The sequence below is a fragment of the Lolium perenne genome, chromosome 2 (assembly GCF_019359855.2).
Source record: "Lolium perenne isolate Kyuss_39 chromosome 2, Kyuss_2.0, whole genome shotgun sequence".
Lineage (NCBI taxonomy): Eukaryota > Viridiplantae > Streptophyta > Magnoliopsida > Poales > Poaceae > Lolium > Lolium perenne.
In genome coordinates this window covers 322,596,588-322,668,676 of record NC_067245.2, presented here as the reverse complement: position 1 = coordinate 322,668,676, position 72,089 = coordinate 322,596,588, and the positions used below count along the sequence as shown (strand labels likewise).

General features: G+C 45.1%; 2 protein-coding genes and 2 pseudogenes across 3 annotated transcripts in view; all 4 read left to right on the top strand.

The window, feature by feature from the left end:
• The first annotated feature begins 24,795 nt into the window (after positions 1 to 24,795).
• On the top strand, positions 24,796 to 34,103 carry LOC127329688 (uncharacterized; annotated as a pseudogene).
• Positions 34,104 to 34,223: 120 nt separating this feature from the next.
• On the top strand, positions 34,224 to 40,398 carry LOC127337104 (MLO-like protein 14). Of its 2 annotated transcripts, XM_051363980.2 has the most exons (17): positions 35,250 to 35,412; positions 35,517 to 35,833; positions 35,962 to 36,302; positions 36,738 to 36,795; positions 36,898 to 37,145; positions 37,239 to 37,355; positions 37,496 to 37,556; positions 37,960 to 38,057; positions 38,190 to 38,264; positions 38,483 to 38,568; positions 38,664 to 38,713; positions 38,801 to 38,841; positions 38,933 to 39,097; positions 39,190 to 39,225; positions 39,335 to 39,402; positions 39,497 to 39,557; positions 39,727 to 40,398. In XM_051363980.2, the coding sequence occupies exons 3-17, from the start codon at positions 36,156 to 36,158 to the stop codon at positions 40,237 to 40,239; spliced, it is 1,824 nt and encodes a 607-aa protein (XP_051219940.1). In that variant the 5' UTR covers positions 35,250 to 35,412; positions 35,517 to 35,833; positions 35,962 to 36,155; the 3' UTR covers positions 40,240 to 40,398. The 2 variants fall into 2 exon arrangements, with proteins under 2 accessions (XP_051219939.1, XP_051219940.1); XM_051363979.1 differs by lacking the exons at positions 35,250 to 35,412; positions 35,517 to 35,833; positions 35,962 to 36,302 and adding an exon at positions 34,224 to 34,523.
• A 10,615-nt stretch (positions 40,399 to 51,013) lies between these two features.
• LOC127337101 (thioredoxin reductase NTRA-like) lies at positions 51,014 to 52,232 on the top strand (annotated as a pseudogene).
• Positions 52,233 to 71,566: 19,334 nt separating this feature from the next.
• LOC127329686 (GDSL esterase/lipase At5g03600-like) overlaps positions 71,567 to 72,089 on the top strand; it is a 1,433-nt gene continuing 910 nt past the window's right edge. The window contains exons 1-2 of the mRNA XM_051356158.1: positions 71,567 to 71,609; positions 71,695 to 71,937. Coding sequence (XP_051212118.1) covers positions 71,567 to 71,609; positions 71,695 to 71,937 — 286 coding nt within the window. The remainder of the gene's footprint in view (positions 71,610 to 71,694; positions 71,938 to 72,089) is intronic.

The following is a 72,089-nucleotide window of genomic DNA, read 5'->3' as shown; positions in this document are numbered from 1 at the left end:
CCAAATCTTGTCTCGCTCCCTCCCCTTCCTGAAGGTGGAGAAGTCGAAGAAAGGGCCATTGTCACCGACGACAATCAAGATGCTCCCTCTTTTGTGAATGAACCCGTGGATTCTCTAAAATCTGCGGGATCTTCTGAAAAGGAAGCTGCCTCCAAAGGCACTGCATCGGCACAATCTCCTCCTCCTGCTGTTTCTCCAAGGAACAAAAGGAAGAGAAATGGTGCCGAAGATTCCGGCACCTCCAAAGCCGAAGAAGTTGGTCCTTTACGTCAAAAGGCAACTTATGATCCATATCTTGAATCCCTCATCAGCTCGTAAGTCATCTTTATTTCCCCTTATTTTTGTACTCGAAGATTTTTGTCTATCTTGCTTTTTATGCTGTCGTCTTTTAATCGCAGTGATGATGAGGAAGAAGTACCAACTCTCGATGTGGCTGCTCGAACGAGTACGTCACATACTTTAGTTGTTTCGGGGACGCCAGTCGAAGGAGAGGAATCCTCGCCTCCTCAACTAAACGTTGGCGCTCCCACTCCACCTTCAAGCCCTCTTGTCCCTTCACCAAAAAGGACAAGGGTGGAAACGATCGTGGAGCCTACCCTCCAATTGGGTAGCTCCTCCAATCCTCTCTTGGATGATGTAAGTTCTTAATTTGCTTGTTACTATCTATATTTCCTCTGTTTGCTTCTTTATGCCTTCATATTTTTCCCATACCGACGTTTTCTTTCTTTGTCCTTCTTTGACAGCCTGTGATCAAAGAGCTTGTTCGTATCGGTGCCCAATTCATTGGGTACCGTGAATATGCCAGCAAGACTGAAGGTAATAACTTTTTAATGACCCTTGTTTATAACTTCTTGCTCCTGTTTTGTCGCAATTTTGACGATTCTTTACTATCTTGGCAGAGAAACTTGCAGAAGCCAACAAGCTTGTCGACACTCTTGCTCAGAAACTGGAGCAAAGTGAAACGGCTCGCAAGAAGGCTGAACTTGACGCTAGCCAAGCTAAAGCAGAGGCTGAGAAGGCCACGGCAAAAGCTGCTGGTGTCGAAGATCTGCAAAAAAGACTTGATGACGCCGAAACTGCTTTGCATGAACACAAGGCCGCCCAGGCTACTCGTGAAAAGGCGATCATCAAGCGCTTGAACACGCAGAATCGGCGCTTCCTCGGTAATTTTATCGATCCCTTGTATCTTTTTTAGACTTGATTTTCCTTGCTTGCTGTCGACCAACATATATTTTCCGCGGCAGGTAAAACAAACCAAGAATTTGAGCTTGAAGATCCCGACAATGATCCTCTCCTTGACGCACTCTCTTTCCTGGAGTTTCATGGAACCGAAGTTCGCGAAGGCATGGAGCATGCTGACGCAGGATTATCAAGGCTGTTCCCCTACTTCTTCCCAAAGAAAGAGGAGCCTAAAACTTTCCTTGCTCTTGCCAAGGACTTCAATCCAACAGAAGATCTTGGACTGAAGATGCGCCAGGAGAACATGAAGATTGCTGTCGAAAGCACTGTTGCCTTGGTCGCGGACAGCCAACAAACTGTTGACTGGATGAAAGTTGGCGACACCGAACAGATAGAGCAAACGAAATGGCGATCTTTGATCAAGGCAGCCAAGCCCAACACGAAGAAAATCCTGGCCTATCTCGGGATCAAGCCATCTTCAACTCCTAGCTCATCAAGGCCAGAGGTCTAGTTGAATGCCTCTTTTTTTTTGTTTCTTTTGCTATTGTCGCCATGTTAGCTTTGGTGACAATTACCTTAGTAGTCCTTTTGGAGAACTCCTTCTGTAATATCCATGTAAATTTCCTGAAGATCAATGAAATTCTACCTTGCACCATTATTGATCCTGAGACTTTCTTTTCCAGTTAATATTTGATAACTACTCCACCAATCCTTGTTCTGCCGAAACTTCGCCTGCTTCTTCATTCTCGAAGAAAGCACTAGTCAATGATAACCTCATCGAAGGTTCTTCAAGCAAAAATTTGTCGCAAGATTTGCAAGAACTTCGACAACAACTTCAATCCATGAAAAAACAAACTCTGGCAATGATGGAACAATCTCGAAAAGCGTCTGAAAGAGAGAAAATTGCTCTCCAACAAGCCAAAGAGGCCGTAGCTGCCAAGGATGCTGCCGTTTCTGAAGCTGAAAAAGCAACTTCTCGAGAGAATTCCATGCTTGAGTTGATGAATGAGGCCGCTGCCGATATATCTGGTATTTTACTTCGAACCAAAGCTCCTTCTATCTGTCTGCTGTATCCTTTTTTGAGATCTTCATACTGTCGTTAAATAGGTTCCTGGCTCGATGCTGCTGCTGAAGATGATAGGGTAAACACGAGGACCAACTTGCTCGTCAATCTCTCCCTTGACCATGGCTGTTTGTTCTGGGCCACTCCAGAAAGGACCCGACAGATTGTCAGATTTCAAGACCGCGCCTGTCAGGTTCGCGATTTCCTGGATTTCTGTACCAGAACCTTGTCGTTGGTTTATAAAACAATGTTTCCTCGGAACGAAACACCCGATACTCTTCTTGGCTTGATGGAGAAGTTTAGAGATGCCCCGAAGATCCATGACTTTATTCGGGCGCAGCTCTCTCCTGGTGCCAGATTTGCTATGATCATGATCAAAATCTGCCACCCTAAGTTTGATATGAGCCAAATTGTCCCCAAGTGCTTGGCGAAGATGGCGAAAAGGAAAAGGGATGTTAGCAAAATTGATGATTATGTAACCCCTGTAGCCGAAGCTATGATGGACGAACTTCTTCGGATGGATTCTGAGTTCTTCGTGAGAGGCAGCTACGCTGAGCATAGCACTCGTTCTTCAGATCGAATGACCATAGATAACATACTAGGCCATCATTGATTTTTTCTTTTGAATTTTTCTCATGACTCTTTTGTATATTGTGAATATATTCTATATTGTAAAGCCGTCAAATTATTTTTCATCGTTGAGCCCTCGTACGTCTTGGTGTCGAATTTTTTTATTGTATGCGCGAGGTTCTTGAACCAAAGCGACTAGACTATATTGATTACGCTATGTTTGCGGGTACGAGCCCCCATGTCTTGCTTGATCGCTATCTTGTATCTTGGTTTGTTTCACGAGGTATTTTATACCAAGGCGAAATATTTTCAAGATTATTGTAAGTTGAAGGCATGAGCCCCCGAGCCTGTCGAAGAAATATATATTTCAACTATCTTTACTATATTGCAGCACCGCGAGCCCGCCTCATTAAAAACCTTTCCCAGCCCCACTCGGTGCCCCAAAAAAGGAAAAGAGTTCGTCTGAAAACTCGCGGGCGTTTCAGTACATTGAAGTTTTACAAGGACTATATTTCGACTCTAGGCGTAGAACCGCCTGAGTTGCACCACGTTCCAGGGGTTTTGCTCCTCCACCCCTGTCTTCTTGTCCTTTATCCTGTATGCTCCTCCTCCGATTACTTCCGTGACGATGTAAGGGCCAAGCCATGGTGACTCGAGCTTTTCATGACTTTTTTGCGTGAGCCGAAGAACTAGGTCTCCCATCTGAAAGGATCTTGGTCGTAAACTCGACTGTGGTAATTCTTCAGGTCCTGTTGATATTTGGTTACTCGAGAGAGTACTTCATCTCTAGCCTCGTCGAGTGCGTCGACGTCATCTTCCAATGCTTTCCTCGACACCTCTTCGTCATATTCCACGACTCGTGGAGAATCGTGTTCTATCTCAATTGGCAGTACTGCTTCCGCTCCATGGACCAAGAAGAACGGAGTTTCTTGTGTCGCTGTGTTTGGTGTTGTTCGTATGCTCCACAACACACTGGGCAACTCCTCTGGCCAGGCGTGTCGAACTTTCTCCAATGGTGCTAACAAGCGTTTCTTGATGCCATTGCAGATGATGCCATTGGCTTTCTCGACTTGGCCGTTGGTTTGCGGGTGTGCGACCGACGCAAAGTGTAGCTTGATACCTACTTCTTCGCAGTAATCTTTGAATTCATGGGATGTGAAGTTACTGGCATTGTCCGTGACGATGCTATGAGGCACTCCAAATCTGAAGACGATACTTTTTACGAATTTGACAGCGGATGCCCCATCTGGTGAGTTTATCGGCTTCGCTTCTATCCACTTTGTGAATTTGTCGACAGCTACGAGCATATACTCCTTTCCTCCTGGCCAGGACTTGTGTAGTTTACCCACCATATCGAGGCCCCATTGAGCAAAGGGCCAAGATAATGGTATTGGCATCAGCTCTGCTACCGGAGAGTGAGGTTTTGCGGCAAACCTCTGGCACGCATCACAAGTTCGTACTATCTCTTTCGCATCTTCTATTGCTGTCAACCAATAAAATCCAGCTCGAAAGACCTTTGCCGCAATAGCTCGACTGCTAGCGTGATGGCCGCAGATTCCCTCGTGTACATCTTTCAAGTTCATCCTTCCTTCCTCGGGTGTGACGCACCTTTGTAATACTCCCGAAATACTTCGTTTGTATAACTCCCCTTTGACCACAGTGAAAGCTTTTGATCGTCTGATAACTCGCCTTGCTTCAACTGGATCGTCGGGTATTTCTTTCTTTAGGATGTATGATATGTACGCCTGCATCCATGGTATCTGTATCATCATAACCAGGTCCTGATCTTCTTCTTCTTCCTCCTCCAGTACTTCTTTGGTAGCCCCCGAGGGTTTTTTGTCCTTCTCCTTCTTTTTTGGTTTTGCCGACTTCGTAGATCTCTCTGCTATCTCTTCCCAGAATACACCTGGCGGAATTGCGAGGCATTGCGACCCGATGTTTCCAAGAACGTCGGCTTCATCATTGCTCAATCTGCTGATGTGGTTTACTTCGCATCCATCGAACAACTTCTCGAGCTCGTTGTAGACTTCCTTGTATGCTATCATACTGTCATTGACTGCGTCGCATTGGTTCATGACTTGCTGGGCTACCAACTGCGAGTCGCCAAAGATTTTTAGTCGAGTTGCACCGCAAGCTTTCGCCATCTTCATCCCATGTATGAGGGCTTCATATTCTGCCTCGTTGTTAGACGCGTTTGGGAACGTCATCCTCAGAACGTACTTCAATTTGTCGCCTTCAGGTGATATTAGTATCACGCCTGCGCCAGCTCCTTCTAATCTCTTGGACCCGTCAAAATTCATGGTCCAAGTTCTCGATAAATCTGGTGGTCCTGTATTTTGCAACTCCATCCACTCTGCGATGAAGTCTGGTAAAATCTGCGACTTTATTGCTTTTCTTTTTTCATACGTGATGTCTCGAGGGGAAAGTTCTATTCCCCAAAGGGAGACACGACCCGTAGCTTCTGGATTGTTGAGTATATTTGACAAGGGAGCTTCATTGACCACTATGATCGGGTGTGCCGAAAAATAGTGCCGTAATTTCCTTGCGGTTGTGAACACTCCATACGCTAGCTTTTGATACTGAGGGTACCTTTGTTTTGAAGGCGATAAAACTTCACTAACGAAGTATACTGGCCTCTGTACTCCGTGGAGTTTCCCTTCTTCCTCTCTTTCAACGACAAGTACCGTGCTGACCACCTGAGGTGTGGCCGCAATATATAACAACAGAGGTTCCTTCTCTTTCGGCGCCACCAAGATTGGAGGTGTCGAAATTTTGCATTTGAGATCCTCGAAGGCTCTGTCTGCCTCTTCATTCCACTGGAACTTGTCTCCTTGCTTGATCAGGGCGTAAAATGGTAATACCTTTTCTCCTAACCTGGCGACGAATCTGCTTAAAGCTGCGACTCGCCCTATTAACTGCTGTATTTCTTTCAACTTTGTTGGCTTCCTCATTGTTACGATGGCCTGTATTTTTTTCAGGGTTTGCTTCAATCCCTCTTGCTGAAACTAAGAACCCGAGAAGTTCTCCTGCAGGGACGCCAAAAGAGCACTTTGTGGATTCAGCTTGAGACAGAACTTATCGAGGTTGTCGAAAGTTTCCTTCAAATCCTCAATTAGCGTGTCGCCCTTTTTGGATGTTATGACGACATCATCAATGTATACTTGTACATTTTTTCCGATCTGTGTTGCTAAGCACTTCTGCATCATCCGCTGATATGTTGCTCCCGCGTTTTTCAAACCGAAGGGCATTGTTCGGTAGCAGAACACGCCGTAAGGTGTGATGAACGTTGTTTTCACCTCATCATCTTCTTTCAATCTGATTTGGTTATAACCAGAATAAGCATCCAGGAAGGAAAGACGTTCACATCCTGCCATGGAGTCGATAATTTGATCGATCCTCGGGAGGGGAAAGTGATCCTTTGGACAATGTTTATTAAGACACGTGAAGTCGACGCACATGCGAAGGACCTTCGTGTTTTTCTTCGGCACCAGCACTGGGTTGGCTACCCACGTAGCTTCTGTATGTAACTCCTTGATGAAACCGGCTTCTCTGAGTCTATCAATTTCCGACAGCATAGCTTTGCGGTTTGGTTCCGAAAAACGCCGCAAAGGTTGTTTGATTGGTCTCGCGATTGGATCCAAGTTTAGGTGGTGCTCGGCAAATTCCCTGGGTACTCCTGGCATGTCAGCTGGACACCATGCGAAGATTTTCCAGTGCTCACGGAGGAACTCGACGAGCGCGCTTTCCTATGCGAGGTCCATGTTTGTCGTGATGGACGTCGTCTTCTTCGGATCTGTCGGGTGAATCTGCACTTCCTTTGAATCCTTTGTAGTGTTAAAGGTTGACTCCTTGTTGGGCCTCCCCACATCTGGTAGCACGTCGTAGTCTGTCGTGAGCCTTGACGCCATGTACTCTGCTTGCATCCCGAATGTTTCTGAGAGCCGATGAAAATCCTTATCACATTTGTCGGCGAGCGCAAAACTTCCTTTGACTGTAATTGGCCCCTTAGGTCCAGGCATCCTCCATAGCAAGTATGTATAATGTGGTACCGCCATAAACCTGGCATATGCTGGGCGTCCCAACAGAGCGTAGTATTGTGATGGGAAATCCACGACTTCAAACTCCAACCTCTCAATTCTGTAGTTCTCTCGGGTACCAAACTGAACGTCGAGATTGATCTTCCCCAATGGGTAACTTGGCTTCTCCGGTGTGATGCCGTGAAAACGCGTATCCGTTGGCTTGAGGTTTGCCAAGGATATGTTCATCTTCCTTAATGTATCTGCATACATGATGTCTACGGGAGCTTCTATTCTTGTAGACAGTGTTGGGCCTCCAAGAGCAGAGGTTTGTAGAACAGCAGCAAGTTTCCCTTAAGTGGATCACCCAAGGTTTATCGAACTCAGGGAGGAAGAGGTCAAAGATATCCCTCTCATGCAACCCTGCAACCACAAAGCAAGAAGTCTCTTGTGTCCCCAACACACCTAATAGGTGCACTAGTTCGGCGAAGAGATAGTGAAATACAGGTGGTGTAAATAAGCAGTAGCAACGGCACCAGAAAAGTGCTTTGCCCGGGACGATAAACAAGCGGTAGTAACGCAGAGTAACGCAGTAAAACGGTAAACAAGCGGCGATAGCGATATTTAGGAACAAGGCCTAGGGATTAGACTTTCACTAGTGGACACTCTCAACATTGATCACATAACAGAATAGATAAATGCATACTCTACACTCTTGTTGGATGATGAACACATTGCGTAGGATTACACGAACCCTCAATGCCGGAGTTAACAAGCTCCACAATTCAATGTTCATATTTAAATAACCTTAGAGTGCATGAAAGATCAATACGACTAAACCAAGTACTAACATAGCATGCACACTGTCACCTTCATGCTAAGAAAGGAGGAATAGATCAAATCAATACCATCATAGCAATAGTTAACTTCATAATCTACAAGAGATCATAATCATAGCATACGCCAAGTACTAACACGGATGCACACACTGTCACCATTACACCGTGCAGGAGGAATAAAACTACTTTAATAACATCACTAGAGTAGCACATAGATAAATTGTGATACAAAGCACATTGCAATCATAAAGAGATATAAATAAGCACTTCACTATGCCATTCATAACAGTGAATAAGTATTCTGTGAAATATAGCCTAAGAGACCCACACGATGCACACACTGTCACCTTTACACACGTGGGACAAGGAGTCTCCGGAGATCACATAAGTAAAATTCACTTGACTAGCATAACGACATCTAGATTACAATCATCATCATATGAATCTCAATCATGTAAGGCAGCTCATGAGATTATTGTATTGAAGTACATAGGAGAGAGATGAACCACATAGCTACCGGTACAGCCCCGAGCCTCGATGGAGAACTACTCCCTCCTCATGGGAGCAGCAGCGGTGATAAAGATGGCGGTGGAGATGGCAGCGGTGTCGATGGAGAAGCCTTCCGGGGGCACTTCCCTACTCCGGCAGCGTGCCGGAACAGAGACTCCTGTCCCCCAGATCTTGGCTTCGCGATGGCGGCGGCTACAGAAGGTTTCTGTGGGTTTCGTCGAACGTATCAGGGTTTTCGCGACGGAGGCTTTAAATAGGCGAAGAGGCGGCGCAGGAGGGCTTCTGGGGGCCCCACACAACCAGGCGGCGCGGCCCCCCCTCTGGCCGCGCCAGCCATAGGTGTGGGCCCACCAGGGCTCCCCTCTGGCGGCTCTCGGGTGTTCTGGATGCTTCCGGGCAAAATAGGAACCTGGGCGTTGATTTCGTCCAATTCCGAGAATATTTCTTTACTAGGATTTCTGAAACCAAAAACAGCAGAAACGAGAACCGCACTGCGGCATCTCGTCAATAGGTTAGTTCCAGAAAATGCATAAATATGACATATAATGTGCATAAAACATGTAGATATCATCAATAATGTGGCATGGAACATAAGAAATTATCGATACGTCGGAGACGTATCAGCATCCCCAAGCTTAGTTCCTGCTCGTCCCGAGCAGGTAAACGATAACAAAGATAATTTCTTAGTGACAATGCTACCAACATAATCTTGATCATACTATTGTAAGCACATGTAATGAATGCAACGATCAAAACAATGGTAAATTACATGAGTAAACAACTGAATCATAAAGCAAAGACTTTTCATGAATAGTACTTAAAGACAAGCATCAATAAGTCTTGCATAAGAGTTAACTCATAAAGCAATAATTCAAAGTAGAAAGCATTGAAGCAACACAAAGGAAGATAAAGTTTCAGCGGTTGCTTTCAACCTATAACATGTATATCTCATGGATATTGTCAACATAGAGTAATATAACAAGTGCAATATGCAAGTATGTAGGAATCAATGCACAATTCACACAAGTGTTTGCTTCTTGAGGTGGAGAGAAATAGGTGAACTGACTCAACAATAAAAGTAAAAGAATGGTCCTTCAAAGAGGAAAGCATCGATTGCTATATTTGTGCTAGAGCTTTTATTTTGAAAACAAGAAACAATTTTGTCAACGGTAGTAATAAAGCATATGAGTTATGTAAGTTATATCCTACAAGTTGCAAGCCTCATGCATAGTATACTAATAGTGCCCGCACCTTGTCCTAATTAGCTTGGATTTACATGGATTATCATAGCATAGCACATGTTTCAACCAAGTGTCACAAAGGGGTACCTCTATGCCGCCTGTACAAAAGTCTAAGGAGAAAGCTCGCATTGGATTTCTCGCTTTTGATTATTCTCAACTTAGACATCCATACCGGGACAACATAGACAACAGATAATGGACTCCTCTTTAATGCATAAGCATTCAACAACAGATAATATTCTCATAAGAGATTGAGGTTTGTTGTCCAAACTGAAACTTCCACCATGGATCATGGCTTTAGTTAGCGGCCCAATGTTCTTCTCTAACAATATGCATACTCAAACCATTTGATCATGATAAATCACCCTTACTTCAGACGAGACGAACATGCATAGCAACTCACATGATATTCAACAAATAAATAGTTGATGGCGTCCCCAGGAACATGGTTATCGCACAACAAGCAACTTAATAAGAGATAAAGTGCATAAGTACATATTCAATACCACAATAGTTTTTAAGCTATTTGTCCCATGAGTTATATATTGTAAAGGTAGAGAATGGAAATTTTAAAGGTAGCACTCAAGCAATTTACTTTGGAATGGCGGAGAAATACCATGTAGTAGGTAGGTATGGTGGACACAAATGGCATAGTTTTTGGCTCAAGGATTTTGGATGCATGAGAAGTATTCCCTCTCGATACAAGGTTTAGGCCAGCAAGGTTTATTTGAAACAAACACAAGGATGAAGCAGTGCAGCAAAACTCACATAAAAGACATATTGTAAACATTATAAGACTCTACACCGTCTTCCTTGTTGTTCAAACTCAATACTAGAAATTATCTAGACCTTAGAGAGACCAATTATGCAAACCAAATTTTAGCATGCTCTATGTATTTCTTCATTAATAGGTGCAAAGTATATGATGCAAGAGATTAAACATGAGCACAACAATTGCCAAGTATCAATTTATTCAAGACATCATACCAATTACTACATATAGCATTTTCTGTTTCCAACCATATAACAATTTAACGAAGAAGAAACTTTCGCCATGAACACTAAAAGTAAAGCTAAGAACACATGTGTTCATATGCAACAGCGGAGCGTGTCTCTCTCCCACACAAGCATGATGTAATCCAATTTATTCAAACACAAACAAAAATAAAAGCACACAGACGCTCCAAGTAAAGCACATAAGATGTGACCGAATAAAAATATAGTTTCAAGAGAAGGAACCTGATAATTTGTCGATGAAGAAGGGGATGCCTTGGGCATCCCCAAGCTTAGATGCTTGAGTCTTATTGAAATATGCAGGGATGAACCACCGGGGCATCCCCAAGCTTAGACTCTTCACTCTTCTTGATCATAGTATATCATCCTCCTCTCTTGACCCTTGAAAACTTCCTCCACACCAAACTTAAAGCAAACTCATTAGAGGGTTAGTGCATAATCAAAAACTCACATGTTCAGAGGTGACACAATCATTCTTAACACTTCTGGACATTGCTCAAAGCTACTGGAAGGTAATGGAACAAAGAAATCCACCCAACACAGCGAAAGAAGCAATGCGAAATAAAAGGCAGAATCTGTCAAAACAGAACAGTCCGTAAAGACGAATTTTTAATAAATACTTCCGTTGCTCAAATCAGAAAACTCAAAACTAATGAAAGTTGCGTACATATCTGAGGAACACGCACGTAAATTGGCATATTTTTCTGAGTTACCTACAGAGAAAACAGCCCAGATTCGTGACAGATAGAAATCTGTTTCTGCGCAGAAATCCAAATCTAGTATCAACCTTCGATTAGAGGCTTCACTTGGCACAACAAATCACAAAACTAAGATAAGGAGAGGTTGCTACAGTAGTAAACAACTTCCAAGACACAAATATAAAACAAAGTACTGTAGCAAAATAACACATGGGTTATCTCCCAAGAAGTTCTTTTCTTTATAGCCATTAAGATGGGCTCAGCAGTTTTAATGATGCACTCATAAGAAATAGTATTTGAAGCAAAAGAGAGCATCAAGAGGCAAATTCAAAACACATTTAAGTCTAACATGCTTCCTATGCATAGGAATCTTGTAAATAAACAAGTTCATGAAGAGCAAAGTAACAAGCATAGGAAGATAAAACAAGTATAGCTTCAAAAATTTCAGCACATAGAGAGGTGTTTTAGTAACATGAAAATTTCTACAACCATATTTTCCTCTCTAATAATAACTTTCAGTGGCATCATGAGCAAACTCAACAATATAACTATCACATAAAGCATTCTTATCATGAGTCTCATGCATAAAATTATTACTACTCCCAACATAAGCATAATCAATTTTATTAGTTGTAGTGGGAGAAAATTCAACATAGTAGCTATCATCAAATATAGGAGGCATATTGTAATCATAATTAAATTTATCCTCCATAACAAGTGGAACCAAAAGACCAATATCATTATAATCATCATAAATAGGAGGTAAAGTATCATCAAAGTAAATTTTCTCCTCAATGCCCGGGGCTAAAAAGATCATGCTCATCAAAACCAGCTTCCCCAAGCTTAAAATTTTCCATAGCATTAGCAACAATAGTGTTCAAAGCATTCATATTAATAACATTCCCATTAGCATGCATATAAAGTTCCATAGGTTTTTTAATTCTCTCTTCAAACACATCATGTCCTAATTCAAGATAAAGTTCATAAAGATCTCTCATATTTTTGTTGTTTTCCATTATGCCTAACTAGTGTAAACAAGAAACAAAAAGTTGCAATTGCAGGATCTAAAGGAAATAGCTTCGAGCACAAACACAATGGCGCCAGAAAAGTACTGTTACCTGGAACCGAAGTGTGAGAGCCTTTTACCTTTCCTCCCCGGCAACGGCGCCAGAAAAGTGCTTGATGTCTACGGGAGCTTCTATTCTTGTAGACAGTGTTGGGCCTCCAAGAGCAGAGGTTTGTAGAACAGCAGCAAGTTTCCCTTAAGTGGATCACCCAAGGTTTATCGAACTCAGGGAGGAAGAGGTCAAAGATATCCCTCTCATGCAACCCTGCAACCACAAAGCAAGAAGTCTCTTGTGTCCCCAACACACCTAATAGGTGCACTAGTTCGGCGAAGAGATAGTGAAATACAGGTGGTGTAAATAAGCAGTAGCAACGGCACCAGAAAAGTGCTTTGCCCAGGACAGTAAACAAACAGTAGTAACGCAGCAGTAGTAACGCAGTAAAACAGTAAACAAGCAGCGATAGCAGTATTTAGGAACAAGGCCTAGGGATTAGACTTTCACTAGTGGACACTCTCAACATTGATCACATAACAGAATAGATAAATGCATACTCTACACTCTTGTTGGATGATGAACACATTGCGTAGGATTACACGAACCCTCAATGCCGGAGTTAACAAGCTCCACAATTCAATGTTCATATTTAAATAACCTTAGAGTGCATGAAAGATCAATACGACTAAACCAAGTACTAACATAGCATGCACACTGTCACCTTCATGCTAAGAAAGGAGGAATAGATCAAATCAATACCATCATAGCAATAGTTAACTTCATAATCTACAAGAGATCATAATCATAGCATACGCCAAGTACTAACACGGATGCACACACTGTCACCATTACACCGTGCAGGAGGAATAAAACTACTTTAATAACATCACTAGAGTAGCACATAGATAAATTGTGATACAAAACACATTGCAATCATAAAGAGATATAAATAAGCACTTCACTATGCCATTCATAACAGTGAATAAGTATTCTGTGAAATATAGCCTAAGAGACCCACACGGTGCACACACTGTCACCTTTACACACGTGGGACAAGGAGTCTCCGGAGATCACATAAGTAAAATTCACTTGACTAGCATAACGACATCTAGATTACAATCATCATCATATGAATCTCAATCATGTAAGGCAGCTCATGAGATTATTGTATTGAAGTACATAGGAGAGAGATGAACCACATAGCTACCGGTACAGCCCCGAGCCTCGATGGAGAACTACTCCCTCCTCATGGGAGCAGCAGCGGTGATAAAGATGGCGGTGGAGATGGCAGCGGTGTCGATGGAGAAGCCTTCCGGGGGCACTTCCCTACTCCGGCAGCGTGCCGGAACAGAGACTCCTGTCCCCCAGATCTTGGCTTCGCGATGGCGGCGGCTACAGAAGGTTTCTGTGGGTTTCGTCGAACGTATCAGGGTTTTCGCGACGGAGGCTTTAAATAGGCGAAGAGGCGGCGCAGGAGGGCTTCTGGGGGCCCCACACAACCAGGCGGCGCGGCCCCCCCTCTGGCCGCGCCAGCCATAGGTGTGGGCCCACCAGGGCTCCCCTCTGGCGGCTCTCGGGTGTTCTGGATGCTTCCGGGCAAAATAGGAACCTGGGCGTTGATTTCGTCCAATTCCGAGAATATTTCTTTACTAGGATTTCTGAAACCAAAAACAGCAGTAAACAGGAACTGCCACTGCGGCATCTCGTCAATAGGTTAGTTCCAGAAAATGCATCAATATGACATATAATGTGCATAAAACATGTAGATATCATCAATAATGTGGCATGGAACATAAGAAATTATCGATACGTCGGAGACGTATCAATACATAAGGTTTAGATTGCTTCCTCCTTCGATGAAAACTCGAGATACATCGAATCCTGCGATCACTGCTGGCAAAATAAGTGCTGATTGCCCTGGTCGAGGAACTTGCTGCGGATGATCCGCAATTGTGAAGCCAATATCTTGTCCCGACCAATTGAGATATTCAACTGTTGGTGGAGGCATCTTCTCTGCCATGAACACCTGTCGAGAAATTACTTTCTGAGCTCTATTGGACTGTCTGCCTTTCTGAATCATCGAGACCGCTCCATGGGAGTTGGGATCGACGTAAGGTGGTGGTGCTGGTGCTGCCGCTATTCTGAGTTGGTGTCGATTTTCGTCCGTAATTGCGGGAGGAGGTGGTAGGTGGATCTCACTCCTAGGTCCTTGGGGATTTCGACTTGCTGCCTGGGCATGAGCTTGCGCGGCAACCCTCATCATTGCTTGAAAATTTTGGCAGTCTTTCTGTAGATGTCCTGACTGCCTTACTCCATTACTGTCGACAAAGAAATGCATCTGACACGGACCGTTCATCATGTCCTCGGGGGACACGAAGGGCCTCTGGAACCTGGGTCCATTGTTTGGTCTGTTGTTTCGTGAATCATCTCTGTTGTCACCTCGCTGCTCGTTGCTTCGTTGATAGTTGTCTCTATTGCTTCCTCCAGCGCCTGCTCGAAACCCAGCCGAAATTTGGCCGGGTGGATCATAACTCGAAAATCGAGAAAATCGTCGCCTGCCTTGAAAATTTCGACTACGGTCCTCCTCTGGTGACCTATGTCGCTTGTTATGTACAGCATCTTCACCATCTGACCATCTGTTTGCTATCTCTATTAATGCTGATACTGTTCTTGGGTTAGTTCTTCCCAAGTCCTCCACGAAATCTCCTCGTCGAACTCCTGCAACAAAAGCGTCTATTGCTCTCTCGTCAGATATGTTTTCTGCCGAGTTTTTGATGATGTTCCACCTTTGGATGTACTTCCTCATTGATTCATCGTGCTTTTGTCGGCATGACCTCAATTCCTCGAGTGTCGCAGGCTTTTTGCAAGTAGACCGGAAATTCTTGATGAATATATCCTCAAAATCAGTCCAGCTGTTGATTGATCCCGAGGGAAGCTTTTTTATCCAAGACCTCGCGGCTCCACTGAGGTGTACTTGGATACTTTGCATGGTTGTTGCCCTGGTTCCGCCTATTAACTTCACCGTCTCAAGGTAATCTACCAGCCAATCCTCAGGGTCCTGCAACCCGTCGAATTTCTTGAAATTATCGGGTAGCTTAAACCCTGAAGGCACCCGAGTTTTTCGGACCCTTCTTGTAAAGCATGGTAGCCTACACATATCCTCTTCGGCTATGTCTGGAGAGTGTCGATGTTCCCTTCTATGTTGTCGTGCCCTGTCTACCCTTGCCTGAGTTTCTGCATCCCTTGCTTCGCCTGTTCTCTCGGGAACTGCTGCTGCGACAGCAGGTCGTGGACTGTTTTGCCTTGCTGATCCTTCGGGAGGCGTTGATGCAAACGTTGTTCCCATAGCTCCAACTCCTGCCATGGCCATGTTATACAATGCTTCCCTTGGATCTCCAGGAGGTGGCCTAGATGCGAGGATAAAGGCTTGTGTCGCCATGTACCCAGCTTCCGGTGTTTTGGGGATGATGTTTCCTCTTGTGTCTATCGACATAAAGGACATCTCGAGGTTTTGAACTAGGTTCTCTCTTTCTGCCTCAGGTATGTTTCGCAACCTTGACCTTGCTCTGTTCCGAGCTTCTCGGTGGCTATCTCCTGAAGTTCCTGAATGTCGACTTAGGTCTGCCCTTCGCCTGCTTGACGCAGAAGCTGCCTCCTTTCTTCTGTTCAAATCGGCTGTCTGTTTTTCCAATTCCCTTCCATCTCGAGCAAGTCTATATTGGTATGCCTGCAATTCTTCAATCGTGGCGGTTGTCGCCATTGGCTCTGAGCCATCCATGGCTCTTGCAGCTCTATCCCATGTTGCTTGCGGCAGTTGAACTCTCACACGTGGTGTAGGTCCGACATATTTGTTGCCTAAACCTCGCCTTAGGTCAGAGGGATCGACTATGGATTTCCCAAATCGTCGAAGGCCTCCGACGTTTCCTCCTGATCGCGACTTGCTTCTCCGATGGCGTAGATTTGATGGTATTTTGAATTCTGCGCCTTGCTGGATTCGGTGACACCATCGTAGAGATTGGTGAGGACCTTTCCAATGGTGATGGATTTGTCGATGAAATCGAGGCTGTCGACGCTCTCAGAATCGCTGCTTATATAGGAGTCCGCAGATGACTCGAAAGACATGTCGCTGAAGATCTTGGCGAGTTTTTCGCTTGCCTTGGTGCTGATGAAGCGTGGCGAAGAGGTTTCTTCGTCGCCTGACTCGACCGATGATGCCGAGCTTGAAGATTCAGTATGTTCCACGGAAAACCTCGAGAAGGTCGGAATTTCGAGACGATACGTTCCTTCCTTCCCGACGCGAAAGTGGAACCTTCCGAACGTCATCTCCATGGGCTCCTCCAGATACGTATATGCATCCAAACAGGAGGGCGGGTGAGGTACAAAATCAACGAGACCAGTTTCGATCTGTTTACCTTTGTCCATGATGTTGCTTGCTGCCGATGAAGTCGACGATCCTGAACGTGCCATCGAGATCAGCGCCTTGTCGCCTCTAAATCCCACAGACGGCGCCAATTGACAAGGGATTAACTTGTCAATGCCTACAAGTAGTAGACTAGGGTTTCGTTGGATGTAGAGGGCAAGTAGATCTCGAAGGTTTCAGCCGAAAAGTACTCGACGATGTAAAAACTAGGGTTTGCTCAACAATGATTCGATCCTTTCTTTGTCCCTCGACTCCCCCTTATATAGGAGGCGGAGCCGAGGGATTCGTGTTGTACAAGTTACAGAGTCCGGGAAGGTTTCTAACTCATCCCGCAAGATTACAAATAACACTTCCTATTACAACTCTAGCTTTCCTTAATAATATCTTGGGCTTCCGAATCTTCTTATTCTTCGGGTAGTGGGCCTTCAGTAAACCCCGGGTACTATCTTTGGCAGGCCCATTGGGGATGCCTATGTCAGCTGGCGTGCAGTTGATGGTGGTAATATTGCAGGAAGTACAGATGCAGTAGAACAGTAAACAAGCGATGATTGCAGTATTTGGAAACAAGGCCTAGGGATCATACTTTCACTAGTGGACACTCTCAACATTGCAATCATAATGGAATATAAATAAGCACTTCACTATGCTATTCTGAAATTACTCTCTGACAAGATAACGAACACTAATTCATCATGTAGGCAAACCTTAAAGATGTATTCCCAAGTACTAATAAACACCCCACGCTGTCACTGTGAGCATTCATAGGAGGTACTAACACACCACAATTTCATAGAGACATCCAACTCAAATCATAACTCAGTGAATAAGTATTATGTGAAATATAGCCTAAGAGACCCACACGGTGCACACACTGTCACCTTTACACACGTGGGACAAGGAGTCTCCGAAGATCACATAAGTAAAATCCACTTGAATAGCATAACGACATCTAGATTACAAGAGGGCTACAATTGATCACATAATAAAACCACTCTACACTCTCTTGTTGGATGATGAACACCATTAATTGTGTAGGGCTACAAGAGCACCTCAATGCTGGAGTTAACAAGCTCCACAACATTCGATGTTCATATTTAAATAACCTTAGAGTGCATGATAGACCAACGCAATTATACCAAGTACTAACATATCATGCACACTGTCACCATCATACTATGAAAGGAGGAATAGATCACATCAATACCATCATAGTAATAGTTAACTTCATAATCTACAAGAGATCACAATCATAAACTACGTCAAGTACTACATGATGCACACACTGTCACCATTACATCATGGAGGAGGAATAGAGTACTTTAATAACATCACTAGAGTAGCACATAGATTAATAGTGATACAAAGCTCATCATATGAATATCAATCATGTAAGGCATCTCATGAGATCATTGTATTGAAGTACATGGGAGAGAGATTAACCACATAGCTACCGGTACAGCCCTTAGCCTCGATGGAGAACTACTCCCTCCTCATGGGAGACATCATCGTTGATGGAGATGGCGGTGGTGTCGATGGAGATGCCTTCCGGGGGCACTTCCCCGTCCCGGCGGCGTGCCGGAACAGAGACTCCTGTCCCCCAGATCTTGGCTTTGCGATGGCGGCGGATCTGGAAGTTTCTCGTACCTTGGCTTACTCGTCTCGAAGATTTAGGTCAGGACGGCTTAAATAGGCGAAGAGGCGGAGTCGGAGGGCTGACGAGGCAGCCACACAATAGGAGGCCGCGCCCCCCCTGGGCCGCGCCGCCCACACATGTGGGGCCCACAGGGCTCCCCTCTGGTGCCTCTCCGGTGTTCTGGAAGCTTCGTGGAATTATAAGATGTTGGGCGTTGATTTCGTCCAATTCCGAGAATATTTCCTTACTAGGATTTCTGAAACCAAAAACAGGAGAAAACAGGAACTGGCACTTCGGCATCTTGTCAATAGGTCATAATAATGACATAAAGTGTGTATAAAACATGTGTGTATCATCATAAAAGTAGCATGGAACATCAGAAATTATAGATACGTTGGAGACGTATCAGCATCCCCAAGCTTAGTTCCTACTCGTCCTCGAGTAGGTAAACGATAACAAGAATAATTTCTGAAGTGACATGCTACCAACATAATCTTGATCATACTATTGTAAAGCATATGAGATGAATGCAACGATTCAAAGCAATGATAAAGACAATGATTAAACAACTGAATCATATAGCAAAGACTTTTCATGAATAGTACTTTCAAGACAAGTATCAATAAGTCTTGCATAAGAGTTAATTCATAAAGCAATAAATTCTTAGTAGAAAGTTTTGAAGCAACACATATGAAGATATAAGTTTCAGCAGTTGCTTTCAACTTCAACATGTATATCTCATGGATAATTGTCAACACAAAGTAATATGATGAATGCAAATAAGCAAGTATGTAAGAATCAATGCACAGTTAACACAAGTGTTTGCTTCTAAGGTAGAAAGAAGTAGGTAAACTGACTCAACATAAAAGTAAAAGAATGGCCCTTCGCAGAGGGAAGCATGGATTACTATTTTTGTGCTAGAGCTTTTCATTTTGAAAACATAGAAACAATTTTGTCAACGGTAGTAATAAAGCATATGTGTTATGTATATTATATCCTACAAGTTGCAAGCCTCATGCATAGTATACCAATAGTGCCCGCACCTTGTCCTAATTAGCTTGGATTTACATGGATTATCATAGCATAGCATATGTTTTAACCAAGTGTCACAAAGGGGTACCTCTATGTCGCCTGTACAAAGGTCTAAGGAGAAAGTTCGCATTGGATTTCTCGCTTTTGATTATTCTCAACTTAGACATCCATACCGGGACAACATAGACAACAGATAATGGACTCCTCTTTAATGAATAAGCATTCAACAACAGATAAAATTATCATATGAGATTGAGGATTGTTGTCCAAACTGAAACTTCCACCATGGATCATGGCTTTAGTTAGCGGCCCAATGTTCTTCTCTAACAATATGCATACTCAAACCATTTGATCATGATAAATCACCCTTACTTCAGACAAGACGAACATGCATAGCAACTCACATGATATTCAACAAAGGTGTAATAGTTGATGGCGTCCCCAGGAACATGGTTATCGCTCAACAAGCAACTTATTAAGAAATAAGATACATAAGTACATATTCAATACCATAATAGTTTTTAAGGCTATTTTTCCCATGAGCTATATATTGCAAAGACAAAGAATGGAATTTTAAAGGTAGCACTCAAGCAATTTACTTTGGAATGGCAGAAAAATACCATGTAGTAGGTAGGTATGGTGGACACAAATGGCATAGTATTTGGCTCAAGGATTTGGATGCACGAGAAGTAATCCCTCTCAATACAAGGCTTAGGCTAGCAAGGTTGTTTGAAGCAAACACAAGTATGAACCGGTATAGCAAAACTTACATAAGAACATATCGCAAGCATTATAAGACTCTACACTGTCTTCCTTGTTGTTCAAACCCTCACCAGAAAATATCTAGACTTTAGAGAGACCAATCATGCAAACCAAATGTCAACAAGCTCTACAGTATTTCTTCACTAATAGATGCAAAGTACATGATGCAAGAGCTTAAAGATGATCTATATGAGCACAACAATTGCCAAGTATCAAATTATTCAAGACATTATACCAATTTACCACATGTAGCATTTTCTGTTTCCAACCAAATAACAATGAACGAAGCAGTTTCAACCTTCGCCATGAACATTAAGACTAAAGCTAAGAACATATGTGTTCATACGCAACAGCGGAGCGTGTCTTTCTCCCACATAAGCATGAATTTATTCAGAGAATGAAAATAACAAAACAAAAATAAAACACACATACGCTCCAAGTAAAGCACATAAGATGTGACGGAATAAAAATATAGTTTCAATAGAAGAACCTGATAAATTGTTGATGAAGAAGGGGATGCCCAAGGCATCCCCAAGCTTAGACGCTTGAGTCTTCTTGAAATATGCAGGGATGAACCACGGGGGCATCCCCAAGCTTAGACTTTTCACTCTTCTTGATCATATATCATCCTCCTCTCTTGATCCTTGAAAACTTCCTCCACACCAAACTCAAAACAAACTCATTAGAGGGTTAGTGCATAATCAAAAATTCACATGTTCAGAGGTGACACAATCATTCTTAACACTTCTGAACATTGCCCAAAGCTACTGAAAGTTAATGGAACAAAGAAATCCACCCAACACAGCAAAAGAGGCAATGCGAAATAAAAGGCAGAATCTGTCAAAACAGAACAGTCCGTAAAGACGAATTTTTCTGGAGCACTAAACTTGCTCAGACGAAAATGCTCAAATTTAATGAAAGTTGCGTACATATCTGAGAATCACGCACGTAAATTGGCATATTTTTCTGAGTTACCTACAGACGGGGCGACTCAATTTCGTGATAGACAGAAATCTGTTTCTGCGCAGTAATCCAAATCTAGTATCAACTCTACTATCAAAGACTTTACTTGGCACAACAATGCAATAAAATAAAGATAAGGAGAGGTTGCTACAGTAGTAACAACTTCCAAGACTCAAATATAAAAAAAAATTGCTGTAGTAAAATAAAAACATGGGTTATCTCCCAAGAAGTGCTTTCTTTATAGCCATTAAGATGGGCTCAGCAATTTCAATGATGCACTCCCAAGAAATAAGAATTGAAGCAAAAGAGAGCATCAAGAAGCAAATTCAAAACACATTTAAGTCTAACCCACTTCCTATGAAAAGGAATCTTGTAAATAAACAAGTCATGTAGGCATAATGCAACAAGCATAGATAGATAAAACAAGTTTAACTTCAAGATTTTCAGCGAAAAGAGAGGTGTTTTAGTAACATGAAAATCCCTACAACCATATTGTCCTCTCTCATAATAATTTTCAGTAGCATCATGAACAAACTCAACAATATAACTATCATTCTTATCATGAGTCTCATGCATAAAATAATTACTACTCCCAACATAAGCATAGTCATTCTTATTAATTGTAGTGGGAGCAAATTCAACAAAGTAGCTATCATTATTATTCTCATCATCAAATATAGGAGGCATAGTATAATCATAATAAACTTTATCCTCCATAGTAGGTGGCACCAAAAGACCACTATCATTATAATCATCATAAATAGGAGGCAAAGTATCATCAAAGAAAATTTTCTTCTCAATGCTTGGGGGACTAAAAATATCATGCTCATCAAAACCAGCTTCCCCAAGTCCATATCATTATCAACAATGGTGTTCAAAGCGTTCATACTAATATCATTGCTACTAGCATGCAAATAAGGTCCCATAGGTTTTTTAATTTTCGCATCAAACAATCCATGTCTTAACTCAGGAAATAGATTAAAAAGCTCATAGTTGCTTTCCATTATGCCTAACTAGTGCAATAAAAACAAGAAACAAAAAGATGCAATTGCAGGATCTAAAGGAAATAGCTTCGAGCACTCACACACCGACAACAATGCTAGGAAATAGCTTAGTAGTCGGAGGATGTGAATACCTTTTACCTTACCTCCCCGGCAACGGCGCCAGAAAAGTGCTTGATGTCTACGCGCGCTTCTATTCCTGTAGACAGTGTTGGGCCTCCAAGAGCAGAGGTTTGTAGAACAGCAGCAAGTTTCCCTTAAGTGGATCACCCAAGGTTTATCGAACTCAGGGAGGAAGAGGTCAAAGATATCCCTCTCAAGCAACCCTGCAATCACGATACAAGAAGTCTCTTGTGTCCCCAACACACCTAATACACTTGTCAGATGTAGGTGCACTAGTTCGGTGAAGAGATAGTAAAATACAAGTGGTATTAATGAATATGAGCAGTAGTAACGACGCCAGAAAATAGCTTGCTGGCGTGCAGTTGATGGTGGTAATATTGCAGGAAGTACAGATGCAGTAGAACAGTAAACAAGCGATGATTGCAGTATTTGGAAACAAGGCCTAGGGATCATACTTTCACTAGTGGACACTCTCAACATTGCAATCATAATGGAATATAAATAAGCACTTCACTATGCTATTCTGAATTACTCTCTTGCAAGATAACGAACACTAATTCATCATATAGGCAAACCTTAAAGATGTATTCCCAAGTACTAATAAACACCCCACGCTATCACTGTGAGCATTCATAGGAGGTACTAACACACCACAATTTCATAGAGACATCCAACTCAAATCATAACTCAGTGAATAAGTATTCGGTGAAATATAGCCTAAGAGACCCACACGGTGCACACACTGTCACCTTTACACACGTGGGACAAGGAGTCTCCGGAGATCACATAAGTAAAATCCACTTGAATAGCATAACGACATCTAGATTACAAGAGGGCTACAATTGATCACATAATAAAACCACTCTACACTCTCTTGTTGGATGATGAACACCATTAATTGTGTAGGGCTACAAGAGCACCTCAATGCCGGAGTTAACAAGCTCCACAACATTCGATGTTCATATTTAAATAACATTAGAGTGCATGATAGACCAACGCAATTATACCAAGTACTAACATAGCATGCACACTGTCACCATCATACTATGAAAGGAGGAATAGATCACATCAATACCATCATAGTAATAGTTAACTTCATAATCTACAAGAGATCACAATCATAAACTACGCCAAGTACTACATGATGCACACACTGTCACCATTACATCATGGAGGAGGAATAGAGTACTTTAATAACATCACTAGAGTAGCACATAGATTAATAGTGATACAAAGCTCATCATATGAATCTCAATCATGTAAGGCAGCTCATGAGATCATTGTATTGAAGTACATGGGAGAGAGATTAACCACATAGCTACCGGTACAGCCCTTAGCCTCGATAGAGAACTACTCCCTCCTCATGGGAGACAGCAGCGTTGATGGAGATGGCGGTGGTGTCGATGGAGATGCCTTCCGGGGGCACTTCCCCGTCCCGGCGGCGTGCCGGAACAGAGACTCCTGTCCCCCAGATATTGGCTTCGCGATTGCGTCGGCTCTGGAAGGTTTCTCGTACCGTGGCTTATTCGTCTCGAAGATTTAGGTCAGAACGGCTTAAATAGGCGAAGAGGCGGACTCGGAGGGCTGACGAGGCAGCCAGACAATAGGGGGGCGCCCCCCCTGGGCCGTGCCGCCCACACGTGTGGGGCCCACAGGGCTCCCCTCTGGTGCCTCTCCGGTGTTCTGGAAGCTTCGTGGAATTATAAGATGCTGGACGTTGATTTCGTCCAATTCCAAGAATATTTCCTTATTAGGATTTCTGAAACCAAAAACAGCAGAAAACAGGAACTGGCACTTCGGCATCTTGTCAATAGGTTAGTTCCGGAAAATGCATAATAATGACATAAAGTGTGTATAAAACATGTGTGTATCATCATAAAAGTAGCATGGAACATAAGAAATTATAGATACGTTGGAGACGTATCACTGCCCTGGTACTTCACCGACATCATGCCGCCGGGCCTCACGGAGGAAGAGGCCCTACGACGGGCGCTCCAGAACTCGGCCCCGCAACCGCCGCCTCCGACTCCACCTCCACCTCTGACGTAGAAACCGTGGGCAGCTCCACGTCCACCTCCACCACCAGCGTGGGCTGCTCCACCTCCATCTCCACCACATGCGTGGGCTGCTCCACCCCACCTCCACCACTGACAGCACCGGCGTATGTTCCGTTAGTTGCCAACTGGCCATAACCGGACCGGATTTCATCGTGCTCGATGACAACTAGGAGTAGGCGCAGCCGTTAGTTTTTGAGGACGGAGGGAGTAGATATTTTAGACGTTGAGGGTCGCGTGGGAGATGCCGTGAGTCTCCAAGTAGGCGCACAGCCAATCCCCGACCGTCACCTCCCTACCCATACCGACCGCCGCAGAATCTCCAATTGATTTCTTGGACTAAAAAAGAATCTCTACAAGGATCCGCAGATCCAAAGTCGCCAGCCACTTGGATCCATTCAGCCACCCATATGGTCACGGAACGAATATCCCCACCAATTACGATGTCCCAGCACCCGGCCCCACAAAACCACGTCACTGCCACTGTGGGCCCACCGGAATCTCCGCTCCCACCGGTCCACTGCATCAGGTCTACGAGACCCGCTGCCCCGATTGGATACCTGACACGTCCACGTCAGCCGCGCACGCAACGCAAGTCGCCAAGCGGAGGCGGCACGCACCGGAAAGGGACGCCACTCGCGCTCGCGCCCGCACTCGTCTCGTCGTCATCGTCAGGACTCAGGAGAGCAGAGGCGATGGCGGCGTCGGCGGCGTCCGGGAAGGTCCTGCCGCTGCTCGCCGTGGCGGCGGCGCTCGCGGCCGCGCTCCTCTACGCCGCGCCCTTCTCCAAGGTTGGCCCCGGGACGGATGGATTACCGAATCTTGTGCTCCGCGGCGGCGGCGACTGACCAACTGTTGTTCTTGTTTCTTGTTGCGGCGTGCAGAGCCTGGGCGGCGAAGGGTGCAGCCTCCTCCAGCACGACCACTTCTGGATCGCCAGCGAGCGGGTCGTCACGCTCGGCCGCGTCGGCCCCGCCGCAGGTTCGTCCGTCCGTTCTTCCCGCCGCGCCGCAGGCGTTGACCCCCCTCTCATTCATCCCATCGGTCCCCGCGCCGTCGCGTGACGGGAATGCACGGGAGAAAGTCAAGCTGATGATTTGGCGTCTGATTGTGTGCAGTGGAGGTGAAGGGAGGGCTGATCAACGCCATCGCGGTGGGCGACTACCGGAGCTTCGTGCTCCGGCGGCCGCTCGTCGACTACGGGGACGCAGTCATCATGCCCGGCCTCATCGACGTGTAAGCTCCTCCTGCTCCGCATCCATTCATTGAATTAATCACTGTGGTGGTGGTAGCAACTCTGAAGATAATTACGTGTTGTTTCATGGGGGTGTTCTGCCTTCAGGCACGCGCACCTCGATGAGCCTGGGCGAGCGGAGTGGGAGGGGTTCTCCACCGGCACCAGAGCCGCCGCTGCAGGTGCGAATCACTAGTTTAGCTCAGTCATAAGCCCAACTTAGTTTAGCCTGATATTGACATGACTGTCATGTCCCACTGAATTCTTTTAGAAGACCACTTCCCCCCACTGAAATTATCAATTGCATTCTACTATTGGAGTTGATACGATCATATGTAGCAGGCAACGTTACTGCCTGCTCGCTTTTTCTTTGACTTGGATTAAGATCGAGTTAGCAAAAACACGTAGTTATCAGATGTATCCTCTCTTGCTCCATAACTCTGCAAACTCCTCCACTGCAGGTGGCATAACAACGTTGGTAGACATGCCCCTCAACAGCTTCCCTTCAACGGTTTCTCAAGAGACTCTCAAACTCAAGGTCCAGATTCTTCCTTTCTTGGACGTATCAGTACCACATAATTCCGTACATGATTGCTCCCAGCTCACTCTGTGATTATCACTGACAATGTATACTTGCTTGCTTGCTTGATTATCAGTTGGATGCGGCTCGGGATAAACTATATGTTGATGTCGGTAAGTGGCCTGATTTAGCATCATAAGCAAACTAGCAATGTTAACAGCAAGAACAGTAAATTTATTTTACCGACTAGTATACGCATAGGATTTCAGCATTTTGTTCTATTTTATGAACAGTATTACTTCATCTGAACCTGTTCCATGCCCAGTTGTGAACATATCTGACTTGCCTGCTCTTATTCCCATGTAGGGTTTTGGGGAGGCCTTGTACCAGAGAACGCCTTGAACCCAAGTAAATTGGAGAGCCTACTGAATGCAGGAGTGTTAGGACTTAAGGTATGTTTCTCAACTAGTACCACATTGCTGCCTCCCTCTGTTTCTTCTTTTCTCTTCTTTTCTAAACAAAAGCAGGCGCTAGAACGACAAACTTACTTTTTCTTCTTTTCTAGTCCTTCATGTGTCCCTCTGGTATCAACGACTTCCCCATGACAAATTCAACTCATATCGAGGTGCGCTGCTTCGTCAGTTCTGCCATATATTACACAATTCTGCTTATCGGCTACGTAAAAGAGTTCATTGTCCTGTTTTCATTACTATAGGAGGGCCTGGTTACATTAGCAAAGTACAAGAGGCCCTTACTTATCCATGCAGAACGCATACCGGATGTCGCGAGTGATGATGAGCTTGATGGCGAACTAGATCCTCGATCTTATGCAACATATCTCAAGTCAAGACCAGCAACATGGTAATGTAAATTAGTAGTACTACTCTCTATGAGATGGAGAGTTCAATTTGAACTTTTAACTATACAATTCAGAATTAATGTATTGTTAGATATTCACTAATTAATGCTATGATATCTTATACCCAGGGAGGAATCAGCTATCAGAGATTTGAAACGTGCCATGAAGGACACAGAAGTGGGTGGTCGATCAGAAGGAGCTCACCTTCACATTGTTCATCTCTCAGATGCAGAAACCACCCTCGACCTTCTAAAGGTGTGACGACATGTCACATACTACTAGTTTAACTTTCATTCTCCCGGTTCTCTTGATCAGTGTATCACTGATAAGTTTGTGCTTTGTAGGATGCGAAACAGAGTGGCGCAAGACTCAGCATAGAAACCTGTCCACATTACCTCGCATTTTCGGCCGAAGAAGTTCCAGATGGGGATACTCGTTTCAAGTGCTCTCCTCCTATACGCAATGCCGCCAACAAGGAAAATCTCTGGGGAGCTCTGCTTGTAAGCCACCCCTATCCTTCCCAATTCTGACTTTGCTATGACCTGGTGATCGATAGTTCTAGCTAGGCTAACTTTTGCATGAATATATGAATGAATGCCAGGATGGCCACATCGACATGCTCAGCTCGGACCACTCGCCGTCGACTCCTGATCTCAAGCTGATGGAGGAAGGCAACTTCATGAAGGCATGGGGAGGTATATCATCTCTGCAGGTTAGTTTGCATTACAGTTTGTGTAAGCATGCACATTCTTCTGCAGAACCATAATGCTAAACTACTGCATACAGAGTAGATTCCAATTCACTGTCTTTTTGTTGTACAATTTCTGCAGTTTGTTCTCCCTGTAACCTGGTCACACGGGAAAAAGTACGGCATCACGCTGAATCAGCTAGTCTCGTGGTGGAGCGAGAAGCCCGCTGAGCTTGCAGGGCAAAAGAACAAGGTATCTAACCAGTTCATCTCCGGATGCAGAGCCTGGTGGGGAGTTTTCTTTTCCATTGTCTTAAAACTGAAAAATAACCAACTAAATTTAAAAATTTACGTTTTACTATTTTACCATCTTTTGCTAGATTTCCTTCTGCTGTCTTACTTGAGACTTAGACACATAGTATATATTTGAATGCTCTCCCAAAGTAGATTGAAATGGATGGATTGAAATCACACAACTCAAGTGCATCGCCGGCTTTGTGCAGGGGGCTATCTTGCCGGGATACCACGCTGACATTGTGGTCTGGAAACCCGAGGCGCAGTTCCATCTCGACGACAGCCATGCTGTATACCACAAGCACAGGGTTCGCTTCTTGACCCCAGAAAAATAAATTAAACGAATCTTCATACTGTCCCAACAGTTTTGTCAATTTGAACTGAATCGAGACTGGTTTCGCATTTTGGTTGCAGAACATTTCGGCGTATCTAGGGAAAGAGCTCTCGGGCCATGTCCTGTCAACGTTCGTGAGAGGGAATCTTGTGTTTGCCGAGGGAAAGCACGCCGGGGCTGCTTGCGGTGTGACCATCCTCGCAAAGTGAATTTAAGAGCTACCGTTTGCTGATTTGTAGCGTATATGATCGTGTGCGCTGTATATGTCGACTTGAAGTTGTTAGTTTCCGCTTGTGTATAGCTGCATCCATAGAATCCCCGCCACCATTGTTGTATACGCCATCCATTGTTTGGACTGCACTGCATTCTGCCTCGCTTGGACAGCACATATGCCTAGGATATCTGAATTTGTTGTTGTCTGAAATATTCAGATATATATGCCCTTGTGTTTATTGTATGTGGAAGTACAGTTCTAACAATATACTGTATTTGCAAGGAAAATGAAATATTGTTCCACATTTGATTTTCTGAATATTTCCATACATACACTCCATTTTTTAGCAGGGGTAGGCCCCAGAGGGACCTAGAAGCTTGTATAGAGCGGTGCATTCACAATTACAAGGAGGACTGCAAGGAAAAGAGAAATTACAGACACGTCCTCTAAATTTGCATGATGGACCTTGTCAGAGAAATTGAGAAAGAAATCGGGTCCTGCTCCATCTCCGCCGCTTGCACACCTCTCAGCACAGACAAGGGCCCCGCCACTAGGGACGCGACCACTTGGGTTGGTGCGCCAGGGTGATGCCCCAAACCCTAGATCCAGGGCCATGACCTCAAGCTTATTGATGGACTAGGGGAGGAAGAACTTGAGCAGCAGTTGCAGGCACCACGCCACCACCGCTGGCAAGATCCCCATCACCGGCCACCCGACGCCACCTGGAAACACCGAGAGCACTCTAGCTGCCGGTATAGTGCCATACTCCACGAGGGAAATGTTTACCAGTCCTAGACTACTATGTACATGGGAGATCCGGCCTCCCCTCTCCCATTCACTCCAGCCGACTAGGACACATGAGGAGAGGGAGAGGGGAGCCAGTAGAGGGGAGACGACCCTCAAAACAGCAGACACGAGAGCTAGGGAGGGGAAGAATGAGCCGAGATCGTGGAGGTGGCGTTTTGGCTCATAGGAGCAAATGCTCCAATTATACAAAATAATTAAAAAACAATTTTAAAAATGCCAACAAATTCTGACATAAGTTTTTGATGTACATCGTGACATTCTACGCTAGTGCACAAATTTTCGCCGATAAACAACATTTTATGTGGCGTGTACAAAAAAGACAAAAAATGTCTTGTATGTGCTATAGCATTAAATTTATCTTTTTTTTACAGGCGCCACAATTTTTTTTAGTTTTTTTTAAAAAAAATTATGTACGAACATAAAATGTATAGATATACATGAAAAATTTAATTTTAGAATTTTTGACACTTCAAAATGTAGATTCACACAATGAAAACAAATGCTCCTGTGAGCCAAAGTGAATATCCCCGAGATCGTTCCATACACTCCATTTCTGAATTTGCAGAAGCTCAAGCACCAGGTAGACGTATGTTGGCTGTACGTTGGGCCCTGTAGAAAGCGTATTTATCCTGTACGTTAAGGCCACTAGGAAGCGGTATTTTCTTTTGTATTTTGGATAAGGCTGAGCGCAGCCGCGCGTTCCAACTCCCAGCTCCGTCTCCGGCGGGAAGCGGAGACCTCCCGCTCCGACGGCAATGGCCGCCACCACCACCCCACACCCCACCCTCCTTCCCCCGTACACACTCCCCAGCAGGATTTCCCTCCCCATCCGCCTCCTACGCACTTCACACGCTCCGCCGCGACCGCGACGATTCAGGACGGCCGCCGCCTCCCGAACCCTAGCGTCCCCCTCCCCGTCGGAAACTCCGGGGGCGGCGGAGGAGCTACGTCTGGAGACGGAGTCCGCGCTCGAGTGGGGCGGCGTGTGCGCGCGGCTGGCCGACTTCGCCGCCACCGCCGCGGGCCGCGCCGCCTGCGCGGAGGGCCGGGTCCCCGTCGGCCGGAGCCGGGAGGAGAGCGAGCGGCTGCTCGAGCAGACCGCCGCAGCCGTGGCGTTGCTATCGTCGTTGACGCCGCTGGATTTCGGCGGCGTGGGCGACGTGTCGGCGGTCGTCGCCGCCGCGGCACGGGGACGGCTGCTCGCGGTGAGGGAGATATGCGGCGTCGGGCGCAGCCTCCGGGCCGCGCGAGGCGTGTTTGAGCAGCTCAACGGGCTCGCCGAGGAGATGCCAGATGGGAGGTAAGCGGGCTGGTTCAGGCTAAATTGTGGAAATGCAGTCGAGCTAATACTATATGCCAGGTGATTTGGTAGAAGTACAGCACTAAGCTAAATTCTGAATTCTGAATGCAGTGCCCCTTATGGGAAAAAATATCAAGTTATGCAAGTTAGCTTGTGCTGCATAGTTTTACTGATCGCATAGATTCTGAAGATATTTAGTTGATTCGTGCTCCTACAGGTACTCTCCTCTTCTGGATATACTGCAGGACTGCGACTTCTTGACAGAACTCGTACAGATGATAGAGTTCTGCCTCGACTCCAATCTTTCGATGGTCCTCGACCAGGCCAGCGACAAACTAGGAACGATCCGTAAGGAAAGGAGGATGAACATCGACGTGCTAGAATCTCTGCTGAGAGATGCATCCACGAAGATCTTCCAGGCCGGTGGGGTTGACAGCCCTCTGGTCACTAAGCGCCGCTCTAGAATGTGTGTTGGTGTTAAAGCTTCGCACAAGCATTTGGTCCCTGGCGGAATTGTTCTGAGTTCCAGTGGCTCTGGTGCGACGTACTTTATGGAGCCCAGAGATGCTGTCCAGCTGAACAACACGGAAGTAAAACTTGCAGGCGATGAGAGAGCCGAGGAGCTGGCAGTATTGGGCTTGCTAACTTCAAGGATAGCAGCTTCCCGACTGAAGATCAGGCATTTGATGTGGAAAATATTGGAACTGGACCTGGCTTGTGCTAGAGGTTCATATGCCCTACAGATAAATGGTGTGAGGCCAGCCTTCAGTGACAGGGACAACAGTACTCAATTGGATCCAAGCAGCGCATGTTCAGTATTTATCGAGGGCATTCAGCATCCTTTGCTCCTTGAGCAGTTCCGTGGAATTGTGAAAGAATCAGATGACGAAGTGGGGAATGGACAGCTTTCTGATGAAGTCTGTGTCTCTGCGATGCCTGTTCCGCTGGACATGCGTGTGAAGAACGATACTAGGATAGTTGTGATCTCTGGACCGAACACTGGAGGTAAAACCGCCACTATGAAGACCTTGGGATTGGCCTCTCTGATGTCAAAGGCTGGCATGTTCTTCCCAGCCAAAGGAAGACCTAGGCTCCCGTGGTTTGATCAGGTTCTTGCAGACATTGGTGACCATCAGGTAGTTTCTGTCTTTTGAAGAGAGTTTGTCTTATCACTTGCCGGACAAATATGCTTATTGATGCAAACTGTTTTCTGGATTGAAGTCGCTGGAGAATAGCCTCTCTACCTTCAGTGGGAACATATCACGTCTTCGCAAGATTGTACAAGTTGTATCGAAAGACTCTCTTGTTCTTATTGACGAGATTGGCAGTGGTACTGATCCATCAGAAGGTGTATCCCTTTCAACCAGCATTTTGAAGTATCTTGCTAGCAGACTAAACTTGGCCATCGTGACAACCCATTATGCTGATCTAAGTCGTCTCAAATCTGTTGATGGTCGATTTGAGAATGCTGCAATGGAATTTTGTGTGGAAACTCTGAAACCAACATATCGAATCTTATGGGGCAGTACTGGTAATTCCAATGCATTAAGCATTGCAAAGTCAATTGGTTTTGATCAGAAAATACTTGACCGGGCACAAGAATGGGTAGAAAAATTATTGCCTGATAAACAGAAGGAACGTCAAGGTTTACTTTACGACTCTCTACGAGACGAACGGAACCTTCTGGAGGCTCAGGCAAATGAAGCAGCATCTGTTCTTTCAGATGTTGAGGGGCTGTACAATGAGGTGCACATCATTTGCTCTTACTATCTCTTTTAAACATTAGCACTGTATTGCTTTGAAAAGGACCCTCTTTGTGCTTTTGCTTGAAGTTTTGCTATATAATAATTTGATTTTCCAGATTCTTTCAGAAGCTGATGACCTAGATAATCGAGTAGCTGCTTTGAGGGCAATAGAGTCTCAGAAGGTACAACAAGAGTTGAAGTTTGTGAAGACTCAGATGGACCTGATAATCAAAAACTTCGAAGTTCAACTTCAGAATTCAAAACTTGAACAGTACAACTCAGCAATGAGGAGAGCAGAAGCTGCGACTGCTTCACTGGCTGCTGCCCATCAGCCAACTGAGTTTACTTTTAGTGACGATGAAAACAAGAGTTCTTACGTTCCACAAATTGGAGACAAAGTGTACGTTGAAGGGCTGGGAGGGGGAAGCACGGCTACTGTTGTTGAGATACTCAGTGAAGATGGGAGCTGTATTGTTCAGTATGGGAAAATAAAGGCCCGGACCAAGAATAACAAGATGAAGTTGGCCCAAAGAGACACAAAGGAAACATTAGCTTCCTCCGTACAAAGAAAGGTGGGCTTTGCATCTTCTCTGTAATGCATCATTCACTTAGATTTATTTAATTTTCACTTAGCAATGCAACATAATAATATCTGATATATTTTAGAAACCGCTTATATTTTAGCCACTGTCATGCTTTATCTGGTAGTGTATTTTATCGAGATAATTGTGGAAAGAATCCATGGTGTCCTCTCCACTGTTGTGGCTGCAAAATGATACACCAAGTGATATTTTGCCGAGCCATTCACTCACATCTAGGTTGCTTCAGTATGTGTAGGCTGAGTTGAGCAAGCATGTCTAGTTAGCACTCATCAGTTGGCCCAGTGTGTACTGTTCTGCATCGACACAGGGTGCATTCTTGGGCTGCTGGTTCCTTCTAAAAGTTCTACTCGTCTCAGCAAATCTGGGTTGCAGATGCTAGGCCAGTGCATCCAGTTTCTTGATATAGGGACTCAACTTTAGGCTTGCATATATCATCCCTTTTTTATTGAGTTTGGCTGGATGACCCGTAAGACTGATATCAATATCACGCTTTCCCCAACAAGCTGGCCATTATCATTAGAACCACACACTGATGGCACATCTACCATCCTACTTTATGTCGGCATACTCTCCGTCCTCCACGTGGCATGCTAATATGGCAAGCCAGGGAAACCAAGTTAGCTCGAGCCCTACATGATGCATTGAATCTGACTTGCTGGTGTTGATGATTTAGGATTTAGTTCGGGTAGATGCAGCAGTGTGGAACAAGCTAGGCTGGCCAGAGATAGACTGGTGCATGCATCCACCTTAATTGAACTGCACTGTCATACATAGTCTGGGTATGATTGGCGTGGTCAACATTGTCTATTATGGTGACCTGTTTTAATCTTGTCCTGGTAGGACCAGTCCTCGTTCTGATGGGTTAATTTTGCTTCTGTGCTGTCAGGGACGGTTAGTGAAGCGGTCTCCAGCAGAGGCAACGCAGGGCGCCAGCATCTCCTTCGCCCCGGCCGTGCAGACGTCCAAGAACACGGTGGACCTGAGGGGACTGCGGGTCGCTGAGGCATCCCACGAGCTCCAGATGGCCATTGACGGGTGCAGGTCCTACCAGGTCCTCTTCGTCGTCCACGGTATGGGCACGGGGGCGGTGAAGGAGTGCGCCCTCGGTATCCTCCGCAGCCATCCCCGGGTGGCCAAGATCGAGGATGAGAGCCCCCTGAACTACGGCTGCACCGTCGCCTACATCGAGTGAACGGATCGCACTGGTCCATCGCGAAGATACAACAGCACCGCTTGTACATTCCAGAATCCAGATCATTATACACAACAGAATTGGAACTATACTTTACTGCATACAATTCCTTGGATAATCGAATTTGAGGCTCTACTTGTTCGGATTGCCGAATTTTGGCCCGATTTCTCGCAGAATTGAACTGTTACATTTGGAGACTCAAAACCGGCCCGAAGACAGGTAACACAGGAAGGACAGGTTGTTGCTGGGACAGGGATGGCCCAGGAATTAATCGATACTGTTGTGCTGGTTATTCTGGTGGATATACGTTGGCGCCATTCAAGTTTGCCCGTGTGGGCAACGGATTCGTGCATGCACGCACGCACGCACATGTGGATCAAGCCCTGTCCTACAAAATCGCAGCAATGCAGATGGTGGGTGCATGCATCGGGCCATGAGCACATGGATGGGCACACGCAGTTTTATATGCTGGGTGAGGTCGATCTGGAGCTTCATCAGCCGGCTGCTCTTGACCATAGCATGTTTGGGATGAATGGAGATTGCACGACCAAAAAGGTAACTATTACTAGCATCCTCAGTGCCGGACCAGTTACTAGTTCATATGACTGCAAGGGGAGAGACATTAGATATGCTTCGAAGATGATGTTGCATAGCTTCCACTTCAAAGTTCAAACACACCCCGAGGTTCTTCTCGGAGATTCATGTGTTCCAAAGGGCGGCCGGTTGACGCTTTTGGGGAACACGGATTCTGAAATTTGGGGCTGTTTTTTTTGTGAACAATTTCATACGAGTAGCATATCTGAGGATTGGAATCGTTTGAAACTTTTTCGTCTACGGATTAATTTGGGGGATTGTCTCCCTATCTACTCTAAAAACCTCGTGAAACAAATCCGAATTCATAATTTCCGCGAATGGAATAAGCCATCAACATGAAAATTTCAATTCTTATAGGGTCTGAGAAAAATAAAATAAAATACTAAATGGGCCCAGATTGGTTTGTTTACGGCATCAAATCCCGGCCAAATTCCTGGAGCACGTACGCCTAGGCCGGTTGGAGGGTGGGCGAGCAGTACACAACTCGAAAAGCCTTGGGTTTGATAGGCGGAGCAGAAATCAAACAAAAAGGGGTTATTTAAGGCGCGCATCCCGTCTCCAACTGCCACACCGGACATGCAGCGACTCTGACATCCCGGGCCCACCTGGTACAAAGCCCCACCTGTCAGCCGAAGCACGTCACCCTCTACGTAGCTCCTCGTGCGGTGGAATGGAGTCATGTGCCCGCGCCCGCCCCCTCGTGCCCGTGTCAGAGTTCGTGTACTTGCTGTGAAGCAGCGAGGAAGCAGAGCTGGCCAGCCCGAATCTTCTCATGCTTGTCATTTGTTTAGGCGCAACTGAGCTGCTAATCATTCATTCGTGGGAGATGAGATGAGAGGATTATGACAAGGTGAAGGTTCCCCCAGATACCCACTTGCCTGCTTCCAGTGATCTACTATCTGTTCTTCTTCTTCCTCCTCCTCCTTCTGTCGCATCTTGTTGATTTTTCTTCAGCTCTGTTCATTCTTTCGAGGACTGCTCCTGCTCCGCTTCTTCTTCAACCTCGCACTGTTGATGCACACTGCTGCTGTCTTCTTCCTGCGTCCATCTATTGAAATCTATCCAAGAAAACCGGAAAGCATTTCTGCTCTCCGCATAGTTCTGCATTCCGCCTCCTGGCCGTCTTCCTCCGGCGCCTCCCAGCTCCATTGGCGCTCGTGACGAGCTGCGCGAGGAGGAGCAACAGCCAGCCTAAATATAGGCGCCGCGTACACTGATCGAGCTCCAGGGAATAGAGAAAGAGAGAGAGAAGAAAATAAAGCGAAATACTGGTACACCTTTTCTATTGTTTTCTTCTTCCTTCCCCTAGATCCCTATTCCCCTTCTCGTCCCCGGAGCTCCACACCGACTGGCGCTAACTAATGGCGACGCAATGTCGTGCCTGATTCTCCTGTTCCAGGCCAGCGAGGAAAACGCGCGCGCGCGCCTCTTGAATCCCAGCTCCCGCGCGCCGCAGCTTCGTTTCGGCGGCGTCTTCTTGACCGCTGAGCTCTCGCTGCTGCAATGCGGCGGTGCCTGGCGGTTCTTGCAGAGGAATAGGTGGCGTCCGCCTGTCTCTCTCTGCTGAGTCGCGCGTGCCGGGGGGAGAGAAAGATGGCCGGGCCCGAGGGCACCGGCGCGGAGGCGACGGGGGAGATGCGGTCGCTGGCGCTCACGCCCACCTGGTCGGTCGCCACCGTGCTCACGCTCCTCGTCGCCAGCTCGCTCATCATCGAGCGCTCCATCCACCGCCTCAGCAATGTCGGTACCCCCACTCCAACTTTGTCCCTCTGCAGTTTTTTTTGTTGTCTGTTTCTTTCGACAGTTGGTCTGAACTCTGAATACCACAACTGCTCAAGCTGCGTTTTTATCTCTTCTACTCGATTTTGTCCTCTGCTTTCTTTCTACTGGAAAAGGAAAGAAACCCCCATTAGTGTTACTTTTCCTGGTGCTGTACTGTATTCATGCTGAATTCCAGACAGAAATGGGCAATAAGCTGTGCACGATTTCCACATGATTCCACTGTTCATAAGTTTTTTTTCCTCCCTTGGATAGTCATGTTGTCCCCTGCAGCGTTGCAATGAGATACTGGATTCAGATAACAGCTGTCGCAGCTAACACACACATTGAATCAGATAAAAAAATTGCTCATTACCAATTGTTCGATGAATTCACGGTGATCTTGTACTTGTTCAGTGGCTGAAGAATACTCACCGGAACCCGCTCTACAAAGCAATGGAGAAGATGAAAGAAGGTATCCATCTGTCGTTTCGTCTGTCCCCACTCTTCAGTTCTAATCTATCTTTCTTGCACTTCTGCCAAATGTGGGCTAACTATTCGCTTTGTTCTGCTGTAGAAATGATGTTGCTTGGCTTCATATCTCTGCTCCTGGCAGCGACGTCGAGGATCATCTCCGGTATCTGCATCGATTCCAAGTACTACAACAGCAAGTTCTCCCCATGCACCAAAGAAGAGGTCGAAGAGTCTTTGAGCGCCGAGCATGCCCTGATTCGCAAGCGCAACCACATAGTCGATGCCATTCTGCACCATTCTTTCAGGAGGAACCTTAAAGCGCAGTACCATCACGTTCAGACTTGCCCTAAGGTATGTTCGTGAAGTTGCTTATAGTTTGTTCAGACTAAGCTAAACCTGTTTGAGAATCCTTTCAGTAATTTGGGAAACTTGCATGGTTTGCAGGGCTATGAGTCGTTTGTTTCGCATGAAGGTTTGGAGCAGCTGCATCGCTTCATATTTGTCATGGCAGTAACCCATGTGACGTACAGTTGCTTGACGATGTTGCTAGCTATACTCAAGGTTTTGGCTCTTTATCATGTTTATTATCTCTGTTCCACCTTCGTCTGTGTTTTGTCGGGAGGAATGTCAAATGGCGCTTGCTTTCTGCATCTCGAATTACGAAATACTAAATATATGTGCTTAATCTTTGGATGCGGTAGGTCCATACATGGAGAAAATGGGAAGATGAAGCATTTAGGGATAATCACGAATCTTTTTCACGTAAGTGTACTTCTCTTTACCCCCTTCATATCTCAGAAGAAACGGTAGAATACAACACTGAAACACTGCAGAACTCGAGGAGCAGTGATTGCGAATGACGAAATCAGTATTAGTTCCTTAGACATTCGTATTGAAATGACAGGTCCTGAGATAATATGCCTTAGCAGTTCCTCTCAATTTTGCATTCATTTTAATGTCTTCTCTAATATAATGCGGCCATCAAGTTGTTCCTCTTTTTGCTTTCGAAACTCTAGATAGGGAAAACATTCTCATGCACCATTAAAGTATACTTTTTCTTGCTTCTTTAATTGGAGAAATCACCTTGTGTTATTGGTGCTGCTTATTTAACCGTGCTGCTGTTAAACTGCATCTGATCAATCCTCTTCCAATTTACATTTAACAGAGATTGCCTATGTATCAGCAACTAGAAGGCAACCACCAGCACTTACCAAATCATATTCGTTCCGTTTTTGGAGTCAAAATAATGCGGTGATGTGGGTGGTATGTTGAGGGAAATAGTTCTTATTGATCAGCTGAGGCATAAAGTTCTCCTTTCATGTGTAGAGCCCAGATATATACCTTTACTTCACTGTTGCAACCACCACTTAAGATTTTTATTGTGTCATCATACAGTTTTGCTTCCTCGCGCAATTTGGACAATCTGTTGTCCGAGCTGACTACCTTATCCTCCGCAAGGGTTTCATTATGGTAAGATAGTTATCCTGGGACATTTTGGGTAGGAATGCTCGTTTGCTTGTCCTTGAATATGCTTATTCTCATATATGGTGTTGGACCTTACTTAACATGCTGATCCTCCGTTGATTTGTTTTGTTAGAACTTGTTCCTTATGAGAAAGATATATTAAGTTACATTGAAGTTTCTATTTGTTAGCTGCACACTTTTGTTTGACTTAATAATAATTGTAGAACCACAATCTTGCACCAACATACGACTTCCACAATTATATGATACGCTCAATGGAAGAGGAGTTTGAGAAGATTGTTGGAGTGAGGTTAGTGTCGCTGCATGCTTGCCTGCTTAAGTACATGAGGTTCTACTTCCTTGCACTGGAGAAATCGCTTTAACTAACTCGATCATTTGATGCAGTGGAGTACTGTGGGGCTTTGTTGTTGCTTTCATGTTATTTAATATTGACGGTAAACTTTGAAGTACTTTTCTCCCTATAGTGATATATTTGTGTTTCCTTGTTTTATCTAACATCAGACCTGGTGATTTTGTTGCAGGATCTAACCTGTACTTTTGGATAGCCATCCTCCCTGTTGCTGTAAGTCACAGCCTGATTCTTGTACATAAGGCAATGTAGGTACTGTTTCCGAAAATTTTAATGGTCTCAACTGGATTGAAATGCTCCATAGCTTGTTCTTCTAGTCGGTGCGAAGCTGCAGCATGTCATAGCAACTTTAACATCAGAGGGTGCAAGGCTGACTTCATATGGACCAAGGATAAAGCCCCGCGACGATCTCTTTTGGTTCAAGAAACCAAAGTTTCTCCTGTGGCTGATTCATTTTGTTCTCTTCCAGGTAAACTTGCACTGCTGGTTAATGTGCTAAAATTATAGAAAAATTGAGCACAAACTTGAGCTTATGGATGTTGTGTTCTACGAATTTTGCAGAATGCATTTGAGCTGGCTTCTTTCTTCTGGTTCTGGGTACCATTTCTGTCTCAGCTACCGTTAACATTTTTGCGAAATTCAAGAAATTAAAATAAATTTGTGAAGTCGTATGAGGCGTTAACATAGCTGCACCATTCTGCTGCAGTGGCAATTTGGTTATGATTCATGCTTCATCAAAAACCACCTACTGGTTTACTGCCGCCTTGTGTTGGGGTAAGCGGCTTCCAGAATCTACTTAATTTCTCCTTGTTCCATTAATTCTCTCATACTCATTGTAGCAATAAAACACAACAATCTATAATTTCAGATTTGCTGGACAGTTCCTCTGCAGTTACAGTACATTGCCTGTTTATGCCCTTGTCACACAGGTAATCATTTGTTTACATGACATGCCACAAGAACATTTTTTAAATAGTTCAGTGAATCTGTAAGATCTCAAGATCCATTTGAGGATGCAAAATTTTCACATTCAGGTTTGCTGTTTTTCTCCAAGAAACGAAAAATACGGTTAACACACTGTTGCTGGTATGACAACAGATGGGATCAAAGTACAAAGCTGCCCTGATACCGAACAGGATCAGAGAAACAATGCACGGGTGGGGGAAGGCCGCGAGGAAGAGGAGGAAGAAGCGACGCGGCGACGACTCCACCATCCGCACGGAGACCAGCACCGTGTGCTCCCTCGACTATGATGATGAAGACGACGATGACCATGGTCATTCTGATGACGCCACGCCACCCAGGTTGCCGCCGTACCTGAAGATCGAGCTTCGGCCAATGCGGGGTGGTGGCGGTATTCCAAGACCTGGCACACCGACCCACCATCTTCCGATCGGCATGCTGCCCGGTAGCAGCTCGACCCCGCACGGAAGCTCCCAACACGCTCTTCTCCAGCGCCAGGCCTCGGCCTCGGCCTCTACGCCATCATCACCGCCACGGAACAGCCATGGCCGCGGTGTAACGAGGTCGGCGTCAATGCCTGGGATAGCTACGCTGGTGACGACAGTTGGCGCGGGCACTCCTGCTCGGTTGAGCGATGCCCATGCATAGAACTGTACTGGATGCTGTGTCACTACCATAGGATGATGATGACTAATGATTGCAATGCTAGGACCATAGATGAGAGAAATATATACTTAATTTTGTGTCCATAGTACAATGATGTATAACATGATAAATTATACTAGTGCACATGTTTGAGGATCTTCACGGTGCTAGGAATCTCAAGTTTGTTTTGTTCATCTCTGAACAACTCACTGGTCTGAAAATCGTTTTCCAGAAAAGTGAAGCTACTTAATAAAAAAAGACATGTATGCTCATATTTTTACGCCATTTAGATATATAGAGATTCCTATGCATTTTAAGAAGTTAGATATATTTTTACTGTAGCGGGACTTTTGTTTCTTAGTTTTCTTTTTGTTTTTTGGCTGTGTGCATCCGTAGTGCCATTAGGGTGGTGCGTTGTTGCACAGGCTGGATGTAATTGGTATCTTTTGATATTAATATATTCCCTTTATCGAAAAAAGTTAATAGTTACTGGAAGGACACATAGAATAAAGGTGGAAAACAAAAATTCTATTGGTTCAAGATTAATTCTCTTGGGGCGAGTTTGGTTTCTCGCGAAGTGGTTTCCCACACGCATGGAGAAGAAATTGGCGCATTTGGTTGGCCTGCTCACACCGTTTTCCTGCACCACACAGTTTTAAAGCAACCCAAATGTTGGCCCGATAGGCACACTCGATTTGGGTGTTGTCTTGCGTGCAGGCGCTGACAAGCGCAACGTGCTCTAACAAGTCATCATTGATATTCATGTAGGATAACGTTGCATAGAAAACAAAAATTTTCCTACCGCGAACACGCAATCCAAGCCAAGATGCAATCTAGAAGACGGTAGCAACGAGGGGGTATCGAGTCTCACCCTTGAAGAGATTCCAAAGCCTACAAGAGGAGGCTCTTGTTGCTGCGGTAGACGATCACTTGCCGCTTGCAAAAGCGCGTAGAAGATCTTGATCACGATCGGTTCCGGCGCCACGAACGGGCAGCACCTCCGTACTCGGTCACACGTTCGGTTGTTGATGAAGACGACGTCCACCTCCCCGTTCCAGCGGGCAGCGGAAGTAGTAGCTCCTCTTGAATCCGACAGCACGACGGCGTGGTGTCGGTGGCGGTGTAGAAGTCCGGCGGAGCTTCGCTAAGCTACGCGGGCAATATGGAGTGGAGGAGCAAAGCTAGGGTTTGGGAGGGGGTGGCCGGCCACTCAAGGGGGGCGGCCAGCTTATGGTCTTGGGGTGGCCGGCCCCCTCCCTTGGCCCCTCATTATATAGGTGGATCCCAAGTGTTGGTGTCCAAGTCTTCGAATAAGACCCGAAACCAAAACCTTCCATAGGAGGGGGGAAACCTAGCCCAACTAGGACTCCCACCCAAAGGTGGGATTCCCACCTCCCATGTGGGGGGTGGCCGGCCCCCTATGGTGGAGTCCACTTGGGACTCCACCCCATCTAGGGCTGGCCGGCCATGGTGGTGGAGTCCCATGTGGACTCCACCTTCCTTGGTGGTTTCTTCCGGACTTTTCTAGAACCTTCTAGAACCTTCCATAGAACCTTCCGCGACATTTTATTTCACATAAAATGACATCCTATATATGAATCTTATTCTCCGGACCATTCCGGAACTCCTCGTGATGTCCGGGATCTCATCCGGGACTCCGAACAAATATTCGAACTCCATTCCATAATTCAAGTGCTACCATTTCAACATCCAACTTTAAGTGTGTCACCCTACGGTTCGAGAACTATGCGGACATGGTTGAGTACTCACTCCGACCAATAACCAATAGTGGGATCCGGAGATCCATAATGGCTCCCACATATTCAACGATGACTTTAGTGAGCGAATTAACCATTCACATACGTTAACAATTCCCTTTGTCACGCGATATTTTACTTGTCCGAGGTTTGATCTTCGGTATCACTCTATACCTTGTTCAACCTCGTCTCTGACAAGTACTCTTTACTCGTACCGTGGTATGTGGTCTCTCATGAACTCTCCCATATGCTGGCAAGACAATAGACGACCGACCACCGAGAGGGCCCAGAGTATATCTATCCGTCATCGGGATGGACAAATCCCACTGTTGATCCATATGCCTCAACTCATACTTTCCTGGATACTTAATCCCACCTTTATAGCCACCCATTTACGCGGTGGTGTTTGGTGTAATCAAAGTACCTTTCCGGTATAAGTGATTTACATGATCTCATGGTCATAAGGACTAGGTAACTATGTATCAAAAGCTTATAGCAAATAACTTAATGACGAGATCTTATGCTACGCTTAATTGGGTGTGTCCATTATATCAGTCACACAATGACTTACCCTTGTAATTAATACCAGCCAATGTTCATGATTATGTAACTACTCATCGATTAATCAAGAAGCTAGTTTAAGAGGCATACTAGGGACTTCTTGTTTGGCTACATATCACTCATGTACTAAGGTTTCGGTTAATACAATTCTAGCATGATATATAAACATTTATCATAAACATAAAGATATAAATAATAACCACTTTATTATTGCCTCTAGGGCATATCTCCTTGATCTCCCACTTGCACTAGAGTCAATAATCTAGATTACATTGTAATATACCTAACACCCATGGCATTCTGGTGTTGGTCATGCTTTGCCCTAGGGAGAGCTTTAGTCAACGGATCTGCTACATTCGGATCGGTGTGTACTTTGCAAATCTTTACTTCTCCATCTTCGATGTACTCGCGAATCGAGTGGTAACGCAGCTTGATATGCTTCAGCCTCTTGTGTGACCTTGGCTCTTGTGCATTGGCGATGGCACCCATGTTATCACAAAAATGATTAATGGGTCCAATGCACTAGGAACCACACCGAGCTCTACAATGAACCTCTTCATCCATACCGCTTCGATGAAGCCTCTGAAGCCGCTTATGTACTCTGATTCTGTTGAAGACTTTGCCACCGTGCCTTTGCTTCGAGCTTGCCCAGCTTGCGCAGCACCATTCAATATAAACACGTACCTGCATTGTGACTTAGAGTCATCAGGATCAGTGTTCCAACTTGCATCGGTGTAACCGTTTACAACGAGCTCTTGGTCACCTCCATAACAAAGAAACATATCCTTAGTTCTTTTCAAGTACTTCAGAATATTCTTGACCGCTGTCCAGTGTTCCATTCCTGGATCACTTTGATATCTGCTAGTCAAACTAACGGCATGTGCTATATCCGGTCTAGTACATAGCATGGCATACATGATAGATCCTCGCCGAGGCATAGGGGATGTTACTCATCCTTTCTCTTTCTTCTGCCGTAGCCGGTCCTTGAGTTTTACTCAATACCTTGCCAGGTAACATAGGTAAGAACCCTTTCTTACTTTCGTCCATTCTAAACTTCTTTAGAATCTTGTCCAGATATGTACTCTGTGATAGCCCTATTAGGCGTCTTGATCTATCTCTATAAATCTTGATGCCTAATATATATGATGCTTCACCAAGGTCTTTCATTGAAAAACTATTATTCAAATAACCCTTAACACTTCTTAATAGTTCTATATCATTCCCGATCAATAATATGTCATCTACATATAATATCAGGAATGCTACAGAGCTCCCACTCACTTTCTTGTAAATACAGGCCTCTCCATGACATCGTATAAACCCGAAGTCTTTGATCACTTTATCAAAGCGTCGGTTCCAACTTCTCGATGCTTGCTTCAGTCCATAGATTGAACGCTGAAGTTTGCATACTTTGTCAGCATTTTTAGGATCGACAAAACCTTTGGGTTGTACCATATACAACTCTTCCTCAATGTCTCCATTAAGGAACGCCGTTTTGACATCCATCTGCCAAATCTCATAATCGAAAAATGCAGCTATTGCTAACAAAATCCTTACAGATTTTAGCTTCGCTACAGGTGAGAAAGTCTCATCGTAGTCAACTCCTTGAATTTGTCGGAAACCCTTTGCGACAAGTCGAGCTTTATAGACGATAATATTACCATCGGCATCTGTTTTTCTCTTGAAGATCCATTTATTCTCGACAGCCTTTCGGCTATCGTGTAAGTCTACCAAAGTCCATACTTTGTTATCATACATGGATCCCATTTCGGATTTCATGGCTTCTTGCCATTTGTTGGAATCTTGGCTCATCATCGCTTCTTCATACGTCGCAGGTCCTCATCATTGTTATCTACAATCATGACATTTAGACAAGGATCATACCAATCAGGAGTGGCACGTTCCCTTGTCGATCTGCGAGGTTCAGTAGTTTCCTCGTTCGAAGTTTCATGATCATTATCATTAGCTTCCTCCGTTGCCGGTGTAGGCGGTACAGGTACAACTTCCGGTCTTTGCGCTACTCGATCAACGAGTATAGATTCATCAATCTCATCGAGTTCTACTTTTCTTCCAGTCACTTCTTTAGTGAGAAATTCTTTCTCAAGAAAGGTTCCGTTCTTAGCAACAAAGATTTTGCCTTCGGATCTGTGATAGAAAGTGTACCCTATAGTTTCCTTAGGGTATCCTATGAAGACGCATTTCTCCACTTTGGGTTCTAGCTTGTCCGGTTGTAACTTCTTTACATAGGCTTCGCAACCCCAAACTTTCAGGAACGACAGCTTAGGTTTCTTATTAAACCATAATTCATACGGTGTCGTTTCTACGGATTTTGATGGTGCTCTATTTAAAGTGAATGCGGCTGTCTCTAATGCATAACTCCAAAATGATAACGGCAAATCAGTAAGAGACATCATACTACGAACCATATCTAAGAGAGTTCGATTACGACGTTCGGACACACCGTTTCGTTGAGGTGTTCCCGGCGGTGTCAATTGTGAAAGTATTCCGCATTTCTTTAAATGCATGCCAAACTCATAACTCAGATATTCACCTCCACGATCAGATCGTAGAAATTTGATCTTCTTGTTACGTTGATTTTCTACTTCACTTTGAAATTCCTTAAACTTCTCGAAAGTTTCGGATTTATGTTTCATGAAATAGATATACCCATATCTACTCAGATCATCTGTGAAGGTTAGAACATAACGATAACCACCGCGCGATGCTACGCTCATTGGTCCACATACATCGGTATGTATGATTTCCAATAAGTCAGTAGCTCGCTCCATCATACCAGAAAATGGAGTCTTTGTCATTTTTCCCATTAGACATGCTTCGCATCTATCAAGTGACTCAAAGTCAAGTGTTTCAAGTAATCCATCAGTATGGAGTTTCTTCATGCGTTTCACTCCAATATGACCAAGACGACAGTGCCACATATAAGTAGAATTATCATTAAGTTTAATTCGCTTAGCATCAATGTTATGTATATGCGTATCACTACTATCGAGATCTAACAGAAATAAGCCATTCTTTTGTGGTGCTCGACCATAAAAGATATTATTCATAAAAATAGAACAACCATTATTCTCAGACTTGAATGAATAACCGTCTTGCATTAAACAAGATCCAGATATAATGTTCATGCTCAACGCAGGTACATAATAGCAATTATTTAGGCTTAAAACTAATCCCGAAGGTAGATGTAGAGGAAGTGTGCTGACTGCGATCACATTGACCTTGGATCCGTTTCCAACGCGCATCGTCACTTCATCTTTCAGCAGTTGTCGTGTATTCTTTAGTTCCTGTGTCGAGTTCCAAATATGAGCAACCGAACCAAAGTATCAAATACCCAGTACTAGAACGAGAACCGATGAAATGAACATCTATAACATGTATATCAAATATACCTTCTTTCTTCTTCTTGACAAGGCCGCTCTTCAGATCAGCCAGATACTTGGAGCAATTACGCTTCCAGTGTCCCTTCTCCTTGCAGTAATAACACTCAGCATCAGGCTTAGGGCCGTTCTTAGGTTTCATAGGAGGCGTGGCAGCTTTCTTGCCACCCTTCTTGAATTTTCCCTTAGACTTGCCCTGTTTCTTGAAACTGGTGGTCTTGTTGACCATCAACACTTGGTGCTCTTTCTTGATCTCAATCTCAGCAGCTTTTAGCATGCCAAAGAGTTCAGGTAACTCCTTGTTCATGTTCTGCATATTGTAGTTCATCACAAAGTTCTTGTAACTTGGTGGCAGTGATTGAAGGACACGATTAATCCCCAGTCTGTTAGGAATCACTATTCCCAAGTCACTGAGTTTCTTCGCATGCCCGGTCATGGCGAGCATGTGCTCACTAACGGAGCTGCCTTCTTCCATCATACAGCTGAAGAAATGTTTCGATGCTTCATAGCATTCCACAGCCGCATGAGTCTCGAATATAGCTTTCAGCTCATTCATCAATTCATGAGGATCATGGTGCTCAAAACATTTTTGAAGATCGGATTCCAGACTGCACAGGATGGCACACTGAACTTGAGAGTACCGAGATTTCCGAGTTGCGTAAACAGTTTTTACTTCATCGGATTCATCTTCTGCAGGAGGGTCACCTAGCGGTGCATCAAGCACAAATTGCAGATTTCCGCCAGAGAGGAAGATCCTCACATGACGGAACCAGTCGGTGAAGTTGCTACCGTTGCTCTTAAGTTTCTCTTTCTCTAGGAACTGATTAAAATTGATTGGGGACGCCATCTCTACAACATATATTTGCAATAGTTTAGACTAAGTTTATGACAAATTGAGTTCAAATTTTAATTCAATCATAATTAAAACCCTAGGTGAACTCCCACTCAAAACAATATCCCTCGCATTGTCTTAGTGATCACACGAACCAAATCCACCGCACCTAAACCCGATCATCACGAGAAAAGGTGTGATTTCAATGGCGAACACTCATAGTGTTCATCATATCAACCATATGATTCATGCTCTACCTTTCGGTATCACGTGTTCCGAGACCATGTCTGTACATGCTAGGCTCGTCAAGGCCACCTAAGTATCCGCATGTGCAAAACTGTCTTGCACCCGTCATATGTACTTATTGAATCTATCACACCCGATCATCACGAGGTGCTTCGAAACGACAAGACTTGGTAACGGTGCTACTAAGGTTGAACACTTTATTATCTTGAGATTTTAGTGAGGGATCATCTTATAATGCTACCGTCGCGATCTAAGCAAAATAAGATGCATAAAAAGGATTAACATCACATGCAGTTCATATGTGATATGATATGGCCCTTTTGTTCTTGCGCCTTTGATCTTCATCTCCAAAGCACGGACATGATCTCCATCATCTTCGGGTATGATCTCCATCATCGTCGGCGTAGCGTCAAGGTCAATGGCGCCGTCTTCATGATTGTCCTCCATGTAGCAACTATTACAACTACTTTGAAATACTACTCAACATGAAATTTAAAGACAACCATAAGGCTCCTGCCGGTTGCCACAATACAATAATGATCATCTCATACATATTCATCATCACATTATGGCCATATCACATCACCAAACCCCTGCAAAAACAAGTTAGACGTCTCTAATTTGGTTTGCATATTTTACGTGGTTTAGGGTTTTCGAGAGAGATCTAATCTACCTACGAACATGAACCACAACGTTGATACTAATGTTTTCAATAGAAGAGTAAATTGAATCTTCACTATAGTAGGAGAGACAGACACCCGCAAAGCCTCTTATGCAATACATGTTGCATGTCGAACGAGGAACAAGCCTCATGAACGCGGTCATGTAAAGTTAGTCCGAGCCGCTTCATCCCACTATGCCACAAAGATGCAAAGTACTCAAACTAAAGATAACAAGAGCATCAACGCCCACAAACCATTGTGTTCTACTCGTGCAACCATCTATGCATAGACACGGCTCTGATACCACTGTAGGATAACGTTGCATAGAAAACAAAAATTTTCCTACCGCGAACACGCAATCCAAGCCAAGATGCAATCTAGAAGACGGTAGCAACGAGGGGGTATCGAGTCTCACCCTTGAAGAGATTCCAAAGCCTACAAGAGGAGGCTCTTGTTGCTGCGGTAGACGATCACTTGCCGCTTGCAAAAGCGCGTAGAAGATCTTGATCACGATCGGTTCCGGCGCCACGAACGGGCAGCACCTCCGTACTCGGTCACACGTTCGGTTGTTGATGAAGACGACGTCCACCTCCCCGTTCCAGCGGGCAGCGGAAGTAGTAGCTCCTCTTGAATCCGACAGCACGACGGCGTGGTGTCGGTGGCGGTGTAGAAGTCCGGCGGAGCTTCGCTAAGCTACGCGGGCAATATGGAGTGGAGGAGCAAAGCTAGGGTTTGGGAGGGGGTGGCCGGCCACTCAAGGGGGGCGGCCAGCTTATGGTCTTGGGGTGGCCGGCCCCCTCCCTTGGCCCCTCATTATATAGGTGGATCCCAAGTGTTGGTGTCCAAGTCTTCGAATAAGACCCGAAACCAAAACCTTCCATAGGAGGGGGAAACCTAGCCCAACTAGGACTCCCACCCAAAGGTGGGATTCCCACCTCCCATGTGGGGGTGGCCGGCCCCCTATGGTGGAGTCCACTTGGGACTCCACCCCATCTAGGGCTGGCCGGCCATGGTGGTGGAGTCCCATGTGGACTCCACCTTCCTTGGTGGTTTCTTCCGGACTTTTCTAGAACCTTCTAGAACCTTCCATAGAACCTTCCGCGACATTTTATTTCACATAAAATGACATCCTATATATGAATCTTATTCTCCGGACCATTCCGGAACTCCTCGTGATGTCCGGGATCTCATCCGGGACTCCGAACAAATATTCGAACTCCATTCCATAATTCAAGTGCTACCATTTCAACATCCAACTTTAAGTGTGTCACCCTACGGTTCGAGAACTATGCGGACATGGTTGAGTACTCACTCCGACCAATAACCAATAGTGGGATCTGGAGATCCATAATGGCTCCCACATATTCAACGATGACTTTAGTGATCGAATGAACCATTCACATACATTACCAATTCCCTTTGTCTCGCGATATTTTACTTGTCCGAGGTTTGATCTTCGGTATCACTCTATACCTTGTTCAACCTCGTCTCCTGACAAGTACTCTTTACTCGTACCGTGGTATGTGGTCTCTTATGAACTCTTTCATATGCTTGCAAGACATTAGACGACATTCCACCGAGAGGGCCCAGAGTATATCTATCCGTCATCGGGATGGACAAATCCCACTGTTGATCCATATGCCTCAACTCATACTTTCCGGATACTTAATCCCACCTTTATAGCCACCCATTTACGCAGTGGTGTTTGGTGTAATCAAAGTACCTTTCCGGTATAAGTGATTTACATGATCTCATGGTCATAAGGACTAGGTAACTATGTATCAAAAGCTTATAGCAAATAACTTAATGACGAGATCTTATGCTACGCTTAATTGGGTGTGTCCATTATATCATTCACACAATGACATAACCTTGTTATTAATAACATCCAATGTTCATGATTATGAAACTAATCATCCATTAATCAACAAGCTAGTTTAAGAGGCATACTAGGGACTTCTTGTTTGTCTACATATCACACATGTACTAATGTTTCGGTTAATACAATTCTAGCATGATATATAAACATTTATCATAAACATAAAGATATAAATAATAACCACTTTATTATTGCCTCTAGGGCATATCTCCTTCAGTTCATGCCATGGAAATGTTCAAGAAGGGTTTCAAATAAGAGGGTAAAATTATTGCAAGAATTCTAGGAAATGATGGGAGACAAGAACATGTCCTTTTTGAAAGTCTTTCAACATTGTTTGAAATCTAAGTGTATAAGTTTGTAAAATGAGAGTTTGCAATATAGTGGGACCAACCCAGCTTGTAGATCCATACAAATTTTATAAGTACTTAGTTTTGAATTTTTTTGTGTGTCAAAATAACTTGGCTCTTTGTTTAAGAAAAGTGAAATCACCCGAAATAAGAGAAGTTGGCAAAATGATGTTTTTATCAGATAGATAGTAGTATTTTCAATGAAATGATCATTAGGGCATAAGGATTATTTTGGTTTACAATCTTGTTCAATAATCCACTCAAACAAACATACTTAAGGCAACAATCAAGGCAAACATGCAGGAGACTTTATTCATTTGATTAAACATAACAAGTTTTTGTTGGCCCACAATTTTCACGGCTTTGCTTAAACTATGTTATAAAAGTTGGGATGTTACAGAAAGTGTTCTAGTGGGCACAATTTTGTGCCCTTATCACAGGTGATCATTGCACACTGCAGTGTACTTACGTACCCATCCTATTATATGTATAAATTACAAATGTTGATCTCTACTATTTTGTAGGCCCCACAAGAAGATTAAGTTCTCAAATCTTTGAGTCATCTATAATTGTAGCACTCAGGTATATGTATTATTCTAATCGTATACCAATTAAAATTATAGGTGTGGATGTTGGAGTATGTATGTAATTTTATACTATACTAAACGTGAACAGGTTTGATTTTTCTCAGATTTTTGGATTTTTTTGAGTTCACATCGTGGTGACACGTAGGTGTTTAATTGCACATTGTCTTTCGGTGTGCAGATGTTTTGGTGCATGTGAGATTATTATGGGAGCCATGGATTCATTTTTTAGTACTAACGCGTGTGTCGTTCCGTTGATATGCTTCTGAAATTTTGATGTTCACGCTGCGTGGCTTTGGCATTGTTCCAGCCTCTGCGTTGTCCCAGTTGTTGTCGGTAGATTTGTTGCCTACACGTAGCACCACCACTTTGCATGTTATCTCCACAGGTGGCCTCTCTCGAGAACTCCAGATTTCCCCTCTCTCTCTCTTTATTCATCCTCACAACGCCCGAAGCAAATTCCTCCTCCCTCTCTCAGTCCATTGCCTCCCCAATTATCCCCGTGCTCCTGCTGCTATCGATGGAGGACCGGCTGGCGGGGAGGTTCCTCCTGCTGGTCGCCGTCGCCGTGGTGGGCGACTTCCCGTGGGCGGATGCTCCCTGCTCCGTTTTCGCGGCTAGCCGGCGGTGCCTCTCCCCATTACACCCAAATCCTCGGCTGCCGCCGCCGTCGCCCCTTCAGCCGGCCTTGATGCCCCTCTGCTCCAAGCTCGCCGCGCTGCTCCGGAGGTCCCGCCCCTTCGGCGCCGCCGCCTCCGCGTCCGTAACCACCACCGCCGCCAACGGGATGGAGGAGGCCGCAGCGGGTACATTGCGCACGCGCGTCTGCATCATCAGCAGCGGGCTGGCCGCGCACACGGCACCGAGCTCAGGCCCATGCTCTTCGAGGGTTGGTTCGCCAACGACATCGCCGCGGGAGGCCAGCTCACCACCGCCACCGATGTCGAGAACTTCCCGGGCTTCCCCGACGGCATCCTCGGCATCGACCTCATGGACCACTGCTGCGCCCAGTCCGTGCGCTTCGGCACCAACTTCTTCTCCGAGACCATCACCTCCGTCGACTTCTCCGCCCGCCCCTTCCGTGTCTCCTCCGACGACACCGTCATCCACGCCAACTCCGTCATCATCGCCACGGGCGCCGTCGCGCACCGCCTCCATTTCGCCAGCTCCGACGCGTTCAGGAACCGAGGGATCTCCGCCTGTGCCGTGGGCGACGGCGCCTATCTTCCGGAACAAGCTCATCGCCGTCGTCGGCGGCGGGGACTCGGCCATGGAGGAGGCCAACTTTCTCACAAAGTACGGCTCGCGCGTCGACATCATCCACCGGCGCGACGCCTTCCACGCCTCCAAGATCATGCAGGCCCGCGCTCTCTCCAACCCGAAAATCCAGGTCGTCTGGTACTCCGAGGTCGTCGAGGCCTACGGCGGCTCGGACGGTGGCCCCTTGGCGGGCGTCAAGGTGAAGAACCTGGTCAGCGGCGAGGTGTCCGACTTCCAGGTGGCAGGGCTCTTCTTCTTCATCGGGCACGAGCCAGCGACCAAGTTTCTCGGTCCACAGCTCAAGCTCGACTCCGAGGGCTACATGGCCACCATGCCGGGCTCCACGCACACCAGTGTCAAGGGGGTCTTCGCTGCCGGGGACGTTCAGGACAAGATGTACCGCCAGGTCATTACTGTCGCTGGATCAGGTATGTACTAAGCTATATTCAACCCTTAGCTTCTGTTTTTGTTGATCAGGATCAGGCCTTTATTATGTCTAAGTTGCCTTGATGATACTGCATTATAATTACGACTAGAAATCAGTGCCAATCATGGGTGTGCCATTTGGTTAAAATTTAGAATTAAGCTCTTTGCTGCATCATGTTTTTCCCCATTTGTACAGTGAGCTCCAGCAGTATACAATCATGATACTGAATTAGTTGTTGTTGTATATTCTACAGAGCAAGAGCGACAGAGACTAAAGATGGTTTTGTCGTAGGTTGGCAGAGTGTTGATTTAGTAAATCGGTGTGCTCTTAATTTACATGATTAGGCCACCCAATGTGCATACGAATTGATGTTCAGACAATTCTTAGTATTCATCTCCTCCACAAGTCAAGACCCATCTAATAATGCCACTATTCACAAGCCTTGATGTGGTCACGATTCTCCAACATTCAAAAGAATAATGCACAAATGTCTCACCAGAGGCCCCTTTCTCAACTTCACTATGCAGATTTCAGTTTGAGTTTTTGAAAGAGAAGTACCTATTAGTGTTTATTGTGGAATTTAATTTTCTTACTGTGGAATGGGATATTTGGATGACAGAGTATGCTTCCAAAAGATTTTTTTTGCTTCTTCACAAAATTTATAGGTTAGAAATTGAGATGCCTGCAGTATTTTTTTAACATGATAAATGAAGGGCATACGATGGAACCAAGAATTTATGCATTTTCAGTGCTGATAACAGTATGATTGTTATGGACCTGCTGACACGGCTGCTGCCAACTGTCAGACGCGGAAGCTCATGGAAAAGCATCACGATGGTGTTAAAAGAGATATTGTTCTCCATGCCATACCACATGTTTTTCTGCTGAAGATGAAATGTGAGGAGGTTTGCTGCCACAGTACACATCTACATGGTTGTTCTTGAGCAAATATACCGTCTTTCTTGATAAATCTGAATATCTCCATGCGATAACTACAAGGCATGAATATGACAGCTCACTGTCGCATTTACAAGCCATATAGTTCATCCAGCTGAGTGCTACATATCACCCAAGTTCTTCAATGTGGCAGCCCAATTATTTATTGGAAGCTTTTTTTTTTGCTTTCCGAGCCTGATACCTACTTTGTATCTCTCTCGGATATATGTAGGTCTGTTGAAGAAAATATGCGCATTTCGTGTGCATGTCAACCTAAAAGTACTAGAGCATTCCTGTTGTTCTTTGATCAGCACCAGATGTTCATGTCCCTACATGCCATGTTATCTATCTATTTCTTTTAGAGAATGGATACATAAGAGAGACTTGCAACTCACATACCTACGGTTCAGTTCGGTTGTGTTGTCTCCCAGGCAGTGCATTTGAAAATAAAAGGTCTACCTATGAACACTTATATTTTAATCGATCTTCTTTGCCCATTGAAACTATGCTCGAATTATAGCTTAGCAGTATTAGTTATCTATGTGCTAGAAAAGCTTAAATATTTTTAATCCCATTGTCATTAGTCTATAATACCTTTTATGTCATTTCCATGTGCATTGAAAGTATAATATTATGTAGCAGAATCATGGAGGAGTTGGTTGTTTATGACTGGTGTGACAATCTCCCAAGGAGCACTGGGTAGTAATGATATGGTGTTCGTGTACATAGACCATGTTTGTATGGATAATAAGTAAAATATATGTAAATATATGTCTTTCCTTAATCTAAAGTAATCTCATAATTCTGCTGAAAAGAAAATGGTGTTAATGTATTATGGTTCCTAAATTAGTCTGTCTTTGGTCTGAAGGTTAAGAGGACGAGCCCAATGTAGTACTCTGCATGTCCAGCGAATGACATGGTGCTACCTTGGTCCATATTTGGTGTTCCTGGCAGTGCGATCTATATTAGTCATTACACCATAGCTCTGATTTTATGGTATGATCTTATATATTCATAATATTCTTTTCAGTGGCAATGCAAGAAGATTGGTGTTGGATCAGAATCGCGTTGGAAAAAAAACTCATCCCCGTGTTGATGCTTATAAGTGCCCTAGGAGTTCATATATATCACACGAGCTAAGGTAACCTTATTTTAAAAATTGATCTTTTCCATGAGGTTAACCAACTGATGATTGTGCTTTTATTTAAAGGTCCATGGTGCTTGGTTTGACATTATGTCTGTTATTATGGTAAAACATCTGCTGGAAGAGTTAGCTGCCATATTTGGATTGTACATCAATCAAGGTAGGTAGTTTGTTATTCCATCTCAACGCTAATTACGGCACCATCAATTTTAAAGAATAAAAATTAGTTAGAATCTTAACAGTAATAACTTATTCTCCTCACATCTACCACAATGATGTACTTCGTAATTTCAATGTTCTCTGATGGTACGTAATTTTCGGTTGCTCCACAAGTTAACTTTCAAAATTAATATATATTTGCTTATAGTAATGTTGCCGATAGAGGAGTAGGGTTGATGCAACAGTTACTGTGATTTCAGTTTTTTGTTGGAAGTCAGCTTTTGTTTTGGTTGGAGTTTCTCTTTTATGTCATGGTTTTAAGCATAATGAGTCTCCTTTTACGATTCAGATATGTAGATGTTACAAAAATATGATCTGTCGATATGTCCCATCGTCCATGGATGAATGTCCAGGGTTTTTGTTTTTCCAATTTCTTATTCCTTCACTTGGTACGCACGGTTAATATGCCTTAGTAGATAGCGAGTTGGAAGATAGGCATGTTTCCTTTATTTTTGTAATATCTGTCATGATTACTTGGTTTGATTGTCCTTTCGATTTTCCACTATATTGATCTACTATCTTGCTAAAAAACTCCTTTTTTGGGGGTGCTTTTTGACTGATTTACAGAGAGGCAGAATGGAAGGTACAGTTCCTGGAAAAAGAGTAGATCAGTTTAGGGATCAGCTGAAGGAGGGGTCTATTTACACCACTGAGAAATTTGATTTGTATGATCCTAGAAAGAGCTACAGGTCAGTAGATCATCCTTTGCGGATCTTCTTTACTATGAGGACTATTGTGTCAGAGGTGGTGCCGCCGCCGGAGAATTTTCCTATGTACACCTATACTATTGTCCCGTTTAGCATGCTGTCAGATTGCATTGATCAGAATAACTTATATCCAGTAAGAATACAGTCGTTTGATCATTGATTTATTTGTGTACCGTTTGTTTTCTTGGCAAAGTTTGTTTTGTGTTATGACAATTTAATTACTCTGTGCAGATTTACAGATGTTGTCGGATGGCTTAACAAAGTCACCGATGTTTTTGCCTCCTTATGGTAATACAAAGACCCAAAAGAGACAAATTTATATCACGGATGGAAGGTGTCGATCGCTGCTATCTTAAATTTCTTTTTTCCATAGTGAGTATTTGCTTCTTCTAATTACCATCTAGTTTATACATGTGTTACTTTATGAAGCGAGCATGCTATTGTTACTTTGTCGGGAGAGATGCTGATAGACTAATGGAGGCATCAAATCAAGAACCTGCTATCGTGTTAATTGTTGGCATGACTGTCAGTCAGTACTTAGGCATTGCGCGCTCTCACCTCTGTTTTTGTATTGTCCTGTTGTATATCTTTCTTTTCTCCTGATTTGTGCTAGCTGTTGTATCCAATAAGGTGCTGCAGGCAATTTGTTTAATAACATGCGTATCTTGCATATGCCACAGGTCTGCATCTGCCAAGGCACGTCGAATTACACACTAGAAACCAAAGTCATACAGAGCCGACCGTGTCAATGATCACGGAAATAGCGACATTAGGACCCAATTGCATCATGGTATGTTTGGTGTTTTATAGTATGTTTTCTTCCCTGCATTCTCAGACTAAATCAATTGATAATCGTGTTTAGGGTGAACGGTACAAGATGTCCATTTGAATTACTGAGGTTCTTACAGACAAAGGCTGGTATTACATAAGTTGCAAAGAATGTTAGAAAAAACTTAAGCTAGATGATAGGGTATACAAATACCCGCCCCTAAGTGTCCTGCTGTTATACCTCTTCCAAGGTACACACGTATTTGTCATATCTTCTGTTCTTTAGGATGTTTATTCTCCAGTTTCTTTTTTTGTGGCAAATGCTTACGTCATTTTTTTTCCTTTTGTTATTGCTTTGTCAGATATAGGTTTATTGTCCGAGCAGTTAATTCTGCTTCAGCAGATCCACATACCGGCAAATTCACAAACTTTATTTGTTTGGGCCTCGCGGAGAGGTTGTTGTCGGAAAAGAAGCATTCACTTGTGTCCAGTGTCAGAGGAACGGCTAATACTGTGCTTCAGGATTTGCTTGCCATCGTGGGAAGAGAGTTCAGCGTTGTTGTTGCTCCTAGACGTGAATCTCGCTGGATACATTGCACAGCCACCTTCGGGTCCAGATTGCTGATCCGATTTCCGTGCCACTGTTACTCGACGACGGGGCATGGATAATTCAGCCACAAGTCAAGGCAATGAGAATCTCTCTGCTCCTCCTGAAACTCCAAAACATGTTCAAGGTCCAAGTGAGACTTCCACTCCACCACCATCTATGGATCCCACGTTACAAAGTGCAGCATCATCGGCTTCTGTTATTGATGAGGTATAACTGTGTTGCCTTTACCAGAACACATGTTCTTTTAGGTTTCTGACAAGCTATGTGTTTTTATTGTAGACTGGCTCTCATGTGGCTGAAGGGGAAAGACAAAAAAACGTTGTTGGTGGCAAGAACCCTAATCTTAGAAGGGATTACACTTCACAGATGATGACTAGGATCTTGGACACACAGGATATAAAGGGCACAATATCTTGGACATCTGTCTACACACTGGTCTTCTGCAGATGAATGCAGCGAGGGAGCTTTGTTATTCCCGAGCTGTTGTTCAGGGCCTATATGTTTGGACCCTGAATACACTTTCATGTTTATGTATCTGCGTCAACCACCCGGTTAGGCTATGTGCTTAGGTTGTATGTGTTATTTAGCCTCATAGATGTTGTGTTTGGATTGCTAGAAGCGATTTGTCAGTTGCCGTTTCTAATGTACTATATCTTTCCCCGCACTGCTTATGTTTTATATTGTACAATTTCCAGTCTCTGTTCTTATGTTATGACTATGATCATTTGTTTTGCCACCTATACATATGCTATTTCCTAATTTCTTCAGCCTAATAATAATTTGCACCTTATATTTTTTCGTCGTGTTGATTAGTGTTGCAATTTTATTAAATGTGTATTATGAACTGCACATGACATACATTTACCACGACCTAGCGCGGCGTGCCGCCGCGCCTACTTTTGCTAGTTTGCTTACATGAATGCATACCTGATGCTATATTTACTTTTTATATATTTTCTCTGACCAAAGAGTGGGTCTGTGTTCGATGAAAAGTGATAAGATTGTTGCATGTGGGAAGCCAACTTCCATAGACAAGCATGCACTACGGAATAGGAGATTACTGTGAGATCCTGATTGAAATAGTTGTGGAAAAGAATGTGCCATTGCCAAGCCTAGTCGGGAAGATAACAAAATTGAGCTAAACTCAAAACATCACCTTTTAGCCATTTGCAAATGTATATGAATTAATCACAACTCTCAGTTTTCAGATTTAGAAAATCCACATCTTTACTTACTTCATCTATTGACTTGTTGGTTAAGAAGGCGAGGGAGCTCCTCAGTTGAACAATAAGTAGAAGTAAGTCCGAGCCAGGGCCGGCCCATAGGGCGGGGCAGAGGGGCGCTCGCCTCGGACCCTCAACAGTTAGGGACCTAGTCCAAGATTTGTTTGTACTTACTACACTTATATTTATACTCTTTAGGCAATAGAGTTTGGAATAATTCTAGAAAATATAGAAGGTTGAAGTTGTAGCTTAACGTGCCTATACTCCGACTCCTTCTCTAATGTGCAGAACAACACGGATCCTCATAATTTTTTCTCTGATTATTTCTATTTCTCGCAAACAATACACATGTACACAAGAAGTTATTGGTAGAAATAATAATCATGGTATATAGTTCTTGCGATCAATAGAAATAAATAGCTTCAAACATCTTCTGTAATATTTTTAAGACCATGAATCTTTCAAATGTAAATATTATTTAGTTTGTTATTACATTACCCTAATATTTATCTTGCTGAATAATAATTTTTTTTAGTTTTTTTGTGTGTGACGAAGTGGTGAAGTTTGAGTGAGATTGTTAAGGGGCCTAGAAAACTAATCATGCTTAAAGTAGTAAGATATATAAATTTAACATAAATGAATATCTTTAAGGATTTTTTCAGAGTAGGGGGGCCATGGCCCCCTACCCTAGAAAAGCTTAGCCACTATGAAAAGGGGTCTTTGGTGTCGTTTCGTCCTAGGGCCCCCGAAATCTATGGACCGGCCCTGATCCCCACGTCGGGGCCCTTGGCGATGCCCACGGTGTCGCAGATCTTGGCGGTGATCTTGGCGATGAACGCTGCCAGTTCGCAATCCGCGCCCTCCTCGGGCCTGGCTTCATTCCCGGCGCCGTCCACCGGAAGAAGCAACTTCTAGTCCTGGCCAGGGGCAGGGGAAGCAACAGACAGCTGCCCCTGATGCCCCAGCAACACGTCGTCGCCCACCGCCTCCAGTGACGCAAGCAGTGACGGGGCAACGTCCGCACGCGAAGCCGTCCCGTCCCTCGGACCCGTGTCGGCCACGGCTAGGAACAGAGCAGCGACCTCCAGACAGGACACCATCTACCTGGCGCCCTGCCTGGCCTCGCGCGCTGCCTGATAGGGCTGCCCGCCCTGCGCCTTCCGTCGTTGGGCGAGGAAGAGTCCAGCTCCCGATGCACCGGGTAAGGGTAGACACGGCCAGAGCGCCCATGGCGCTCCTGCCCGCCGCATCCGTCGCCATCCCCGTCGTGGTCACTGTCTCTGCCCATGGAGCGCCGCCCGTCCCTGCAGTTGCGCGTGATCGTCTCCGTCCGGCGGTGAGGCCTCTCCATCTCCTCGGGCCTGCCCGTGTCTTATTTGCCCATCTCCCGCTCGTAGCCGACGATGTAGCGTGCGGCCACCGAGCTCGCTGTCGCCGCGCGCCCCAGGGCAGTGAAGTCCTCAACCATATCAATATGGATGAGGACCCTGGAGCGCCGGCCCTCCAGCGCGGCGCTCGGCGAGCCACGGCTGAAGTCCGGCAGGAGCGCCGCCACGCCACTGATGTCGCAATCGAGCGACGGAGCCATCAGGTTGAAGCAGCGGCGAGGGATCGTCGCCGGGTTGTGGGTCCACACCCAGACGTTGAGCGTGGAGGTGACCTCGCGGCGCATGCAGGGTCCCTCGATGAAGTGGACGGTGCCGCGCCGCCCGATGATCCGCTCCACGTTGTCCGCCGTCCACGCCTCGACGGAGAGGCCCTCGAGGCAGAGGCGTGCGCGGTACGGCGCCACGACCCGGTCGGTGTGGCGGCGGGCGGTCCACGGCAGGACGAAAAACTACCTTCCCTGCGATTGGAAGGCTTCGATGTCCACCAGCCCCTCCCTAACCACCGCATCGTCGAAGAGGAGGAAGAAATCCTCGGGGAAGTGCGACGAGCAGGGCCGGCCCATTAGGCGGGGCAGAGGGGCGCTCGCCTCGGGCCCTCAATAGTTAGGGGCCTAGTCCAAGATTTTTTTGTACACTTACTACACTTATATTTATAATGTTTAGGCAATAGAGTTTGGAATAAACCTATAAATATAGAAGAATGAAATTGTAGCTTAACGTGCCTATACTCCGACACCTTCTCTAATGTGTAGAACAACACGGATCCTCATATTTTTTTTCTATGATTATTTCTATTTCTCGCAAACAATACACATGTACACAAGTAGTTATTGGTAGAAATAATAATCATGGTATATAGTTCTTGCAATCAATAGAAATAAATAGTTTCAAACATCTTCTGCAATATTCTTAAGAGCATGAATCTTTCAAATGTAAATATTATTTAGTTTGTTATTGCATTACCCTAATATTTATCTTGATGATTAATAATTTTTTTTTAAAGTTTTTTTTGTGTGTGACAAAGTGGTGAAGCTTGAGTGAGATTGTTAAGGGGCTTAGAAAACTAATCATGCTTAAAGTAGTAAGATATATAAATTTAACATAAATGAATATCTTTAAGGAATTTTTGAGAGTAGGGGGGCCATGCCCCCTACCCTAGAAAAGCTTAGCCACTATGAAAAGAGGTTTTTAGTGTCGTTTCGTCCTAGGGCCCCCGAAATCTATGGACCGGCCCTGGTCCAAGCCTCCAGCTAGTATATACACCACACACATACACAATTATTTCATTGGAGCAAAGTTATTTACATGTTATTTTATTCGTTGTTCATCAGGAGTTCTCAGCTGATTAAACTCAAGAACAAGCAATCAACACTTCTTCATCGTAGCACTTACCCTGGTTGAAATGAATTTCTTGGTGGTCAAGGGATAGTGTGAGTCAAACAGTGTGATACCACACCTATAATTTGTCATGAAAATTTATGTGCTGGATGTACGTATCAAAATTTATTAGGATCAGTTCTGCCTTTTGTGGTGCTACTATGTATGAGTCTAATACTATGTTATGTGATATATTCGAGTTTGTAAAGGGATTTCGTAATTTCCATTATGACCTTTTATGATTTCTAGTAATTAAACAAACCGTAAATACATATAAAAAAGCATCCTAAAAGCAGGGCTGGTCCTGAGATTTCGAAGGCCCAAGGTGGAACTAAAATTTTGGGTCCCTCTTACTAATTACTATAAAAAAATTACCCGCATGTATGAGATGATGAAAATAAATACTTTAAGTATATCCAATTGCAATATTCATATAAAAATAACAATGTTTACATGATACCTTAAAATTTTCTGCGCCAATTCCTAGAAGCAAAGTCAGTGACGATGGAATCAATATCAATCTCGTCCACTAACTTCTTCTCGATGCATAGAGTTGCCAAACCATTTAACCTCTGTTGAGACATTACAGACCTTAAATAGCTCTTCAATAATTTCAACTTTGAAAAGCTTCTTTCAGCTGATGCAATAGTCACGGGCATAGTAAATAAGAGCCGATAACCGATAGAAATATTAGGATAACAATCCGTTTCTCTAATAAACTCAAAAATATCCTTAGCAGACATTGGTGTATCAGTATCTGGCAAAGTGAACTCCTGTTGATCGCCAAAACCCACCGGCGGGCAGCGGCCTGTCAACACGGTAGAGCCGGGAAGAGCCTAGAGCTGCGGCTGGCTGAGACGCCTCCGAGCGACGGCCCGCAATGCTCTTCTGGTCACACGCGGCGATGCGAAGTGCAAGGGCGTGCCACCTGACCTATACCTGGTCAGGAAGGTGATGGGGATGCCTCGCTTAGTTCCTGCATGGCATACACGTAAACATTAAATCAGAGCCTCGATCGGCTCTCAGGCTATCCTGTGAATCGGCTCAAAGAGCCGATCCACCCATGATCCGTACGGGGTGCACGAATACCTGGTGATCCTGCTTGATCAAGATAAAGCTAATGAGATCTACGACGATTTAGGGTTTTCACCGCATAATCGGATCATCCTACTCCAGGTTGGGCCTCGCGGCCACGCACGGTGCTCGTAAGCCGATCCTAAACAAGGCCACACAACCAACGTGACGTTGATCATCGGAACATCCTGTTTAGGACTTGCGAACGCCACCCTACGTGCCACTGGATCCTCCCCCCCTTCGTAAGGCCTAACTATTGCAGATATTAAACTAATCCTTGCGGAGCAAGGAGCAATAAATAACGGATCAGATCTACTAGATGATGAACAAGCAGGGTGCCGCCCCCACGCCTGAGATAGGCGTGAGGGCGGCTAGACATGCGAGGGTTGCACTACGTAAGCATGTTTATACGAAGAGCTATGCTAACCCTAACACATCTATGATAACTACGTTGCCCGCCATCAAAGACGCTTCAGTACGGGCAACGCATGAACAACGTGGGGCTTGTGCTGCCTAGATCGCAAGATGCGATCTAGGCAGCATGTCGCTTACCTGATTGAAACCCTCGAGACGAAGGAGTTGGCGATGCGCCGAGATTGGTTTGTTTTTGGGGTGAACGTTGTGTTGTTGTTTATTCCACAAACCCTAGATACATATTTATAGTCCAGCGGACTTTCTAACGTGGGAATATCCCACCGTGCGCAATACAAATTCTAAACCTTTATCTAAGATATGACCTACTATAATTAAAGATACACGGGCAAACTAGCCCAAATTCTCCGTGCAAGGCCGCTTCAGAGATCTTCCACGTGTAGTCCTCTAAGCCCATCTCTCTTATGGCCCACCTCTGGATTCGTCCAAAATCTGGTGATAACACATGCCCCCCTGGTTTTGGAAATGACATTTCCAAAATCATTATGCTTTGTCCGTCGGGTCATGTCGTGGCAGAGCAGAACCATTGTAGTATTTTTCGTCATGATGCCCTGTCTCCTCGACTGCTTCGCGTGATTTGACCGTTGTATTTGGGCACTGCCTCCTCGAAAACTGCTGTGGCATTGAATTTTTCACCGTAGCCCCCTTTTATTTAACCGCTCTGAGCAATTCGCCACTTTACCATCCCGCTCTGTTCTGGCCATCGGCACCAAAAAACCCCAATCTCCCACAGCCATGTCTTCCTCTTCTTCCTCTTCGTCGTCGGCCTCCCACGACTCCTCCTCCGAGCTTTCCTACGGGTCCTCCTCCTCCCGTGAGACGCCGCCGGACATCCGCGCCCCAGAAGCATGGGACCTGGAAGACCACGCCTCCTCGGTTTGGTCCGAAGACGACCAGTCCCTGACCAGCGGGGACGAAGACCTTCAGTTCCTTGCCGTCGGGGAACTGAAGTCGGAGAGCGAGGACGATCAGTTCCCCTGGGACGGCTGCCCCACCTCTGAAGAGGAGGAAGAGGAAGACGATGATGACGACGACGACTCCCTCGAGGGCTATCCGCCAGCGAAGCGCCTCCGCATGTGGTGGGACGACGACAGCAGCGACGATGAAGATGAAGATGAAGCTCCCGTAGAGGGCTATGGGAGTAGCGACGAGGAACCCATCGGCAGCAGTGCCGATGAGAGTTCCGAGGATGACGACGAAGGAAGCGACGGCCCATAGATTAGGACCTACTAGTGTAGGCCTAGTAGGAGTAGATTGGTCAATAGACCCTTCTTTTGTTCTTCCTTCCTAAGAAATCGGCTCTTTCTCTGTAAGAAATCCTCTTATCAATGAAGAAAATCCCTTAATTAATTCTGCTCCCTTGCCGATTGTCGAATGGAGTCGTCGTACAGGGAGCCGATAGCAGCACATCGGCTCATGTCGCTGCCTGAAGCCAAGCTGTTGCATAAACTTATTTCGCTAAAGTCGATATCAGCGTATCGGCTTTTGTTTTCTGAAGTCGATGCCCGCGCATCGGCTGTACTTGCATACTGTTAATCTCAAGTCGATGTCTGTGCATCGGCTGTGATTTTCTTACTATTTATGATTTATTTTACTGGCCGATTCTGAAATCGGCCCCCACATCTTACTGTCCATCGTCCCACATGCTTGGGAAATATTTCTTGAGGTGTTGACCATTTACAGCCACTGGGAATTTTTCGCCGCTCAACTCTTCCAGCATGTATGCATTACCCTTCAAGGCCTGGACAACTTTGTACGGACCGTGCCAATTAGGAGACCATTTGCCATATACCTTATCCCTGGTTCCCAATGGCAACACAGCTTCCCACACAAGATCACCAACTTGGAACTCCTTTGGCCTAACCTTTTTGTTGTAAGCACGAGCCACCCTGGCTTTGTTCTCCTTAATCTTCTCCAACGACCAAAGCCTGAGTTCTGTTGCGTCTTCAATAGTGTCGCTCATCAAAGCTGCATATTCTTCAGCTGTCAGATCATTCTGAAACGTGACACATCTTGATCCAGCCGTAATTTCCCAAGGCAATACAGCTTCCTGTCCATAGACAAGCTGGTACGGCGAAGTCTTTATAGCTCCATGGCACGACATGCGGTAGGCCCATAATGCTTCTGATAACTTCTCATGCCAATCCCGAGGGTTCTCGTCGATTTTTCTCTTGATCAACTTGATCAGACTCTGATTGGACGCCTCAGCCTGCCCGTTAGCTTGAGCGTAGTACGGGGATGATCGGATCAATTTAATCCCTAAGTCATCACAGAACTTCCTGAATTCTTTAGAAGTAAAGACCGAACCCCCATCGGTCATGATAGTTTGGGGAATTCCAAATCTATGAATGACGTGTTCTTTCACAAACTTGATCACATCTTCTGATCTCACCTTTTTCATAGGGACGGCTTCCACCCATTTAGTGAAGTAATCTGTGATAACCAAAATCCATTCATGTTTTTTCCCTGACGCCGGATGAATTTTGCCGATCATATCCATGCCCCACCCCCGAAACGGCCAAGGTTTGATGATTGGGTTCATCGCTGATGCTGGCACCATCTGAATTTTTCCAAACATCTGACACGCTTGGCACCCCTTGTAATAATTGAAGCAATCTTCAAGCATAGTGGGCCAAAAAAACCCTGATCGCCTGATCAACCACTTCATCTTATGAGCCGACTGATGCGTTCCACAGGCACCTTCATGCACCTCATGTAAAAGCCGATTAGATTCAGTCGGTCCTAGGCACTTGAGCAGCAACCCCTCCAATGTCCTGTAAAACATGTCGTCTCCTATAAGGACATACTTCATGGCTTTGTATCTAACCCGTTTCGGTGCCCCCCGAGCCGAATCTTTCAAATAATCGAAGATCTCGGCTCTCCAATCATTCTGTTCCAGGAATTGTATCTGAACTTCCTGTCCGTCGGCTATATCTATGTAGCCTGACGCCATTTGTGCGAGATTGTTGGCATCGGTATTCTGGGATCTTGGGATCCAATTAAAGTTGATGTACCGAAACTGTGTCATCAACTCACGGCATTCCATCCAATATGGGAAAAGCGATTCACTTTCGCAATTATATTCATCCGTGAGCTGGTTAATCACCAACTTTGAGTCCCCAAAGAGCTCTACAGCTTCCGCTCCAGCTTCCAATAACAATCCCATTCCCTTGCGTATTGCCTCATATTCCGCCACGTTGTTGGTGCAAGGGGTAGATAATCTGATGGAGAAGGAGTATTCTGCCCCCCGAGGCGACACAAGCAGAATGCCGATGCCACAACCACCGTCACAAACCGATCCATCGAAGAACATAGCCCATGCTCGTATAGAGAGTGCTGCTATATTGGTACTGATTCGTTCAGCGATGAGATCGGCCAACGCTTGGCCCTTGACTGCCCTCGCCGGCTGGTACCGGAGATCAAATTCTGACAGCGCCAACATCCACTTACCGAGTCGGCCTTTCAAAACAGGAGCCGACAACATGTGCTTGACAACGTCCGATTTACAGATGACGATGATTTCTGCCGTCAGAAGGATGTGATGAAGCTTGGTGCAAGTAAAGAACAGGCAGAGGCAAAGTTTCTCGACCTCAGGATATCTTGTCTCCGCGTCCAGCATCCTTCTGCTGAGGTAGAAAACGACTCTCTCAACGCCCTCATAGAGTTGCACCACTACCGAAGCAATGGACGTGTCAGCTACTGACAAGTAGATGTAGAATGGCCTGTCTTGCTGGGGCGGAACTAATACAGGCGGTGTTGTCAGATATCGCTTGATTTCATCAAACGCCTGTTGCTGTTCTGCCCCCCAGTGAAACTCGTCGTCAGATTTAGTCTTTACCAACGCCATGAACGGCTCGATTCGTCCTGACAAATTAGAGATGAACCGCCGGACGAAATTGATCTTGCCGATGAGGCATTGGAGCTCCTTTTTCGTGGTAGGCGGCTGCATGGTGCGCACCGCCTCCTGACTTTTCAGGCCGATCTCAATTCCCCGCTCATGAACCAGAAAACCTAGGAATTGACCAGCCGTCACGCCAAACGCGCACTTCTTCGGATTCATTCTCAGCCCGAATTTCCGAGTTCGTTCTAGGACGCGCCGTAAATCGTCCAAATGCCCCTCCATGGAGACCGATTTGACCACCACGTCGTCGATATAGATCTCCACCAACTTGCCGATCAGATCATGAAATATATAATTCATGGCTCGTTGGTATGTTGCACCAGCATTCTTTAGTCCAAAGGTCATGACCACGTACTCAAACAAGCCTACTGCCCCTGGTACTCTGAATGCGGTCTTGTGTATATCTTCCGGAGCCATGAAAATCTGGTTATAACCGGCGTTGCCGTCCATGAAGCTCAACACCTTGTGGCCAGCAGCAGCGTTTATCAATGTTTCTGCCACGGGCATTGGATATTCGTCCTTTGGGGTGGCTCTGTTAAGATCTCGGAAATCGATGGCCACGCGCCATCGGCCATCCTTTTTCTCCACCGGAACGATACTGGAAATCCACTCAGCATACCTGCATGGCCTGATGAATCCAGCGGCCAACATTTTCTCGATTTCCTTCTTGACTTCTTCCAGGATCTCGGCCCTCATCTGACGTGCTCGCTGTTGGAACGGCCGAAATCCTTTCTTAAGGGGGAGCCGATGCTCAATGATGCTCCTGTCCAAACCAGGCATCTCCGTGTAATCCCATGCAAAGCAATCTGGGTATTCCTTCAACAGGGCTATCATCTGTCCCCTGAGCTGTGGATCTAACTTCTTGCTGATAAAAGTAGGTCGAGGTTTGTCCCCAGGACCGATGTCGACTTCTTCTAGCTCATCAGCTGATGTAAACCCGTATCCCAGCTTTCCGTCACCCGTGAGGTCGACACCATATACCGGGAGAGCGTGTGATACGGATACTACGGGCCGATCGCTAGCATCGGCTTCTACCTTGATCATTACCAAGACGTTTTGGCGGTGCCGAGGCCGATCGCATGGAGCAGCCTCCTCCTTATCTTTACCACGAAAGCAGTTACCTCCGCCTTTTGCTCCCTCCAGGGGGCGTCCCAGTTCTATCATGTTGACGCTGAACGGGTGCCCTGGTTGGCACCTCCTAGGATAAGTACCGTTGGTCCTGTCAACGGTGCGCGACGGTGAAAGAGGCACTCCTGGCGCCGCCGATGTGCACGACAACGGCGGACGGGGCTGGAGTGGCATTTTCCCTCGGTAGGTCCTGAGAGCTGACTCTAATAGAGAGCGCTGATTCTTCATGACCTCCTTGACCATCCGAACGGCGACGTGCTCCAAAGTATTCACGAGGCTCTCGGAATGGAGACGCAACGAGTGAGCCACCATGCCACCAATCTCATGGCGCACGGCCCTGGTACGTCCCTCTGACGGGACAGATAGATCCACTCCATCGAGTGCGCCTTCAGGTGAGAACCCTTTCTGCCTGATGCCATGGGTGCGGGTTCTCTGAAAAGAGCCGATGAGGTCGGCTTCGAGGGTGGCCTTGATCTCGTCATGTTTCTTCTTGAGCTCAGCAGGCAGCTCCTCGTAGGTGACCGGCGTGCCGTCCGCCGCCATCTCAGATGTAGATGGCGATGTGGTTGATGTAGATGATTGTCCCACCGGGCGTGCCAGAATGTGTTGATCGCCAAAACCCACCGGCGGGCAGCGGCCTGTCAACACGGTAGAGCCGGGAAGAGCCTAGAGCTGCGGCTGGCTGAGACCCCTCCGAGCGACGGCCCGCAATGCTCTTCTGGTCACACGCGGCGATGCGAAGTGCAAGGGCGTGCCACCTGACCTATACCTGGTCAGGAAGGTGATGGGGATGCCTCGCTTAGTTCCTGCATGGCATACACGTAAACATTAAATCAGAGCCTCGATCGGCTCTCAGGCTATCCTGTGAATCGGCTCAAAGAGCCGATCCACCCATGATCCGTACGGGGTGCACGAATACCTGGTGATCCTGCTTGATCAAGATAAAGCTAATGAGATCTACGACGATTTAGGGTTTTCACCGCATAATCGGATCATCCTACTCCAGGTTGGGCCTCGCGGCCACGCACGGTGCTCGTAAGCCGATCCTAAACAAGGCCACACAACCAACGTGACGTTGATCATCGGAACATCCTGTTTAGGACTTGCGAACGCCACCCTACGTGCCACCGATCCTCCCCTTCGTAAGGCCTAACTATTGCAGATATTAAACTAATCCTTGCGGAGCAAGGAGCAATCGTAACGGATCAGATCTACTAGATGATGAACAAGCAGGGTGCCGCCCCCACGCCTGAGATAGGCGTGAGGGCGGCTAGACATGCGAGGGTTGCACTACGTAAGCATGTTTATACGAAGAGCTATGCTAACCCTAACACATCTATGATAACTACGTTGCCCGCCATCAAAGACGCTTCAGTACGGGCAACGCATGAACAACGTGGGGCTTGTGCTGCCTAGATCGCAAGATGCGATCTAGGCAGCATGTCGCTTACCTGATTGAAACCCTCGAGACGAAGGAGTTGGCGATGCGCCGAGATTGGTTTGTTTTTGGGGTGAACGTTGTGTTGTTGTTTATTCCACAAACCCTAGATACATATTTATAGTCCAGCGGACTTTCTAACGTGGGAATATCCCACCGTGCGCAATACAAATTCTAAACCTTTATCTAAGATATGACCTACTATAATTAAAGATACACGGGCAAACTAGCCCAAATTCTCCGTGCAAGGCCGCTTCAGAGATCTTCCACGTGTAGTCCTCTAAGCCCATCTCTCTTATGGCCCACCTCTGGATTCGTCCAAAATCTGGTGATAACAACTCCATAGCAGACTTTACAGTTAAACCTTCCACGTGGTCAAGCAACACTTTTCATCTTTTGGTAGACCCAGAAAATAAAATATAGATCCGTTGCACGATACCAAAAAAAGAAACAGCCTTACCACAAGATTTAGCCATATCACAAAGAGTAAGATTAAGACTGTGGCAAGCACACGGCATATATAAAGCCCTTGGATTTACGTTGATCAACCTATTCTGCACTCCTTTGTTCTTTCCTTTCATATTAGAGCCATTATCATAACCTTGACCCCTAGTATCATTAATAAGAAGACCATATGAATTGATGGATTCAATCAATACATTGAAAAGCCCTTCACCGGATGTGTCATTCACCACCCAGAAACCAAGAAAGTACTCCTCAATTTTTACCTGCGCATCAGACGTATTAACACATCGGACCAACAAACTCATTTGCTCCTGGTGACTCACATCTAAGGTACAATCAAGAATAACCGAGAAATATTTGGCCGTCTTAACTACCTTCAGAATGGTGATTGTAATGCTTGAAGCCATAAGAGAAATCAGCTCATTCTGAATTTTATGACTAAGATAATGATAATGAATCTCTTTGCTTTGAATCCGTCTAATGTGGTCTTGCATTACCATATCAAATTCTGCAATCATTTCTACACAAGCTAAGAAATTACCGTTATGATCATCGTAAAGTTGCTCACTGGATCCTCTGAATGCCAAACTGCGTTTACCAAGTAATTTCACAATAACAACTATTCTTAGTAAAACTTGCCTCAAGCGCTCCTTCTCTTTTGTGATCTCATGCTGCAACTCCTTGTCAACTGTTTCATGTTTGCTCAGTCTACTTCTCAATTCGTTCCAAGAGATCATGCTTGTCATATGATCGACACTAACTTCATGTTCTTTAAGTCTGTCGGTGATATGTTCCCAATCACAAAACCCATCATACGCCAAAGAACTCTTGCAGTTGATAGGATTGAACAACTTACATGAAAAGTAGAACACTTTGTCAATACTTCTTGAATAAACTGCTCTAAGGTATTGTGTCTTCGAGTTGTGGTTAATATGGTTTTACTACATCCATTATGTATTTGCCTTGAAATTCAATATTGTTTTTCTTGTTTTTCATCAATATATATTCTATGGTTTGAACTCCAAGGAAATTGCCAAATATTTTCTAAATACGACAAGCCAAGTTTGAAACACAGTGCAACAATGTGTCTTAACAAACGATTCACCATGTTTCATGATATTTTTCAAAGTTCCATCAAGTTTCAAAAGTTAATTTTCGAATATAGTCAATGTATTCAATATTACTAGTATTATTTCGAAGCTCTCTTCACTAGAAACCCGAATATTCAAATGGTTCATAAACTTAACTTCTAGTTCAAAAGCTGCATAAGTTCTACCCCCATTGCAAAATAAATGACATGTTTGTAGATACTCCATCGATTTTTAGTTACTTCAGGTTTTGGGTTTAGGCAAAGTCAAATTTTGGCAAGTTTGACGAAGGATATAAGAAAAGACATCAACAACGATAATACTAAAGACATATAATATGAATATATAGTTTATGACGACTTTAGTACTATAGATTTTACGTTATAGATGTTGGTTTTTTCCTAACTATTTAGTCAAACGTTACAAAGTTAGATTTTGACTAATTCTAAAACGCGATCTATTTGTAAACTGAGATAATACATCTTATCCAGACAAAAGAGTGTCACTTAATTTGGACCAGATGGAATAGCAATATATGTGGAGGGAGAGAGTGCTGCTCTTCAATTCACATGGATGGGTTCTTGTTCCTTTCTTCTTCCTTTCCCTTCGTTTCCTCGGGTCCAGCTCCTGATCGATGAACGAGCTAGCCATGGAGACCTTGAGATTCTCTTTCCCACTTCTCCTCCAAATGGAGAATCTAGTCCTACTCCTAACCCACGAGCGCACATGGTGCCGTACTTAATTTCATCAACTAAGTTGAGAGAAACGAGCTAGCAGCGGGGACGCAGGAACATGCATTCTCGGAGGGACGAGAGAGAAGCATGGCGGTGAACCCTGTGACGCCGCTCACGTCCCTCTCCTTCTCCACCATGGCTGAGTGACCCATCGCCGTTTCAATTCCATGGCCGCGTCGTACGTACATGATCATGGACAGCATGCAGTCGATCGCCGCCTTCTCCAGCTCTCTTTTCGCTCCGGTTGCGATGCGGCAGAGTCCATCGAGATCTCGATGAGGGAAGCCACGCAAGCCTTGCCGCTTTGGGAGACCCTTCAATAATCAATCTCCACAATTTTGTGGATCGAGTCCTCTCCTCCGAAGGTCATACGTTGGCGTACGAGTTCCGTGCTTCCAGAACCTACCACGACGCAGACAAGGATGGTATCCAGAATCTCGACGAGGCCGCGGACAGTTAGCGATGGAGTCTTGATTTGATTTTGGGATTTAAAATGCAATCGTCTATCTCCATGCATACTACGATAGCCAGATACCGACATACCTACGTCGTATCTCCATCAGTCTCCATGCATATGCTACGATAGCCACATACCGACATACCTAATAGCCACGTCGATCGTATCTCCATGAGTCTCCATGCATACGAGATAGCTACCTCCCTAATATAAATACCGGCGCGCCTCATCTGCAAACATCATCAACGCACGCCCACCAGCAACGCCTCCCTCCCTATGCGAGCCACCATGAAGATCCTCTCGATCTGCATCCTCTTCCTCGTGCTCAATGGTACGTCCATCGCATACATTATTTCTTCTCTCGAATTCGTGGATAGATCTGCTCTTGAATCTTGATACAATCTATGGTGAAACAGTTGCTCGTGTGGAGTCTAGGCCGAACCCTGACGATCGTCCCAAGCTGCGCCACCTCTTCGTCTTCGGCGACTCCTTCGGCGACAACGGCAACACGCGGAAGCCGCCGGTGGATCCCGTCCTGGGCTCGGCCGTTGAATCAGAGGATTCACGGCAGTGGTTCTTCCCCTACGGCTCCTTTACCGACCGGCGCGACAACCCCACCGGCCGCTTCTCCAACTATATGGTCCAATCTGATCTCGTCGGTACGTACGTCTTGCTTTCCAATCGATCGAGCTAGCTCTACACTCAAATCTAACAAGTGCACACGATGTTTAAGCTTTACTTCCCATCCTAACACTCAAATCTAACAAGTGCACATCATATATAAGCTTTACTTCCCAACCTAACAGTTGTT

What these genes read in the sequence shown, in the direction of transcription:
- LOC127337104 (XM_051363979.1), top strand. Translation starts at nt 34,224, where the DNA reads ATGGCCCAGGAATTAATCGATACTGTTGTGCTGGTTATTCTGGTGGAT. An exon ending in GAGAAGATTGTTGGAGTGAG is followed by an intron (nt 38,569 to 38,663) that starts GTTAGTGTCGCT and finishes CATTTGATGCAG; the next exon opens with TGGAGTACTGTGGGGCTTTG. An exon ending in TACTGCCGCCTTGTGTTGGG is followed by an intron (nt 39,403 to 39,496) that starts GTAAGCGGCTTC and finishes CTATAATTTCAG; the next exon opens with ATTTGCTGGACAGTTCCTCT.